This window comes from Lathyrus oleraceus, chromosome 1, assembly GCF_024323335.1.
Source record: "Lathyrus oleraceus cultivar Zhongwan6 chromosome 1, CAAS_Psat_ZW6_1.0, whole genome shotgun sequence".
Lineage (NCBI taxonomy): Eukaryota > Viridiplantae > Streptophyta > Magnoliopsida > Fabales > Fabaceae > Lathyrus > Lathyrus oleraceus.
The window spans coordinates 199,194,411-199,266,499 of NC_066579.1; positions in this window are offsets into that span (position 1 = coordinate 199,194,411).

Genomic DNA, 72,089 nt, shown 5'->3' on the forward strand with positions numbered 1-72,089 from the left:
GTTTTTCTCCCGAGCAGAGTGTTTGGAATAGGCATTCATCTCTCTTTCCTTCAGCAGAGTAGTGATCCTTCCTCCTCAGCAGATGTGATTTATTTGGCAGCACAGTATTCGGTGGTGGTCTTGGAAACTTCTAATTGGTGGTTGTTCCCCACAGAGGTCCATCCTCCCCTTTAATAATTTCCCCAGTAGAGTTGCTTCTGCAACGAATTTTATATGTGCGATGATCCTGCCCCCAGCTAGAATGACTGATGTTCGTTCCCCTGCAGAGATCCTTGTTTCCTGGTCCCCATTAGATTGGATGTTCTCCACTGGGCCTGGATTTCTCTTTCGAGATGTAGTACCGGATGTCTGTTCCTCAATCTTTGGACCTGTTTGTGTTAGATATGTCTATTTTGTTAGCATCCATCATACATAAACCACGCATATATGCATAATTTTAACATTCAGATATTCATGTTGCATTCTTTGCCATATACCTTTATTTGTTATCTCCTGCTAGTTGGTAATATATTTCCCCAAGCGGATGTTTGTGTCTGATATCCCCATGTAGAGTCAGCCCCAAAAGCAGAAAGTGTTTATCCTTCCTTCCCTATTCCCCACCGAGTTATGTCCTCGTGGATGATTGTTATTCCTGTTCCTCCCAACACATATATTGGATGGAATCCCCCCTGAGTTATATCCTCATAGGGATGAGTCTTGTTTCATCGTGCCTCTCTGGTTTATTCCTAGATTGGCTTCTTGATATTTTCCCTGCACTTCCCCGTAGTTTAGATGAATGATTGCTCAGTAACTAGTAATCGTCCATCTTTTCCCCTGCGGAGTCTATGGCCTTCTACCCTCATACCGGTAGTTATAAGTCCTATTTCTTTGGTTCTCTACCTTATACCGGTAGTTGTAAACCCTATTTTATCCCCTTGCAGAGTTAACCTTTTTTTGGTCATCCTAACCGATGACGGTTACTCTTCCGTGGTTTTCTACCCTGTATCCGATGTAATCCCCTCCTTGACGGTTATCTTTATCCAATATTCGGTATCGATATTCCTTCACCTTCTGAGTATATCTCCCAGTAACCGGTGATATGTCTCCTGGATCGTTGCCTTTGTCAATGTATCCCCCACGAGTCATCTTTCATTTGCCTTTTGTCGGTAATGATTGTTTCTCCCTTTTGATTCGGTCATCATTCTATACCTAGTTTTTGGTATCCTGATGCCCTTTTCTTTCGGTCGATTTATCCTTTATTAACCCAGTAACCGGTTGTGGATAATCTTCCATGCGAGTGTGTTGTCTACGTTCTGACGGTAATAGATAACATATCTCATGCGCTCTTTGGTCGAAGTTTTCTGCCTTTCCCCAGTCGAGTAAGATTCGTATCTCCTTTTGTGGAATCGAATGCCCATCCTATAATCGAGTCTGCTTTTTAGACCTCTTTTGGATGATGAGTGTCTTGGTAATATTCCCCAATTCACGCCTTTGTTGGTCACCTATTATATGCCCAGTAACCGGTATCCCCTATTATGACTTTTGTCCCCTATGGAGTCAGATTTTGCTGAGTTGAAATATACCTTTTTAGGTTTTCCTCAGATGATTTTGGATGTTTGATATCTCTCACCTTTATACCAGTCTTAGATATTCATTCTCCCCGAGCATGTTGTTCTCTCACCCTTATACCGGTGTTCGGGTCACATGACTCTTTGAGCTTATTACCCAGTAACCAGTAATACCTCATCCTGGTGTCTCCCCAGAGGAGTCCTGTTTGGATATTCCCCAACGAAATCCCTTAGTGGACTCTCCCAGTCTGAGTCCAGATTTTCATCCGAAGATATCCTTTGTGGATAGTTCCGCTGTATTGGCATATTCCCCAATACATGCCTCTTTGAGTCAGCTCGAGTCCTTCCATTGATTCATTTTTATGGAACTCTTCTCCTGTCTCTTAGCAAGTTCCAAGTCGTGACCTGCTCACGCAATTTATCTCATTTTCTATCCCCGTAAGAGCCCTAGAGTCTCTATCCCATGGAGTGAATTACTCATATGGATCGTCAGTTTCTCCGAATTTCTTTTCTTCTTTGTGGACACATATCCCCACAGAGTATTACCCTTTTGCATACATACATCTGCATCATGAGATCTCTTAGGGACCAAAATTCGTCTCTTTGTTATTATTTAAGCCCATTCTACCCCGTCGAGACGAAGATTTTAACCTTCACTTCTCCGGCTAGAATGACTTTAAATAGGGGCATCTGTAAGACCCTAATTTTGACCCTAAGATCCCTCATGGCATCATAACATTGCATTTGCATAGCCTCAAGGATCATAAGCATCTTAGTTCCCTTTGCCTTTGGGTGGGATCTCTTGTGAGTGGATTGAGATCACCAAGCATGCTTGAATTGTATATCATTGCTTTTCTCATTTTTATTAACCCAAAATCACAAAAATATGTCACTAACATCTCTTGTTTGTAGCTTGAGCAGTCACAAGGTCTAAAGCCTTCTAGGAGATCCTATGTGCAATGATGTGGTCAAGAGGAGATGAAAGCAAGCATGGAAATGGTTCCCAAAGCTCTCATCCATCAAATATGCCTCCCAAGTATCTCAATTCATCATTTTGATCAAGCAAATCAAAAGGGCTTAAGGCTTGTTTCCCAAGGAAACCCTAATTCATCTGTCTATCAACTGTGCCTTGCTCATGAAGCAACCTCAACCCATGGTCAAATACAATCAAGGGAAGTTCTTTAATTCACCATTTCATGCATATTTGAACTTATTTGACTGTCCTCAATCATCAATTCATCAAGATATGAGGTGTGGACTTGAGAAGTTGATCAGTCAATTCATCTGACTATTTTGAAATGCATTGAGACCTAATGTTTCATGTGTTGGTCAAATGAAGATGACCCCAAGAGAAAACATGTTCTTAAGAACAATATGAGCAACTTTCATGTTCATCAAAAATTGATTTGAAGCTTGGAAGGTCATCATCCATTCCAAGACATTATAGGTCATTTTGACTGAAACCCTAATTTTAGGTAAACTTCCCAAGAACATAACTCATTCATTTTTAATTATTTAGAGGTGGGATCAAATGCATTGGAAAACTTAACGTGTCTAATTAAAATGTTATGTTGAGAAAAATTACAAAATCCCATAAGAAATACATGTGATAATGCAAAACATTATAGGTCACTTTGGACCAAATGCATTGAAATGTGAAAAAGTCCAACTTCAAGTGCCCATAACTTCTTCATAAAAAATCCATATGATGCAAAATTTGAGTCCAAATTGATTGTCTTGAAACTATATACAACTTTGATGTTGTATATTTTGTCATTTGGGTCTTGCATCATTGAGACAAAAGGGCTTGAACTTTGGCCAATTTTGAAAATCTCACATATGCATGTTTTGCACCCTACACTTCAAGTTCAATTTTCATTAATTTCCAAGGCCCAATTGGAGTTTTGATCAACATAGAATTTGTTCCTTATGCAAAAAGCTTTCCAACCATTACCCATAAGCCTATGTTTCAATTTTGGAAATATCATTTTCGAAGAAGAGAACCTTTTAGTGCATTTTTGGAAATTCATTTCAAACACATTGCATGAGCTCATGATATCATATCTGCACATCCATTCCTTCTAATTATGATATAAGCAATCAATTCCAATCAGAATCGAGCCCTCCATGCACCTGTACAGGCCCATGCATGGAGGCCCTCTTCTCCCATGCACACTTTGTTCATGCATATCAGATGGTTTTGGCTATAAATACAAGTGCTTTGCTCTTCATTTCCTCAACCTAAAGGCGCCTAAACCTCTGCTGAATTGAATCCATACCTATACCAAAGGAACAAATCTCAATTTTCTCTAAAAATTTCAGATCTAGAATTCAGTTTCCTCTACTGTTTTCTTAAGATCTAAAGTTCCTAGACCTCTTCACCTTGATCCATAGAAGCTTCTGTTTGCAAAAGAACTCAAAGATAGTGACTCAATTCATCTCAATTCCAAGGTTTTACTCAACTACATTTTGCTTCGAAACAACTCATATATTGTTCCATTTGCCTTGATTGTGTGTGATCTGAAGTCCTCTGCATAGAGACATCATTATTGTGTTCTTAATTTTTGAAATCAAGCAAGTTCAGTTGAACACCACCAAAGTTCCATCTCTGATTTCTCTCTCAATAGGGATCTAGACTGGAATTGAATGGCATAGGAGTGATGTACATCACTCCACCTTTCATTTGGTACCTGGATCGTGCGTTTTGGTGCACATTTGTTCTTCTGCAAATTTGAGCTCTCACCGGAGCTGGCCGGAGAAGACGGTGGCACTGGCCACCGTCTGGTCTCCAGATCTAATCGTGGCCGTCCATTTTCATTTCCATATTAGATCTAGGTTGTCCAATGTTTTGGCCATTTTTAAATGTTTGTGTGGTTGCATTGACTCACGTGTATTGTGGAAGCGCGCTCAGATCCGTCTGATCTGCCAGGTCAATTAATGAACTAGATCGAACGCCTCTCCTTTTTTCTTATTTTTAATTTCTGATTTCTATTTTCTTTTATTTCTTTTAATTCCCTTTTATTCCTAAAATCCATATCTCTTTCATTTTTGGTCCAAAAATTGTGGGACCAAGTGCATTATTTCTCTTTTAATTTCTAGTTTCTAAAAATGATTTTTAATATTTTTTATTTCATCATTTGCTATTTTGTAGTAATTTTCTCTTTTCTGTTTATTTTTATTCATTTTAAATAGTTTTTAATATTCAAAAAATACAAAAATATTTTCTCAACCTCTTTGAATGATGATAGATCTATGAAAAATATTCTCATCAATTTATTAATTGATTTGAGATTTATTTGAGATTTTAGTTCAATTAGGTTATTTTTATGCATTTTTAATTGATTAAAAATAGTTTCTGACTTTTAAAAATGATGAAATTTTTTGTCAAACTTTGTTTGACCTTGTTGAACTTGGGATAATTCACTTGGACTTTTCAAAGTTGATTTGAAGTGAGTTTGAAGTTTTACCTTTCTTTAATATTTTAATTCAAGTTTTATTTTAAATATTAAAAATGCCAAAAATATTTTATTTGTTTCTTGACTCCTAATCTTCATTTTGCTTCTGTTTTCTATTGTTTGACCTTGATCTTCTCTATCTTTGGTCATAGCTTGTTGATTATCTCATTCCATTTCATTTAATGCACTTTAATTCTTCCTTTCTATTCTTCATCTTCTTCTTTTCTTTTTTGATCAATGAGTTAAAGGTTGATGGTTAGCATTGATTAGGGAGGATTAATCTTCCTTGATTCAAATTTAATTCATCTTGATCAATGATCAAGTGAATGGCTTTGCATTAAGGATATATTGCTTTCTAAATCATGCAAAGGACCTAAATCAATACAAGATCATTTCTCATCTTCTTTTTGGCATGGCAAGTTGTTGGAGTTTGATTCACTAATCAAGACCTCTAACTTGTGTTATTGCCTACATTATTATTGACCGGCCTCAGATAGTTGTGACTTCTACATAAGTCCAATTACGATTGCTTAACATAGCACTAAATTTGTCTTATGGCACACTAACTATTAACACTAACTATTAACCATTAACATTTACTTCTTGTACTTTACATTTATGCAATTTACTATTCTTGTACATATTATTCATTTGCTTTTTCCTTTGCTCACTTGAACACATGTTTATGTTAATGCAATTTGCCTTTTGCTCACTTGAGCACATAATTGTGTATGTATTATTGTGCTTGTGTTTTGTTTTGATTGTTGTGGACCAAATGCAAAGAAATGGACAAATGGACTTAGTTTCTAGGACATTCCCTATGCAAATTGGAGTAAAAGGACCCTAATGTTGAAGATGGATTAGAAGGACCAAACCTTTAAAACTCACTCTTGTCCATTCTTGATTTACTTCATAAGATTCTTTGATGTGTGTGTGATTTTGTGCTAGGGGATCCTATGAGAACTCAACTTGAAGAAACATTGCCATGTTCATCCAAAGTGAAAGATACAAGAGCCATTGAGGAACTTTCCAAGAGCTTAATTGATTGTTGATTGCTTGAGCTTACTATTATTTTGCTTGCATATTCCAAAGGATGGGAGCTACTTGGATCATCAATATGATCTCAAGAGAGGAACTCCATTTGTGGTCTTGTTTCTTATCCCTTATCTCTTGTATGATTAGGACTTTAGCCATTCTTCTTCTTCCCTCCACTCTAACCCAAGCCAAAACTTTTGTGCAAACATTTAACACTTGTTTTCAAACATTAGAAACCTAAGCCTTATGCTTTTGATTTTCAAACCTTCTTTTCATAACCCTTATTTTGAATTGAACTTTTAAATCAACTTTGACCATATTTTGTAAATACTTTTCATTGGTAAATACCACTCATTCAAGTACCTTTTTGTGGTTTCAATGGCCACTCTCTTAATCAAAACTTCTTCATAACCTTTAGCTATTAGGTTTGAGTTATCCTTGAGGTAGATGTAATACTCACATATATCCTTAGTGATGGACAATGAGTCTTCCATGCTTATTATAGGGTTAACCCCTCACTAGCATGTTGAAGCTATCCTCGCATGGTGGATTTGTGGTTTTAGGTTGAGTTTTTTCCCTTGGATAACAAAAGACCTTAAGGCTTTTGGACCAATCAATTCACCAACTCATTTTTGAGATTTTTACCCCGAACTACGAGGTTTTGATCCTAATCTTTTTTTAAGATGGTACGTAGGCAATGGGTTTATCCATCGAAACACAAAATGTAAATAACTTGTATATTCTCTTCTCATCTCTTCAATCATGTTTGCACAAACAAATTTTCACAAAATACCAACCTTACAACAAATGTGAAAAGGGCTCCCTAGGAGTACCTAGGATGTTTTGGGTGCTTAAAATCTTCCCATTGCGTAACCAACCCCCTTACCCCGATCTCTGACATTTTTACTAGTTTTTGATTCGATAAAACTTTTAGGTTTTTGTTCGCTTTCTAACCATTCCTTTGGATAAATAGAAGTGCGGTGGCAACTCGACTTGTATGGTTTACCTTAGATTTAGTCAATATCTCTAATGGTAACGAATACCCCGCTACAAGGACCTTCCTCAACAATCTTCTGAGCATCTTTCAGAGAGGACATAGGTGCCCTAACTCTCTTCTCAGCAGCACTAGACAAAGCTTGGAACAGCGTCCCAACCTCATCCTCAGCTTCCACATATGAAAAAGATGACAGATGGCTGACCAACAGTGCTTTCTCACCTCCCATAATCACCAACTTGCCATTCTTGACAAATTTGAGCTTCTGGTGCAGAGTGGAAGTAACATCCCCTGCTTCATGAATCCATGGCCTTCCCAATAAACAACTGTAGGCCGAGTGAATATCCATTACTTGGAAAGTAATATGAAAATCACTCGGACCTATCTTGACTGGAAGGTCCACTTCTCCAATGACAGTCTTGCGAGAGCCATCAAAGGCTTTGACAATTACCCCACTGTACCTCATGGGAGCTCCTTAATAAGATAACCTTGTCAATGTTGACTTTGGAAGCACGTTGAGTGACAACCCAGTATCAACTAGCACGTTTGACAAAGCATCTTCTTTGCAATTCATCGAGATATGCAAAGCCAGATTGTGATTTCTTCCCTCTTCAGGGAGTTCTTCATCACAAAAACTCAAATTGTTGCATGAAGTGATGTTAGCTACAATATGATCAAATTGAGCCACAGTAACATCTTGCTCCACATATGCTTGTTCGAGAACTCTCTGAAGTGTTTCTCTGTGCGCTTCAGAATTTAAAAGCAGAGACAACACGGAAATCTTAGAGGGAGTCTGAAGCAACTGCTCAACCACGTTGAATTCACTCCTCTTTATCAGTCGGAGCACCTCATCATCATCATTATTGGCTTTCAAATTGCTAGATTCATCAGACTTATCTCTTGAACAACCAACAGGATCAACACTAGGCACCTCCACCTTCTTACCAACAATCAAATCTTCCTTACTCTCTGGGACAACTAGCCCAAAAACTCGACCACTGTGGGTCACCTTCGTAACATCTGCAATGCTCACTACTAAACTGGTCGTAGGCAACGAGACCTCTTGACCTTTCTCAATCATCGTAGCATTGTATTGATACGGTACAACTTTATCAGATGCATACAGGACTAGGCCCTCCAACCATATTACCAACGGTGAAACAGATCTATTGTTGATGTTCTGGTTATTGCTGCTATCATACTGAATCACTAACCACTCTGGTTGTTTGAAAACGGGAACAATGACATTGACATCGTCATCTACATGACGAGATTGACAAATCTGAATCATGCCTTCATCCATCAGGCGCTGGATATCCCTTTTTACAACAACGCACCCCCTTGGGTTCACACTACAAATATCACATTCTTCGTGATCATGTTCACATTCACTCACCATATAGATGTCCTTATGTATCTGCACCAAGGATCCACGAATGAAATGCACATCAAAAACATTATATTCACCTGGACAGCCGTCCACCATATTCACTGAGGTATTCCCATGAGCGGGCAAGGGATTAACTTTCACATTAGGCGCGCGGTTCAAAAGACACCATGCCATTCTTCATAAGCTTTTGTACCTCGTATTTTAGCGGATAACAGTTCTCAATATCGTGCCCAGGTGCACCCTGGTGAAAAGCACAGCGAAGTTCAGGTTTATACCACCAAGGAAGTGGTTCTGGGATCTGTGGCGGATTCCTCGGTTGAATCAAATTCTTGAGGACAAAAGATGGGTACAGCTCGGCATATGACATAGGAATCGGGTCGAAAGAGGCCTTTTTCCTCTGAAAGTTATGTTGCAGGTGATGATTGTTTTTGGAATTGTTGTTGTTGTAGGTGTTTGTTCTTTGTTGCGGTTGTTGTTGTTGATGTTAATTTTGATACTGATGTTGTTGTTGTTGTTGTTGAATTGGTGTTGTTGGTTGATTTGAAAACACTGGAATAATGGAAGATACTTGATGATGATGATGTTGACGGGGTGGTAAATTCCTTCTTGCTTGAGGCCTCCTCTGCCTCCCACTGCTTACTGCATTTGTTTCATTTTCTTTCCTCTTGCTAAAATTGCTCCCATACTTCTTGCTAGTTGACGCCTCCTCTTTCGACAATCGTCCTTCACATACCCCTTCTTCAAGTCTCATCCCCATGTTTACCATTTCGGTAAAATCACTAGGGGCACTAGCAATCATACATTCATAGTAAAATGAACTCAGGGTTTTGAGAAAGATTTTTGTCATCTCCTTCTCCTCTAAAGGAGGAGTGATCTAGGCAGCCAACTCCCTCTAACACTGGGCATACTCTTTAAATGTCTCTTTGTCTTTCTGAGACATGGACCTCAGTTGGTCCCTATCTGGCGCCATATTCACGTTGTATTTGTACTGCTTCACAAAAGCCTCACCTAGATCATTGAAAGTGCGGATGCTTGCACTATCTAACCTCATATACCACCGGAGTGCAGCACCTATCAGGCCATCCTGGAAATAGTGAATCAGTAGTTGATCATTATCTGTCTGGGTTGACATCTTACGGGCATACATCACAAGATGACTGAGTGGACAAGAGTTTCCCTTATACTTCTCAAAGTTAGGCACTTTTAATTTGAATGGGATTTTCACGTTGGGGACTAAGCACAGTTCAGCAGCACTCTTCCCAAACAGATCTTTGCCTCTCAGTGTTTTCAATTCCTTGCGCAACTCAAGGAATTGATCCTTCATCTCATCCATCTTCTCATAGACATCCGAGCCCTCAGATGGCTAGGAATGATAGATGGTGTCTTCTACTCGGGGCAAAGTGTGCACAACGGGAGGTGGCACAGACATGACCGGGCTAGATGACAGAATGGAAGAAAAGGTGGGAGCGAAACCCTCTGGCACAAAATTGGGTGGCATTCCCCAAGGGAATCCAGCAGGCAGATTTGGAGCGAAGTGGGCGGTGGCAACAGGCAGAATAGAGGTAACTACTTCAGAAATGATAGTCCTCGCGGGAGGAGTTGCAGGAGTTGGAGAGGCTTGGCTCTGGGCAGCGAGAACTGACTCCATCATGGCAGTCAATCGAGCAATCTCCTCTTTCAAGTCTCGATTTTCTTGCTCAAGGTGTTCCATGATCTTTGAATGATTGGCTCGAGTGTTGTACCGGTGAGTCAGCTTGGCTTAAGCACAGAAGAACACTCATCAGACACCTGGCAAAAACCTGCTTATGCAAATGATGCATGAAATGCAATGTTTGATTATTTTTATTTCCAAGGAACTTACTATATCATTTGCAAATATATAAAAATTGAGATGGCAATTGCAATAATTTGATATGACCAAAAATCTCTTTTTATTTATATAAATTGGAAGGATTAGACTGAGTATAATTTCAGAAACCAAAATAAAAGATACAAGAGAAAAGGAGACTAGTCATCCTAAGGATCTCTAACAACAGTGTCAGAAGATCTGGCTGAAGGCGCGTACTTCCTTCGAATGCGACGAATCTCGGTCTCAAAAGAAGCCTTCATCTGGGTCTTCTCGAGGACAAGCTGGTCAACAATCTTCTTCCAAGCAACGGAAGGCCGAGGCATGCTAGAAGATGAAACCTATGGCTCTCTCTGTCTCTTCATCACTCGGTCTTCAAGTAGCTCAATCAGTGCGTCTTTGTCCTTAGACTCCAATAACAACTCTTCATGTTTTTTGCTCAAAGCATGGAAACGCTCTTCCCACATATCCCTCTCTTGCTTCATCTTGATGAGCGTGTCTTTCAACTCCTCTACATCTTGGTTAGGGAGAGTTAATGGCTCAACCGCAACCATAGACATAGGTCTCTCACAAGGATAAGGCATCTTCAATTCCATAGCTCTTTTCTTCACCCAAAAAGTGTAAGCTTTCAAAGCTACACAATTGCGCGGACCAAGCTTGAATCAGCCTTTCCTATGCACATTATGCCAAGCATGCACAATCTTTTGCTTCAAATTGGGGATCTTTACCCTCTTGAAAGAAAAGACCTTCTAACAACATGTTATTAGGTTTGTCTCTCAAGGGGAACCCAAGTTGACGACTAGCCAAAGCAGGGTTGTAGTTAACTCCTCCTTGTGTACTAATGAGAGGCACATTATAGAATTCTCCACAACTATCAATAATCTCCAAAATGCTTAAAGACGGATCATACCAAACTATATCATCATTAGTGAGAGACATAAGTCTCTGAGACCACCTTAGACATTGTTTGTTCTCCATAAAAGCAGGCGTCTGAGGCAAGTGCAAAATAAACCACTTGTACAGAAGAGGAATGCAACAGACAATAGTTCCACCACCCTTAGAATTCCTTAGATGCAAAGAGAAATACATATCACCCAACAAGGTAGGCACATGATTCCCAATCAAGAAAAGTATAATGGCGTTAACATCAACAAAACCGTCAATGTTAGGGAACAAAGCTAATCCATAGATGAGCAACACAAAGATAGCTTCAAAAGCATCCACACTACCAGCTTGAGCAAAAGTGGTAGCTTCCTTGATGAGGAAAATAGATGGCAACCCAAATAATCCTCCTTTCTTCACCCAACGAGCCTCTATCTCAGACTTCTTCAAGTGAAGAGCTTCAACAATAATACTAGATCGGGGAATCTCCTCCAACCCACTAAAAGGCACTCTACTAGAAACAGGTATCCCCAAAAGATGAGAATACTCCTCCAAGGTAGGCACAAGTTGAAAATTTGGGAAACTGAAACAATGGTAGAGAGGATCATAGAACTGCACCAATACACTTATCAATCCTTCCACTACATCAGCAGACAAGATGGATAGAAGCTTCCCATGACGTTGTTTGAAGTCCAAGGGATATAATACAAAGGATGCTAGCTTCCTTAACTCTTTCAAGTCTGGACATCTGAAACTGTACTTCTTAGTGTTCCTTCGGTCATAATCCATGGTCTGGAAATATTTGCAAATGATACCTTAGTGAATTTTTCGCGTGATGAATGTTATGATGCGCATGAATGCGACAATCACAAATAAGGGATCACACACAAGGAAAACAAAGGTCAATGGATGAATCAAGTCATTGTCAAGATCAATCATCCATTTTGGTGGATTATGGTTTATACCTTATCAACACCCAAGTTCCATTGATATTGACAAGACTTGATTGGATCAACCAAGAATCAAGGGTTTGTTGCAAGTCACGAGCATGGAGTCTGGGTAAGAACCATCCCAAAGGAGTGAACTAAGGATAAAACCTGTAGATCATGTTCTAAAAAGTTCCCAGAGTCTTAATTCTATCTATCGGATATTACAGGTTAAGATGACTGACTCATCGACCCATAATATTCTCAAGAGAAACTCGTCTGAGTGTAGTATCACGTAACAACTGTTATCAAGTCTACACCTGAACAGTTTCCGCACTACGCCCTAAATAGGCCAAGATGGGTTACGTGTTCTAAGGTCCTCAGCTTCTCAGACCCAATTAGAAATAGTCATGCCTAACCATAAATACTTGTGTGACATTTCCAAATCTAAAGGAGTCTCCACTGAGCAGATGGATCTCAGGCCAACTTGTTAAGGACTACTCCACACAAGTCGAACATGACTATACCATCCTCTTATCTTAATTGCACTCAAGTTCGGGTTAGAACTTATCTCACCACTCAGAGATCACCAAGCACAACAAACAGATTATATCACACATACATATATACAAACATCACATATATACAAATATATTCACACAAAAAGCAGGCTAAACCCACTGGAGACTACTCCCCAGCAGAGTCGCCACTTAATTTCTGTAGCGGGAAATTCATGATCATCAAGCTATTGACAAGCTAGAGATCAATTTACAAGAGTCGCCACCGGGATTTTTTTGTTTCCAAGGGAAAAGGGAAAAAATGCGAACAAAACCCAAATAGTAAGAAGTTTTCAAATAAAAACTAATAAAAGTCAGAGATCGCAGGTAAGGGGGTTGGTTATACAGAGGGAAGGTGTTAGCACCCAAAGTGTCCTAGGTACTCCTAGGGAGCCCTTTCTGTGTGCATATGTATTTTGTACAAAGTGATGTTTACAAACAAATAGAATAGGGGGGGATGAGAAAATAATTGATTGATTACATTTTATTGTGTTTGACAAGACCTTCGGTCTTGTGCCTACGTACCAACATAAAAATGAGGGATCAAAACCTCGTAGTTCGTGCTAGAAATTTCAAAGTGAGTATGTTGGTTTTAACAAAAATTAAGCTTAAAAGGCACAAAGGCCTGAAAATGGATTGAATGAGTTAGTTCTTTTTGGCTTTTTGAAAGTTTAAGTCAAGTATGATTAAGTTCACTTACAAGTTTGATTTAAGAAAATAAGTTTTAAAATGCAATGGCGTAAGGCCAAAGTTTCTACTTTTTTGAAAGTAGTCAAAGTTTTAGAACAAAAATAGTTCACACATAGAAGGTTTTGAAAATGGAGGGAGAGATTTTGAAATTAAAGAAATGGGGAGAAGATGAAGAGACTACCCTATGTACAAAAATTTAAAAGTTTAAAGTTGAAAAGATCTAACCAAATGGGAGCAATCCAATAGACAAGTATGTCAATAGAAACCCAGAATTCCCTTGGACTTTTTTAGAATCAAGTAACACACAAATACACAATTATATCAATCTTGAAGAGCTAAGGCATCAAATAAAGATGGCCTCATCCGAGCTTATCCACTTCATGATCTTCTTCAAAATAGCCTATGTAGCAGATGAATTCCACAACTCACAGGTTCAACATGACAGCTTAACAAGGATCAATATTGCAGATGAATCTGGAGAGATCTTGAATGATGTATCAGATGAATCCAAATTTGCAAGTTCTTGGTTCTTCAACAAACTGACATTGGCCAAATCCATTAGCAAAGGAATGTTGCCTAAATTCTAAGTCCAATTGGGGAGATCAAAATAACAGTCCACTCAAATTGTCTTTTAGGGTTTTTGTTATTATTATATGCATTAATGGTCAAAGACCAATCAAACAAACAAAGCAACAAAATATATCACACAATATAGTCCAAGTGGACAAAGTGAAAATTGCATAAACATAAACAATTAGGATGATATGTACAATGACAAATGATAATAGAGCAATAAAAATAAATTGCATTCAAAGTAAAAGCTTGAAAGTAAAAGTTAATGGTTAGTAAGTTAGTAGTTAGTTTTGTTTTGATTTTTGATTTCAAGACATTCATTGGAGAACACTCAACCCAATTGCCACAAGCATGGATCCTTGAACCAAAACATCTTCCAAAGGAAGGAAAGAAGGTCAAGTTTCCACACAATACCATGGAAGAGGGGAGACTTACAATCTCACTAACTAGAATGTTTATGCCTTTTATGTCACAAATTTAGCGCTATGTTAAGCAATCGTAATTGGACTTATGTAGAAGTCACAACTATTTGAGGTCGGGCAATAAACTTTTGGTGTTAATGCATGTTGGAGACATAGTATTAAGAACTATGCTCATTAAACATACCACACACAAAAATATGCAAAAGGTGTGACCTAATCTCATCCATACTCATGTTAATTTTTCAATCAACTAGCATTAGGATTTTGAGATTTCATTGGCCAATGAAAATGAATGGATGAAGAAGGGGAATTAGAGGAAGAGGGAATGGGATGAATGAGATCACAAATTGGTCAAAGAAGGACTTTTACCAAGTTAATATTATTCATTCATTTTGGGAGATGGAATGTACATTCCATCAATCCCCTAAATCCAATAATATTAATTTGACAAAGTCAAATCAACCTTGACCAAGGCCCAACAACAGATGAGAAACTCCAACAAGTCAATTCAAATGGTCAACACAATTTAAATGGCATTTATTCAATTAAAAATATTAAAATAATACATTAAATTCAAATATGTTTTGTCTAAATCCTAAAATCACATCAAAACACCAAATAAGTGGCCATGTGATTTATCATAGGTCAAACAAGGTCAAAGGACCTTGGATAAAAAAATTCATAATTTTTGGACACTAAAAAATATTTTTAAACAACTAAAAACAAATGAAAAATCAATTAATTCATGAAAAATATTAATAATGATCCAAAAAATAATTTTAATTCAGAATATGTAAGAGAAAAATATTTGAAAATTTATGGTGAAAGTCCCATATTTTTTGGATCAATATTGAATTTAATATGAATTATTGAAGAAAATGAAATAAAAAGGAAAATCAGAAATTGCAAAAATACATGGACCATCAGATCTCCCTCATTAATTGAGGTGGCAGATCTGATGATCCATAACGCGCGTTCCACCAATGAACGAGTCCATTGCGCTGTAAACTTGGTAATCACAATGCACGACTAAGATTAGAACACAGGAGTTGGATCACACGGTTTAGACCTCAAACACATCATCACCGGAGCCAGAGCTCCGGTTGTCTTCTCCGGCGAGCTTCGTCGGACTGGTCATCATCAACCATCACCAAAAATTCAAACAGGGACATGATTTTAAAGAGAAAACATCACTGAGCACGAATATCACCTCCATTTCTTCCAATTACAACTATATTGAGAGAAACGTGGAATTGAAAAATGAGGTTCATGATCTAAGTTGCTTCGATTCAACATCAAAACAACTCAAACACCTTGCCTACATTGGTAGGACTTCAGCCAACACAATAATCAAGAGAATTGAGCAAGAAACAAGGAGAATCGAAAAGATCAAATTTTCTGCAAAATACCTTCAATGGAGGTTTGAGCTTGCTAGATCTTGATCTGAATCGTGCTTTGCTTCACTCCAATTGCTTGCAGAAGAGGAATGTAATGGTTTAGAATCAAAGGACTCCTGGAGAGCTGAATTCCAAAACAGTGGAGATTCAAGCTCAAATTCAACAGAATTTCTCAGGTTTATCCTCTTGGTATGAAGGGTTTTCTGTGGGGAATCAAAGCTTGCGAAGTGTGTGTCTTGATTCTGAGTAATTGAGCTTCAATTTATAGAGAATTCAAATGATAATTGCACACTCCTTCAAGTTTCCAAAAATGGCAAAATGATGTAAGTAAGCTGCATAGGCGCGCATAGGCCCATCAAATGATTGTTCAAAGGTCCATAATAAAGTTCAGATGCATTGGAGGTGGATTGGATTGCAAGGCAATTGAACATTGTTGTTTGAAGTTTGATCCATGACACATGATACCTGCTTGTTTAAGTCATGCGCAACCTATTTATTTCTCATCCAAAATGCATGAATTTTAGGTCTTTGGAAAGGAGAGATCAAGAGAAACAAGTTTGATGTTGAACACGTTTTCATTTGGAGCTTGGAACTTGGAGATATTTGAGGTGGAAGTTTGGAAAAATTTGACATATTGAAAATTTTCTAAGTGTCAAGCCATATGTCTCAATATTCCACCTTGCTTAACTTTTTATGGGAGACTTAAATGAGAAAAGTGTATTCATCAAAGTTGTAGCTCTCTCAAAGACCTTTAAAATGGTCACCAATTTCATATCATTTGGATTTGAAATGATAGAGTTATGCATTTTTGAAGTTTGGCAAAATCACTTGATCAACGGTATAGGTCAAAAGTGACCTATAATGTAGCCTCATATCACATGTGCAAAGAAGTTAAATTAGCTCCCACTACAAACATAAAAGTTGAATTAGACACACTGAATTAGATTCTGAAACTTGGAAATCTTTCATCTCATAAAAATTGAGCAAGTTATGGCCTTGGGAAGTTGACTTTCAAATTAGGGTTTAGACAAAATGACCTAAAATGTTTCAACATAGAAAATGATTTTCCAAGCAAAAATAGCTCAAGGTCTAAACATTAAATTTGTTTATAATATCATTTAGAGTAAGGTTTCTCTTGGAATCATTTTCATATGGTGAAAATTGTAGGAGATAGGGTCTAGGGAGACCTAGTTTTGATCAGATGAATTCATATGGCCAACCACCATCAACCAACTTGCTAACTTCCAATTCTCTTGACTTTCTTAGCTCATGGTAGATCATATATGCATAATATGATGAATTTTGAAGTGTCCCTTGAGAAATTTGATCAATTGTTGAGATAGCTTGTTGGAGAAGTTACTCAAGATACCCAGTCAAACTAGGGTTTCCAAGGCAAATCACCCTCAAAATCTTGAAGCAGACTTGACCAATATAACATGTAGAAACAATTGGGACTAATATATGATGCTCATAACCATTCTTGAATAAATTCTTGATTGTGCTCTTTTGTTCATGAGGGTTTTAAACCCTAGATGTTATCAATGAATCAAGGAAATCATGTCCCTTACCTACAAAAGAGTTAGACAACTACAAAGACATATTTTTTTGGTATTTTGGTTAGTAAAATGATAAAATACAAGTATGATATAATCACAAAGTGCCTGGTGATCTCTCCCACAATCAAACCCAATGAAAAAGGGGTAAGGAGGATACCAAGGTATGATCCCTATGCTAATGCTTATGATGAAATGCATGAGGGATCTTAGGGTCAAAATTGGGGTCTTACAGTCAATCATTTTTTGCTTTTCCTCAGCTATATAATTTTCTCAAATTCGTCCAAGCGCTTTCTGTAACACCCTTCTAAAATGCCCCAAATATTTAATAAAAATAACAATAACAAATATATATCAATCAGAGTAAATATGCAATCAAGGGTGTCACACAACATTTCACACCATAATAACTGTCATGCTCTTTATTTAATCAAAACAACATTTTTGCATAATTCGCAGCGGATAGAATCAACCAACCATTCAAAACATATAACATGTTACAGGTAAAAAGGTTCAACAACCAACAATAAACTAATTAAAACATCCCGTCCCGATGTTACATCTATCAGAGCACGACCCACTAAGTAGACGACACTAGACTCCAGGCACTAGCTCCTACTCAATCACTGCTCGTTACCTGAAAATAGGTGTAAGGGTGAGTTCCTCAATCGATATAATAAGCTTTATAAATCATCATGTAATGCTAAGTAAATTCACACGTTAATCACCCTAATCATATCATGCATTCAGTAACGGCACATCAACTCAAATAACATACTCAATAACAACGTAAAATGCAACTCAATAACAACATAAAATGCAACTCAATAACAACATAAAATGCAACTCAAATGAGACTCGACTCGTCATGCATGTGGTACCATTCGGAGTAAAACTCCCAACTTAAAATCATTGCCATTTTATTGGGCATCAAGGCATAAGCCTTCAACTTTCAACTTAAAATTTTGCCAATCCAGGCCAACGTGGTGTGAGCAAAGCTCCGACTTAGTGCATATGAATGTACATGGCATACACGACTTTAAACTGTCAACAACATAATAATAATAACAACACAACAATGTTTTCAACAAAATCAACTTATAATCAACTTTGGCTCACCAAGCCTACAACTCAGTATTTTCAACAACTTTAACACAACTTATCAACATATTTGTACCAACACTTCATAACATAAACTCAACAAAATTACTCATCAAAATTAACGATAATAGGTCAATCACCAATTATGTTCACAACATTAAAAATATCAATTTCTCCAATTTCCAACAGTGTTAACCGGTTAACGCCCTGGGTTAACCGGTTAACGCAGGACAAAATACACTTTCTGGCAAAACGCAACAGTGTTAACCGGTTAACGCCCTGGGTTAACCGGTTAACGCAGGAAAAACAGCACTTTTTCACAAAATATAACAGTGTTAACCGGTTAACGCCATGGGTTAACTGGTTAACGCAGACAAAACAGCAGTTCCTGCGCTAACACAAGGCAGAATGCAGAGTTCTCCGCATTTTCCGCCGTTGGAGGACTTCCGGACCTCCGATTCCAATTCCGTAAAAAGCTATACGTTCGGAAATTCACAACTAACCCAAACACATGTTCAATTACAGCCTAAACACAGTTTCATCCAACGAAAATTTCCAGCATTCATAATCCCAATTAGGGTCAATTCAACGGCTTATCACTACCCATGACATGTTAATCTATAATACCCATTAAACGACGATAAACCCCCTTACCTGAGATAATCTGGCAATCTCTAAGCTTCGAGCTTTTCCGTTCTTCAACCTTTGCTCTCTAGCTCTTCCTCTTTGCCTTTTCTCCACCTTTCACCTTTCAGCCGCTTCTCTGTTTCACGTGAAAACTCTTTACCAATACCGAAAACCCTTTTTCCTTATTCCAACTTATATATTTTCCAATAATTATTATTCCAAATAATAATAATAATAATCCAATAATTCAATTTATTTAATTAAATTAATAAATATATTATTAACTTAATTTAAATAATTCTCTTATTTTATTCGGGGTGTTACAACTCTCCCCCACTAAAAGAGTTTTCGTCCTCGAAAACATACCTCAAGCAAATAACTCTGGATAAGACTCTTTCATCTGACTCTCCAGTTCCCAAGTCACATTGCCACCTGCTGGTCCTCCCCAAGCTACCTTCACTAAGGCAATCTCTTTACCCCGCAACTGCTTCAACTCTCGATCCTCAATCCTCATAGGCGATATTTCAACAGTCAGGTTATCTCTCACCTGTACATCATCTACTTGGATCACATGCGACGGATCATGAATGTACCTCCTCAACTGAGACACATGAAAAACCTCATGCAAATTCGCAAGTGACGGCGGTAAAGCGATACGATAGGCTACCTCTCCTATCCTCTCCAAAATCTAATAAGGACCAATAAATCGAGGTGTCAACTTCTTTGACTTCAAAGCTCGACCAACTCCAGTTATCGGAGTAACACGGAGAAACACATGATCTCCCTCTTGAAACTCAAGTGACTTCCTTCTCTTGTCATGATAACTCTTCTGACGACTCTGAGCAATTCTCATCTTCTCCTGAATCATCTTAATCTTTTCCGTAGTTTGTTGAACAATTTCCGGTCCAACCACAGCACTCTCACCGGACTCATACCAACATAACGGTGTCCGACATCTCCTACCATACAAAGCTTCAAACGGCGCCATACCAATGCTCGAATGAAAACTATTGTTGTAGGTAAACTCAATCAAAGGTAAATAACAATCCCAAGCACCTCCCTTCTCCAAAACACAAGCTCTCAAAAGATCCTCTAGTGACTGAATCGTCCTCTCAGTCTGACCATCCGTCTGCGGATGATAGGCAGAACTCAATCTCAGCTTAGTTCCCAAAGCCTTCTGCAAACCTTCCCAGAATTTTGATGTAAATCTAGGATCTCTGTCCGAAACAATACTCGACGGAATACCATGCAAACTTACAATCTTCTCAATATACAACTCGGCTAATCTCTCTAACGGATAATCCATTCTGATCGGAATGAAATGAGCCGACTTTGTCAATCTGTCAACAATCACCCAAATAGCTTCAAAATTCTTACTTGTTCTCGGTAACCCAGAAACAAAATCCATACTGATACTATCCCACTTCCACTCTGGAATAGCCAACGGTTGCATTAGCCCAGACGGCTTCTGATGCTCAATCTTTGACTTCTGACAAGTCAAACAGGAGTAAACAAAACTCGCAATTTCTCTTTTCATCCCCGGCCACCAAAATAACTTTTTCAAATCATGATACATCTTCGTAGCTCCAGGATGAATACTCAGGCCACTACGATGTCCTTCTTCAAGAATACTCTCCTTAAGTTCGATAACATCCGGAATACACACCCGACTACCAAATTTCAAAACACCATTCTCATCAACTCTGAATTCGCCACCTTGACCTTGATTCACTAGAGTCAACTTATCAACCAAAAGCACATCGGATTTCTGACCCTCTCTGATCTCATCCAGAATACCACTTGTTAACTTCAACATTCCCAATTTAACACTATTGTGCGTACTCTCACACACCAAACTCAAGTCTCTAAACTGCTCAATTAAATCCAATTCCTTAACCATTAGCATAGACATATGCAATGATTTCCGACTCAATGCATCAGCCACTACGTTTGCTTTACCCGTATGGTAATTCAAACCAAAGTCATAATCCTTCAGAAACTCTAACCATCTTCTCTGTCTCATATTCAGCTTTTTCTGATCAAACAAATACTTTAAACTTTTATGGTCACTGAAAACCTCAAATCTCGACCCGTACAAGTAATGCCTCCATAACTTCAGAACAAACACCACAGCCGCCAACTCTAAATCGTGCGTCGGGTAGTTCCTCTCATGAACCCTCAGCTGTCTTGAAGCATAAGCTATAACCTGTTTATTCTGCATCAACACGCCACCCAAACCCAACAATGAAGCATCATAGTAAACTTCAAATGGTTCCGACGAACTCGGTAATATCAGAATAGGAGCAGTAGTTAACCTTCTCTTTAACTCTTGGAAACCTTCTTCACATTTTGAGTCCCAAACAAACGCTTGTCCCTTCCTAGTCAACATCGTCAATGGTAACGCCAACTTAGAAAATCCCTCAATGAACTTCCTATAATAACCAGCCAAACCAAGGAAACTTCGAATCTCAGCAACAGACTTCGGAGCTTCCCACTTAGATACCGCTTCTATCTTAGAAGGATCAACAGCAACACCGCCTCTTGAAATCACATGACCAAGAAAACTTACCTCTCCTAACCAAAATTCACACTTGGACAATTTAGCAAATAACTTCTTTTCTCGTAGAACTCCCAAAACCACTCTCAAATGTTCAGCATGCTCTTCTTCAGATTTCGAATACACCAAAATATCATCAATAAACACCACAACAAACTTGTCTAGGTACGGATGGAAAATCCTATTCATATACTCCATAAATACTCCAGGCGCATTAGTCACACCAAAAGGCATTACAGAATACTCATAATGTCCATACCTTGTTCTGAAAGCAGTCTTCTGAATATCCTCAGTTTTCACACGTATCTGATGATACCCCTATCTCAAATCTATTTTGCTGAACACACTTGCACCAACCAACTGATCCATCAAATCATCAATCCTCGACAAAGGATACCGATTCTTGATCGTCACTTTATTCAGTTGCCTGTAGTCCACACACAACCTCATAGTACCTTCCTTCTTCTTAACCAATAGCACTGGTGCACCCCACGGTGACACACTCGGACGAATAAATTTCTTATCCAACAGATCTTCCAACTGACTCTTCAATTCAGTTAACTCAACAGCAGACATACGGTACGGAGCCATCGATATCGGCCTAGTACCAGGTACCAAATCAATCGAGAACTCCACTTCACGCTCTGGCGGTAATTCATTCACCTCTTCCGGAAACACATCAGGAAAATCACACACCACGGCTAGATCGCCAATCACCAGTTTATCTTTAGCCTCCAAAGTCGCTAACAGCATAAACAACTCTGCCCCATCAGCTACTTCCTCATTCACTTGCCTTGCTAATAGAAACAAACTCTTTCCCTCCTCAATCTCAGGAAAGACCACCGTCTTATCAAAACAATTGATAGAAACTCGGTTGAACACCAACCAGTTCATACCCAGAATAACATCAATCTGCACTAGTGGAAGACACACTAGGTCCATCCCAAAGTCTCTACCAAAAATACTCAAAGGACAATTTAAACAATTCGAAGTAGTAGTCACTGAACCCTTCGCAGGAGTATCAATTACCATACTACCAAACATCTCAGATATCTCTAACTTAAGTTTCACAGCACAATCCAAAGATATAAAGGAATGAGTCGCACCTGTGTCAATAATAGCTACAAGAGGAAAGCCATTAATATAACACGTACCTCGGATAAGTCTGTCCTCACTGGAGGTTTGAGTTCCGGTCAATGCGAACACCTTCCCAGTTTGAGATTTCTTTGGCTTCTGACACTGACTTCCAATATGCCCTTCTTCGCCACAATTAAAACAAATCACTTCCTTGTGCTTGCAATCAGCTATTGCATGCCCAGTCTTACCACAACGAAAACATCTCTTTACTTCAGCAGTGCATACATTACTCTTATGACCAGCCTGACCACATTTGAAGCAAATTATACCAGCAGGAGCACCTCCCCTACTGGTCCTCTGAGCCGGAGCAGCTCCTTGTTTCCCTTTTCCCACTGGGGCATCATACGGCTTTCCACGGTTTTGATGTTGCTTGCCCCTGCGGTCACTGACAATCTTGTAATGAGCATTATTGTCTTCTTCAAATATCCTGCAGCTATCAACCAATTCAGTAAAAATGCGTATCTTCTGATACCCAACAGCCTTCTTAATTTCAGAGCGCAGTCCGTTTTCAAACTTGATGCACTTTGAAAATTCAGCACCAGCACCAGTGTAATGAGGATAAAATTTGGACAGCTCCACAAATTTCGCATCATAATCAGTGACAGACATGTTTCCTTGCTTCAGCTCAAGGAACTCAATTTCCTTCTTACCACGGACATCTTCCGGATAATACTTTCTCATGAATTCCCTGCGGAATACATCCCAAGTAATGACTTCACCTGCCACGGTCAACCTCTCGTGAGTCTCTAGCCACCAGTCATCAGCTTCGACTGCTAGCATGTGAGTACCATACCGAACCTTCTGAGCTGGAGTGCAATCCATAACACGGAAGATTCTCTCGATCTCCTTCAACCATCCCAAGGCTGCATCTGGATCATGCTTCCCTTTAAACACCGGCGGATTCTCTCTTTGAAAAGTCGCCAAGCTACGTGATCCAGCATCTCCACCAGCATTTGGCAAGTTCTGCACAGCTTGTGCCATCGCTTGCATTGCGGCAGCCATTGCAGCGTCATTCCTTCCAGCCATTTCAACTTATCAATACAACACAACTTAAAGTTAGATTGGTAACAATACACAATTGTTAGACAGTAACGACACGACAACTGGCCGGACAGACCGACCTGCTCTGATACCACTAATGTAACACCCTTCTAAAATACCCCAAATATATAATTAAAATAACACATATCAATCAGAGTAAATATGCAATCAAGGGTGTCACACAACATTTCACACCATAATAATTGTCATGCTCTTTATTTAATCAAAACAACATTTTTGCATAATTCGCAGCGGATAGAATCAACCAACCATTCAAAACATATAACATGTTACAGGTAAAAAGGTTCAACAACCAACAATAAACTAATTAAAACATCCCGTCCCGATGTTACATCTATCAGAGCACGACCCACTAAGTAGACGACAACTAGACTCCAGGCACTAGCTCCTACTCAATCACTGCTCGTTACCTGAAAATAGTTGTAAGGGTGAGTTCCTCAATCGATATAATAAGCTTTATAAATCATCATGTAATGCTAAGTAAATTCACACGTTAATCACCCTAATCATATCATGCATTCAGTAACGGCACATCAACTCAAATAACATACTCAATAACAACGTAAAATGCAACTCAATAACAACATAAAATGCAACTCAATAACAACATAAAATGCAACTCAAATGAGACTCGACTCATCATGCATGTGGTACCATTCGGAGTAAAACTCCCAACTTAAAATCATTGCCATTTTATTGGGCATCAAGGCATAAGCCTTCAACTTTCAACTTAAAATTTTGCCAATCCAGGCCAACGTGGTGTGAGCAAAGCTCCGACTTAGTGCATATGAATGTACATGGCATACACGACTTTAAGCTGTCAACAACATAATAATAATAGCAACACAACAATGTTTTCAACAAAATCAACTTATAATCAACTTTGGCTCACCAAGCCTACAACTCAGTATTTTCAACAACTTTAACACAACTTATCAACATATTTGTACCAACACTTCATAACATAAACTCAACAAAATTACTCATCAAAATTAACGATAATAGGTCAATCACCAATTATGTTCACAACATTAAAAATATCAATTTCTCCAATTTCCAACAGTGTTAACCGGTTAACGCCCTGGGTTAACCGGTTAATGCAGGACAAAATACACTTTCTGGCAAAACGCAACAGTGTTAACCGGTTAACGCCCTGGGTTAACCGGTTAACGCAGGAAAAACAGCACCTTTTCACAAAATATAACAGTGTTAACCGGTTAACGCCCTGGGTTAACCGGTTAACGCAGACAAAACAACAGTTCCTGCGCTAACACAAGGCAGAATGCAGAGTTCTCCGTATTTTCCGCCGTTGGAGGACTTCCGGACCTCCGATTCCAATTCCGTAAAAAGCTATACGTTCGGAAATTCACAACTAACCCAAACACATGTTCAATTACAGCCTAAACACAGTTTCATCCAACGAAATTTTCCAGCATTCATAATCCCAATTAGGGTCAATTCAACGGCTTATCACTACCCATGACATGTTAATCTATAATACCCATTAAACGACGATAACCCCCCTTACCTGAGATAATCCGGAAATCTCTAAGCTTCGAGCTTTTCCGTTCTTCAACCTTTGCTCTCTAGCTCTTCCTCTTTGCCTTTTCTCCACCTTTCACCTTTCAGCCGCTTCTCTGTTTCACGTGAAAACTCTTTACCAATACCGAAAACCCTTTTTCCTTATTCCAACTTATATATTTTCCAATAATTATTATTCCAAATAATAATAATAATAATCCAATAATTCAATTTATTTAATTAAATTAATAAATATATTATTAACTTAATTTAAATAATTCTCTTATTTTATTCGGGGTGTTACACTTTCGCTGGATTTAACTGTTGGTGTAAGCCCTAGAGGCCAATACTTTTGGTACTTGTATCGAATTATTTATTAATAATAAAAGGATTTTTTTTATTATGTTTGTTTAATAAAGTTCCTAGAATAGCTAGTCTGTTTAATGTATCAAGTGTGAGTTAATCATGAGATCCCATTAAACATAAGGACATTATTCTTAAAGTATCCGTAGTCGAGATTTGTTGTAAAGTGGGATAACATTAAAGCATTAAGACTATTATGTATATAGACTGATGATCACATCTCATGGATCATGGATAAGGAGTTATCAAGTCTTAAACAAAGGTATGAATATTAAGAGTAATATTTATACGGGATTGACCCACTATGAGAATACTATATAGAATGTTATGCAAAGTGTCATAAGTTATTCTCATGGTGATAGTGGTGTATACCACCCTTCGACCTGAAACCACTAGGGACCCTAAATGTAGAGTCGAGTGCCTTATTGCTGATCAAACATTGTCCGTAACTGGATGACCATAAAAACAGTTGATGGGTACTCCACGAAGCATCTTGAGGGACATGAGTGACCTATATGGAATTTGTCCATCCTGTGCAACAGGATAAATGTCTAAGGGCCCAATATTGAACTAGACAAGGATGACACAGTCTATGCCTTGTGTTCAATATAGACATAGGGGCAAAAGGGTAATTGTACACATAAGTAATATCACAAAAGGATTTGTCAGATCACATGACATTTTCGTGTCTTGGGTAGCAGTGATGTGTTGCTAGATACCGCTCACTGTTTATTATGTTAGATATGTGATTTAATATAATTGCTAATGCCGCGAAAACCTACAGGGTCACACACAAAAGGACGGATTGATGAGAGATAGAGTAAATAAGGAACACCGCAAGTTGTGGTGCACTTAAGTGAATTATAGGACATCGTAAGGTACGGTGCAATTAAGTAGAATATGAAATATGGTAAGGTACCACGCGCTTAAGTGATTTAGGTATATCATAAGATATGGGCCGCGTACACTTAAATGGGCTTTTTAGCTTATAGCCCACACAAGTGGTTCTATAAATAGAACCCTTGTGCAGAAGCATTTGTGAAGTTGAAATTTCGTCTCTCTCTCTCTCTCTCTCTCTCTCTCTCTCTCTCACTCACTCACTCAAAGCCTTCATTCGTAGCAGCTAGCACTGAGATTGAAGGAATCTGTTCGTGTGGACTGAGTAAAGGCATTGTCACCATTCAACATTTGTGATCACTCCTTAGATCTGCAGCGAAGGTTTCAATCGCCACTAGAGGTAACGATTCTATCACTGATCATGCCCATTCGTAAGGATCACTAAAGGAGAAAATTTTAATTTCCGCTGCGTTTTGGATCGCTATTCTCCTTCAGTGGTATCAGAGCCACTTACGAAACCATGCATCTGATAGCTGTTTATTTTCTGTATTTTCTATATTAATACGATTAAAAGACAAAATGAATCAAATAATAAACGAGTAATTAAATTTGGCATCATGTGTGTACGATTTGGATGATTGATGTTGACTATGCTTCGGAATCCAATGTTAATATGGTGAAGCAGTGATACATCGATCGTTCATAGGTTACGCAATTGAGATCGATCAAGTTATATATATGATATAAGTAACCCTGATGCAAAATACGGTATATATGATATACTGTTTCTGTTTTCCTTCAAACACTTAATGATTGTTTTCCTTTGAGTGATCAATGGTCATTTGCTTCTTGATCCGACATTAGTATGGTGAAGCAATGACATGTTGATCAATCATACCGAATTAACAATCGAGGTGTGTTTGACGGTCTGAAATTGGTGCATTAGGGTTCATGACGGTACAAGGGTTGTGCTGTCAAAGAGTTATGCGATTAGGGTCGTGACTGCGCAAGAGTTGTGCTTTAAAGTATCAAGTGTTGATGCGAAAAACAACGTCGATTTCAAATGAATTGTTCATTAAAATTTTGTTTATTTAATTAACAGAATTTAAATTAATAATAATAATATGTTTATTATTATTGTCTTGTGTGATTGGTCGCCGAAATTTAATTTGGTTTATTTAATTAATAGAATTTAAATTAATAATAATAATGTGTTTATTATTATTGTCTTGTGGTGATTAGTTATGGCCTTAGTTTTCCTTTATTTTGTTTTGGGATTTTAAAATACGACTTGCGTGTCGTGCCTCCCTTCTAATCTCTTAATGTAACTTATTTTCTCATCTCACTCCCTCGTATGTAAAACGAGTTTCTTTTATGTAATGTAATGTTATGAAGAAAGAGAAGAATACAATATCAGAGGAGGACAACCTTGAAGATCTTGCTTGGAGAAGCTTAGATCGTTATTAGGATAGCTTAGGTTCTCTCATTGGCTTGGGAGAACAATTCCGCTAAGGGCCATAACTATTTCATTTTGTATGTATGTTGATGCATGTGAGAGAGGATTTATTTGATAAATAAGCCGGTGAGATCAGAATTATTGTAAATTCCCTCAAATTAAATATTAAGTTTATGCTTTCCAAGTTTTAGTACTCATCAAGACTAGTATCGAATAATGTAGGTTTCACCTATGCGAGGTGCATTTTCTATATTAGTAAGGTGCAATGGGATAATTGTAATATCCAATTGCTAAAACTATGGATCAAACTTAACTAAAAAAATTATAATAAGATTATATATGTTTAGAAGCAATAATTGGAAATGATCCATATGGTGGATTTGAATAAGGAGTTATTCACCCAACTAAAAAATTTGAGAGTTGTATTAGATACAATTGGAAGGAGTTCCTACCTAAATAACCTAGTTTTATGTAATCCGCCTACGCGGACTTAAAACAAAGTGAAATGTGGATCTCGACCTACTAGAAAATCATCCAACGGGATTTTCCAAATCAAATGGTGAGGGTCATTTGTTTTGAGTAAAATAGTGGGAACATATTTAATTAAAGGCCTAATTAAATATGTTATTGATACTTATATTTTCATTATTTTCAAGTAGATTACCATGACAACAAACACCTCTAACAACATTTTACGATCAATCCTTGATAAGGATAAATTGTATGGGACAAATTTTCTAGATTGGAACCGAAATCTGAGGATTGTCCTCAAACATGATAGAAAGTTGTATGTCTTGGAGAAACCTGTTCCTGAAGAGGAACCTCCTAGTTATGCATCTAAGGTAGAAAGAGATGCTTATAAGAAGCATGTCGACGATGCCAATGAAACTGCTTGCCTCATGCTAGCTACCATGAACTCGGAGTTGCAAAAGCAACATGAGAAAGTGGAGGCATAGCAAAGGAAGGCACCTGTTTCCATTGCGGTAAGACCGGACACTGGAAGAGAAACTGCCCAAAGTACCTGGAAGATAAGATGAATGGAGTAGAGACTTCAACTTCTGGTATTTTTGTTATTGAAATTAATTTATCTACTTATGCATCATGGGTATTAGATACTGGATGCGGTTCTCACATTTGTACCAATGTGCAGGGCTAAAAAGGAGTAGAGATTTGGCAAAAGGTGAAGTTGACCTACGAGTTGGAAATGGAGCAAAGGTTGCTGCTTTAGCCGTAGGAACTTATGTATTGACTTTACCTAGTGGCTTAATAATTCAGTTAGAGAACTGTTATTATGTACCTGCAATTAGCAGGAATATTATTTTTGTTTCTGGTTTGGACAAGTTTGGTTTTTCATTTATAATAAAGAACAAATGTTGCTCCATTTATTTGAATGATATATTATATGCTACTGCACAAATGAACAATGTACAATATGTCCTTGATCTTGAAATGCCTATTTATAACATTAATACTAAAAGGATGAAACCTAGTGAGTTAAATCCAACTTACCTTTGGCATTGCCGATTGGGCCACATAAATGAGAAACGCATTTCCAAACTCCATAAAGATGGACTCTTGGACTCTGTTGATTATGAATCATATGAGACATGTAGATCTTGTTTAATTGGAAAGATGAAAAAGTTTGCATTCACAGGAAAAGGTGAAAGATCTAATGATCTTTTGGCCCTCATACATACTGATGTATGTGGACCACTAAACATACCTTCCAGAGGAGGTTTTCAGTACTTCATCACATTTACTGATGATTTCAGTAGATATGATTATGTGTATTTAATGAAACACAAATCAGAGTCCTTTGAAAAGGTCAAGGAATTCAAGAATGAAGTATAAAACCAAATAGGTAAGAATATTAAAACTCTTCGATCAGATCGAGGTGGTGAATATTTAAGCCTAGAGTTTGATGACCATCTGAAAGACTTTGGGATTCTATCCCAACTGTAGCGGTAAATTCATGACCATTAAGCTATGGATAAACTTAACGTCAATAAAACTAGAGTCGCCACCGCGATTTTATTATTTCCAAGGGAAAAGGGAAAAGTACGAACAAAATCCAAAGATAAGAAGTTCTTAAATCAAAACTAATAAAATGCCAGAGATTACAGGTAAGGGGGTTGGTTACACAGAGGGAAGGTGTTAGCACCCAAAGTGTCCTAGGGAGCCCTTTCTTGTGTGCATATGTGTTTTTGTACAAAATGATGTTTGCAATAAATAGAGTGTGGGGATGAGAAAAGAATTCATTAATTAAATTTTTGTGTTTGACAAGACCTTCGGACTTGTGCCTACGAACCAACATAAAAATGAGGGATCAAAACCTCGTAGTTCGTGGTATCAATTTCGAAGTGAATGCATTGCTTTTAACAAAAATTTAAGTTTAACAAAGGCCTAAAAGGGTTTGAATAGGTGTTATTTCTTTTTGGCTTTTGAAATTTTAAGTCAATCTGATTAGATTCATTTACAAGTTTGATTAAGAAAAAGAGTTTGAAAATGCAATGGCATAAGGCCAAAGTTTCTAATTTGCAATAAAGTCTAAGTTTAGAAATCACAAGCAAAGAAGATTTTTAAAAGGAGGGAGAGATTTTGAAATTAAAGAAATGGGGAGGAGATGAAGAGACTAGTCCTAAGCATAAAGTTAAAAGTTAAGAGTTGAAATGATTTGACCAATGGGATGCAATCCAATAGACAAGAATGTCATATAGAAACCCAATTTTCCCTTGGACTTTAGAATCAAGCAATATTAATACACAAATAGCAAGATGAAGAGCAAGGCATCAAATAAAGATAGCCACATCCAAGCTAGAAACTTCATGATCTTCTTCATAATTTCCATGTATCAGATGACTTCAGAGATAGGCATTAGACATAGGTTCAAACTAATAGCTTCAATAAGACCATGTTGCAGATGAACTCAAATGGATATTCAATATTTGTATCAGATGAAAGTTCACTTCACAAGTACTTGGTTTCATGAAAGTTGGCATTGGCCAAGTCCTTTTGCATATGGAGTGTTGCCTAGTTCTAAGTCCAAAGTCTCAGATCAACTCCAACAGTCCACACAAGTCTTTTTTAGGGTTTTTGTTGTTATTATGTACATTAAGGTCAAAAGACCACAAACAAAATACACAAACAAGTATATACAATTATAATATAATCACAAGATATGACTCAAGTGAGCAAAGTGAAAATGGCATTAAAGTAAACAAGTTGAATGGTATGAATAATGGCAAATGAATAAAGACTTAAAATTAAAGTGCATAAAGGTAAATGGCTTGAAATTAAATGTTAGTTGTTAGTTGATTAGAAGTTAGTATTGCTTTTGCTTTAGTTTTGTTTAAGTCATTCTTTAGAGAACACTAAACCCACTATTCACAAGCATGGATCCTTGAACCAAGACATCTTCCAAAGGAAGGAAAAAAGGCCAAGTTTCCACACAATACCATGAAAGGGGGGAGACTTACAATCTCACTTACTAGAATGCTATGCCTTTTGTGTCAAAATTTAGCGCTATGTTAAGTAATCGTAATTGGACTTATATAGAAGTCATAACTATTTGAGCCCGGGAAATAGAAATTTTAGTGCTAATGCATGTTAGAGATATGGTATTATGAACCATACTCCTAAAACATACCACACTTAAAAGAAAATGCAAAACGGGTGGACCTAATCTCATCCATACTTAGGTTGATTTTGCAATCAACTAGCCTTAGGATATAGAGATATCATAGGTCCATGAAATGAATGAGAAGAGAATGGGATTGAGATGAAGAGGGAGGGGGAATGGAATCAACACAAATTTGTCAAAGGAGGACTTTTATCAAATTAAAATGATTCATTCATTTTGGGAGATGAAATATACATTTAATTTATCTCATAAATCCAATGATTTTAACTCAACAAAGTCAAATCAACCTTGACCAAGTCCCAACAACACAAGTCAAACTACACAATTCAATATTAGATGCTCAACACAATTTGTTTTGCATTTAAATTATTAATATCAATTAAAAACTGCATTAAATTATGGTTGGTCAAAATCCTCAAACCTTATCAAACCACCAAATAAATGGCCATGAGATTTGTCATAGGTCAAACAAGGTCAAAGGACCTTGGAGAAAAAATTTCATAATTTTTTGAAACTTAAAAGTATTTTTAAACAATTAAAATTCTTCACAAAAACAATTAAATCATGACAAATATTAATAATGATCTAAAAAATAATTTTAATTCAGAAAATGAAAGAGGAATTTATTTAATTTATTTTGGTGAAACTCTCATTTTTTGGATCAATATTAAAATTAATATGAATTAATGAAAATAAGTCTATTAAAACAAAAATCAGAAAATAGCAAAAAACGTCGACCACTTGATCTCCCTAATTAATTGAGGTGGCATATCAAGTGGTCCTCAACGCACGTTCCACAATGGACACTAGTCAATGCGTTGCAGGGATGGTATTTAAAACCAACTTGTGAGATTAAAACGTTTTGCAAGGATCCTATGGTCTGAGACGTCCCAACGCACCGCCGGAGCTACAACTCCGGTCTTCTGCTCCGGTGGACCTCACCGGACTGGTCCACCTTCAACCATCACTAAAATGAAAAAGGAGGACATGAATTTAAAGTAAAAATGCTCAGGAGCTCGAATCTGGCCTCAATTTCTCCTAACTCCAAGTATATTGAAAGATACAGGGAGTTGAAATTTGAGGATCATGATCTGGGTTGCTTCGATTTGACCTCAAAGCAACTCAATCTTGTTGCCTACATTGGTAGCACTTCAGACAACCAAAAATCAAGAAGAATTATGGAAAATTGAGTGAGAATCGAAGAGATGAAAAATTGAGAAATTCACCTTCACTGCAGGTCTGGATGAATACAATCTTGCTTCCAATTGTTCTTGGCCTTACTCTGGACACTTAATGGAATGGAATTGAATCAAAAAGGAAGCAGGGCTCTTGGAGATTTGAATCTCAAAACAATGGAGATTCAAACTCGATTTCCAATGAAAATCCTAAAGGTCATCCTTTGAATGAGAGGGTTTGGAGTTGGGGATTCAAAGTTGGCGTGTAGGGTGTCTCCATTCTGATCACAAGGGTCTCTATTTATAGGCCAAATGATTGTTATTTGCACACTTGATTCAAAGTTCCAAAAATAGCAATGCCCATTGCATGGATGCATGGGCATGCGATATGCCCATGTAATCATTCCTTCTGGCCCAAAATTGAGTACAAACATTGTTGAAGTCATGTGGAAAGGCCATGCATTTGTGTATGGAAGATTCACGTTCACTTATGCCAAATGGTGATCCAAGTTCAAGCCATGCGCAAGTCACACATACCTTGTCCAAATGGGATGAAATTGGACTTTTTGGAAAGTTTAGATCAAGAGGAACAACTTTCATGTTGAACATGTTTTCATTTGAGGCTTGGATCATGATGAAGTTTGAGGTGGAAGTTTGGAAAATCAAACATATCAAAAACAATTCTAAGTGTCAAGCCATATGTTCACTTATTCCACCTTACCTAACTTTCTATATGAGCTTCAAATGAGAAAAGTTCCTTCAGCGGAGTTGTAGCTCTCTCAATGTTCTTCAAAATGGTAACAAATTTGACCTTATTTGGATTTAGCATGAAGGAGTTATGCATTTTTGAAGTTGAGGAAAATCACTTGTTCAATGGCATGGGTCCAAAATGACCTATAATGTCTCTTCATATCACATGCATTTAAAAGTTGAATTTGCTCTTCCTCCAAACATCAAATATGAAGTAGACATCTTTAATTTTATTGTGAAACTTGAATAGCTTTCATATCATAAAAATTGAGAAAGTTATGGCCTTGGGGAGTTGACCTCGAAATTAGGGTTAAACAAAATGACCTATAATCTTTCACCATAAAAAATGACTTTCCAAGAAAAACTAGCTCTAGACCTCAACATGAAAGTTGTTTGGAATGTCATTTCAAGTAACGTTTATCTTGGAATAATTTTCATATGATAAAAATTATAGGAGATAGGATCTAGGGAACCCCAGGTTTTATCAGATGAATTCCTCTAGTCAACCATCATGAACCAACTTGCTAGCTTGCTATTCTCTTGACTTTTGGGACTCATGGAGGATCATATATGCATAAGATGATGAAATTTGAAGTATCCCTTGAAATATTTGATCAATTGGTGAAGAAGCTTGTTGAAGAAGCTACACAAGATACCCAGATGAACTAGGGTTTCCAAGGCAAACCAACTTCAAACTCTAATGATTTATTGATCAAAATAATATGTAAAGATCATGGGGATTCATATATGGTGCTTAGATCCATATTAAACCAATTCTTGATTGAACTCCTTGCATTAAGGGTCTTAAACTCTAGATGTGAGCTTGATAGATCAAAAGTGAACATGTGCCCTCCCTACAAAAGAGTTAACTTGTAAAAAGACATATTTTTGGTATTTTGGTTAGTAAATGATAAAATATAAAGTATGATACAATCAAATGATGCTTGGTGATCTCTCCCAATGCAAACCCAATGAATGAGGGGTAAGGAGGATGCCAAGATGTGATCCCAATGCCAATGCATATGATGAGATAGCATGAGGGATCCTAGGGTCAAAATTGGGGTCTTACAGCTGCCCATATTTAAGGACATTCTAACTGAGGAGATGAAGGTCAAAATCTTCGTATCGACTCAATAAAATGGACTTAAATAACAACATATAGAAACAACATTTTAGTCCCTAAGAGACCTCATGATGCATATGATATGAATGTTAAAAATAATCTTGATGGGGAAAATGTTGCCACAAAGGAAACGAATCCAGAGAGACCAAAAATGCGCAGGAGTATAATGCATTCCACAAGGAAAACTCACTAGGGAGACAGAGACTCTGAGGGGATAAAAAGGTTGTGCGTATGCCAGGCTACGACTTTAAAAACTGCTGGGGGACTAGAGGAATTCCATGAAAATAAATCAATGGACAGACTCAGCCGGGGAATAAAAGGGCATCTGCAGGGGAAATGAGTAGATCAGAACAAAGCTGAAATACTCGAGCCAAGCAGGAAACGGAGAATTCACTGAGGAAATGCGCACTCAAACTCAAATGGGGAAGAAAAGATCTTCAACACAGGAGGAGCAGAAATCTATTAACCATTACCGGTTAATGGGTAAGGAGATAACAAAATCTGACAGGGAGAACATCTGTTACCGGTTAGGGTAAACATATCAAGGATGACTCGCTGAGGGCAACCAAGAGGTGTATTCGTTACTAGTTACAAGGTAAGAATAAACTGCTGGGAAAAGCCAAAATAGGATTTACAACTACAGGTTACTGGGCAGAAGACCAAAGGGAGAGAATATCCGTCACTGGTTAAAGTGAACATTGTAGCGGTAAATTCATGACCATCAAGCTATGGATAATCTAGACGTCAATAAAACTAGAGTCGCCACAGCGCTTTTATTGTTTCCAAGGGAAAATGGAAAAGTACGAATAAAACCCAAAGATAAGAAGCTTTCAAATCAAAATTAATAAAATGCCAGAGATTACAGGTAAGGGGGTTGGCTACATAGAGGGAAGGTGTTAGCACCCAAAGTGTCCTAGGTACTCCTAGGAAGCCCTTTTTTGTGTGCATATGCATTTTTGTACAAAAAGATGTTTGCAATAAATAGAGTGGAGGGATGAGAAAAGAATTCATTAATTATATTATTGTGTTTGACAAGACCTTCAGACTTGTGCCTACGTACCAACACAAAAATGAGGGATCAAAACCTCGTAGTTCGTGGTATCAATTTCAAAGTGGATGCATTGCTTTTAACAAAAATTTAAGTTTAACAAAGGCACAAAAGGCCTAAAGAGGTTTGAATGAGTGTTAGTTCTTTTTAATTTTGAAATTTTAAGTCAAGTATAATTAAGTTCATTTACAAGTTTGATTAAGAAAAAGAGTTTGAAAATAGAATGGCATAAGGCCGAGGTTTCTAATTTGCAATATGGTCTAAGTTTAGAAAAAAACACAAGCAAAGAAGGTTTTAAAAGGAGGAAGAGATTTTGCAATTAAATAAATGGGGAGGAGATGAAGAGACTAATCCTAAGCACAAATTTAAAAGTTAAGAGTTGAAAAGATCTAACCAATGAACTGCAATCCAACAGACAAGAATGTCATATAGAAACCCAAATTTCCCTTGGACTTTAGAATCAAGCAATATCAATACACAAATAGCAAGATGAAGAGCAAGGAATCAAATAAAGATAGCCACATCAAAGCTTAGACACTCCATGATCTTCTTCATAATCTTCCATGTATCAGATGACTTCAAAGGTAGGCATTAGACACAGGTTCAAAATAACAGCTTTAATATGATCATGTGAAAGTTAACTTCACAAGCAATTGGTTTCATGAAAGTTGGCATTTGCCAAGTCCTTTTGCATAGGGAGTGTTGCCTAATTCTAAGTCCAATGTCTCAGATCCGATCCAACAGTCCACATAAAATGTCTTTTAGGGTTTTTGTTATTATTATGTACATTAAGGTCAAATGACCACAAACACAAACAAGTATATACAGGCACAATATATTCACAAAGTATGGCTCAAGTGAGAAAAGTAAAAATGGCATTAAAGTAAATAAATTGAATGGTATGAATAATGGAAAATGAAATAGGACTTGAAACTAAAGTGCATAAAAGTAAATGGGTTGAAAATAAATGTTAGTTGTTAATTGATTAGAAGTTAGTATTGATTTTGCTTTTTTTTAAGTCATTCTTTGGAGAACCAATACATCTTCCAAAGGAAGGAAAAACGGCCAAGTTTCCACACAATACCATGAAAGAGGGGAGACTTACAATCTCACTTACTAGAATGCTATGCCTTTTGTGTCACAAATTTAGCGATATGTTCAGCAATTGTAATTGGACTTATATAGAAGTTGCAACTATGTGAGGTCGAGCAATAAATTTTTTGGTGTTAATGCATGTTAGAGACATAGTATGATGAACTATGCTCCTAAAACATACCACACACAAAAAGAATATGCAAAAGAGTGAACCTAATCTCATTCATACTTATATTGATTTTGCAATCAACTAGCCTTAGGATATAGAGATATCATAGGTCCATGATATGAATGAATATAGAAGGGGATTGAGATGAAGAGGAAGGGGGAATGGAATCAACACAAATTTGTCAAAGGAGGACTTTTATCAAATTAAAATCATTCATTCATTTTAAGAGATGAAATATACATTTCATCAATCCCCTAAATCCAATGATTTTAACTCAACAAAGTCAAATCAACCTTGACCAAGGCCCAACAACACAAGTCAATATTAGAAGCTCATCATAATTTATTTTGCATTTAAATAATTAAAATCAATAAAAATATGCATTAAATTAAATTATGGTTGGTCAAAATCCTCAAACCTCATCAAAACACCAAAGAAATGGCCATGAGATTTATCATAGGTCAAACAAGGTCAAAGGACCTTGGAGAATTTTTTTTATCATTTTTGGAAACTTAAAACTATTTTTCAACAAATAAAAATATTCACAAAATCAATTAAATCATGAAAAATATTAATAATGATCCAACAAAAAATTTTAATTCAGAAAATGAAAGAGGAATTTATTTAAATTTTTTTGGTGAAACTCTCATATTTTTTGGATCAATATTAAAATTAATATGAATTATTGAAAATAAACCAAATAAAATAAAAATCAGAAAATGAGAAAAAAACGTGGACCACTTGATCCCCCTCATTAATTGAGGTGGCAGATCAAGTGGCTGCTAGCGCACTTTCCACCATAGTCACGAGTCAATGTGTAACACAAGTGGTAATCAGTTTCAACACGCGAGATTAGAACATTTCAAATGGATCATGTGGCTCTGATGACTGCCAACTCACCACCAGAGCCAAAGCTCTGGTCTCCTTCTCCGTTGAGCTTCATCGGACTGGTTCAGGCACGACCATCACCAAAATTAAAAATAAGGACATGCATTTAAAGTAAAAATGCCACTGAGCTCGAATCTGGCCTCAATTTATCCTAACTCCAAGTATATTGAGAGATACAAGGAGTTGAAATTTGAGGTGCACGATTTGAGTTGCTTTGATTTGACCTCAAAGCAACTCAATCTTGTTGCCTACATTGGTAGGACTTCAGACAACCAAGGATCCAAGAGAATTATGGAAAATTGAGTGAGAATCGAAGAGATGAAAATTTCTGGAAAATACCTTCAATGTAGGTCTGTGCTCGATTGATCTTGCTCTTGCTTGCTCTTGATATTGCTCAGAACACTTGATAGAGTAGAATTGGATGATCAAAAGGTTCAGGATCCTTGGAGATTTGAATCTCAAAACAGTGAGATTCAAACTCAATTTCCAATGGAAATTATCAAGATTATCCTTTGGAATGAGAGGGTTTGAAGCTTTGGAAGCAAAGCTAGCGCGTAGGGTCCTTATTTCTGAGCATAGAGGGCTCTATTTATAGCCAAATGGTTTGATATTTGCACACTTGAAATGGAATTCCAAAAATAGCAATGTGCATTGCATGGGTCCATGGGCGTGTCCAGGCCCATGAAATCACTTCTTCTGATCCATAATTGAGTACAAGCAATGTTGAGATCATGTTGGAATGCTAGGTAATGGTGTATGGAATGTTTAAGTTCTGTTTTTCCAAATGATGATCCAATGTTCAAGCCATGTGCAGCCCATTCAAATCTTGTCCAAAATGGATGAAATTTGACTTTTTTGGAAAGGTTAGATCAAGAGGAACAAACTTCATGTTGATCACTTTTTCATTTAAAGCTTGTATCATGATGAATTTTGAGGTGGAAGTTGGGAAAATCAAACATGTCAAAAAAAATTCTTAGTGTCAAGACATATGTTCACTTATTCAACCTTGGCTAACTTTTTATGTGAGTTTCAAATGAGAAACATTCCTTCATCAAAGTTGTATCTCTATCAAATTCCTTCAAAGTGGTCACAAATTTGACCTTATTTGGATTTAATATGAATGAGTTATGCATTTTTTAAGTTGAGGAAAATCACTTGTTCAATGGCATTGGTCCAAAATGACCTATAATGTATCTTCATATCACATGCACAGAAAAGTTGAATTAGATCTTCCTCCAAACATCAAAGATGAATTAGACGTATTGAATATGATTTTGCAACTTGGAAATATTTCATATCATAAAAATTAGGCAAGTTATGGTCTTGGGAAGTTGACCTCCAAATTAGGGTTTAGACAAAATGACCTATAATCTTTCACCATAAAAAATGACTTTCCAAGAAAACCTAGCTCTAGACCCTAACATGAAAGTTGTTTGAAATGTCATTTAGAGTAACTTTGCTCTTAGAATCATTTTCATATGACAAAAATTGTAGTAGATAGGGTCTAGGGAACCCTAGTTTTGATCAGTTGACTTCCTCTGGTCAACCATCATGAACCAACTTGCTAGCTTGCAATTATCTTGAATTTTGGGACTCATGGGAGATCATATATGCATAAGATGATGAATTTTGAAGTATCCCTTGAAATATTTGATCAATTGTTGAAGAAGCTTGGTGAAGAAGTCACATAAGATAACTAGATGAACTAGGGTTTCCAAGGCAAACCAATTCCAATCTCTTGATGAATTCTTGATCAAAATAACATGTGAAGATCATGGGGATCCATATATGATACCTAGAGCCAATGTGAACCAATATTGATTGAGCTCCTTGCAATGAGGGTCTTAAACCCTATATATAAGCTTGATAGATCAAAGGTGAGCATATGCACTACCTACAAAAGAGTTAGACAAATGCAAAGACATATTTTTGCTATTTGGGTTAGTAAATGATAAAAATACAAAGTATGATACAATCAAACGGTGCTTGGTGATCTCTCTCAATGCAAACCCAATGAATGAGGGGTAAGGAGGGTGCCAAGATGTGATCCCAATACTAATGCATATGATGAGATAGCATGAGGGATCTTAGGGTCAAAATTGGGGTCTTACAGCTTCCCCTATTTAAGGACATTCTAGCTGAGGAGGTGAAGGTTAAAATCTTCGTATCGACTCGGTAGAATGGGCTTAAATAACAACATATAGAAACAAATTTTGGTCCCTAAGAGACCTCATGATGTATATGATATGAATGTTAAAATAAATCTTTGTGGGGAAATGTTTCCACCAAGGAAAAGAATCCGGAGAGACCTAAAGTCCGCAGGAGCATAATGCATTCCGTAAGGAAAACTCACTAGGGAGACAGAGACTTTGAGGGGATAAAAAGGGTTTGCATATGTCAGGATACGACTTAAAAACTGCTGGGGGACTAGAGGGATTCCATGAAAATAAATCAATGGAAAGACTCAGCCAGGGAAAGAAGGACATCTGCGGGGGGAAACGAGTAGATCAGAACAAAGCCAAAATACTCGAGCCAAGCAGGAAACGACGATTTCACTATGGAAATGCGCACTCACACTCAACTGGGGGAAGAAATGATCTTCAACACAGGAGTAACAAAAGTATATTATCCACTACCAGTTACTGGGTAAGGAGATAACACACTATGACAAGGAGGACATCTGTTACCCGTTAGGGTAAACATATCAAGGATGACTCGCTGAAGGCAACCAGGAGGCGTATTCATTACCGATTACTGGGTAAGAATAAACTGCTGGGGAAAAGCCAAAATAGGATTTACAACTACCAGTTACTGGGTGTCGCTCCCCGGATTTCCCGAATCCAAGTACAAACGCGAAAAGAGGTGGCGAGGAAAAAGAGTAGAGTCGCCAGCTATGTACTTTTATCCCAAAAGGAGGGAAAGGTAGTACTGCATAACCAAGAGGGAACGGATAAAACAAAGTCTCGAACCAAAGAAAACTGAGTAAGGGGGCCGGTTACGTGAAGGGAAGGTTATCGCACCCCTTCACGTCTGTGGTACTCCACAGGATCCACGATTGCTATTTATGTCTAAAGTGTGTGTATAAAAAGTCCTATATGCAATGCGAAAGAGAGAAAATCAAAGTAGGGAAAAGAAAGAGTTATTGCTCGCACAGGCCCTACCCTACTGCATACTTATCTCAAGAAGGATTGAGAATCAGAGTATCGTAGCTCGGCTAACCTATGTGTTTGTTTTTTGTGATGAATGACGTTACTAAACAATCTACCGGATGCTCGACCTTTGGAGACTTACTCACCTGTAGTAGAAGGAGTTAACGTGTTCTTAGGAGAAGAAAAATCAATGAGTTTGTTTGTTTTAGGAATGCTCATGCAAAAAGGAAGTCCTAGACGAAGGAACTGTGCTACCTTAATTGACATGCAAACGAGAGACTATATGAAGCCTAGCAATCCTATGGGGAGACGATCACACCATACAAAAAAACATACATAAAGTAAACACGCCAACAAGGTGGCTCAAACATACGTGGGTAGGGCTTTAGTCAAGAGGGGTCATATCAACCTCGACAAACAAGCCTTGGAAAGGTAATCAAATGGGCTCTTAACCACTAACATTGAACGTCAGGGTGAGTATATCAAACGGGTAATGAGGATAAGACCTCATAGCTCTTAACCCTGGACAGGGTGAGCTCATGACAAAAAGTGGGGATTCAGAAAGGTGGAACCCTCTCCACTGACTGACCGGACAAAAGATCTTGGGCTTTTGTTCTGAAGCATCGACACGTAGTGTGATCTTAAAGAACGACACACTGAATAACGGAGGATTGACTACTAATCCCTTTTATCAGTCAATTGCCTCTTCATGGAGGTCTTTAGCACTGGTGCCTCTTCTTGGAGGTCTTTGGGCACAAAAGTAAACACACAAAAGCATTGCCACCTATCGAGGTCTTCCAGCTAAGAAAGCGGTAAAATACGGGAAAATATGTAAAAGGGATCGAGAGATCTACCACACGGATAAAGATCCGAAGTAACAACAACTCAAGAAATAAGAAACCCAGAGATCTCTCAAGCTAGCACCATCAAAGAAAGCAAGTCAGCAAAGCAATCAGAATAAATCGCCAAATGGTATCCCACAAATAAAGTGGAATACCAAGCAAGCTATCTCTTCAAGATTCATGTGAGCCCTCACAAAAACTCAACAAACAAGTTAGAATAACAAGATGGGGTGCAATCAAGAGTTGCACCGAATAAGAGAATCAAAATGTAACCACATGAATCATGCCATTAAAATTCACATAAAAGCTTACAAAAAGCAACCAAGGACAGGAGGCATAAACCTCTTGTCAAACAAATGCATTAAAAGGGTATCAAAACTCAAAGTCAGGGGTAAGGATCCACACATCAAGACATGACATACTTACTGATTGGAGAGATCGATTGAAATATAATTGCACCGTTGGCTTTGCAGAACAATCTTAGGGTTTATATGAGAGGGAATTGGTTCTTTGCAAATGAGTTCCCTTCAGTCTTTGGAGGTTGCTCTGAATTAGTTAGAATCTCTCTCTAGGGTTTTTCCACTGAATTTTTTTAGAATTTATCACCTGATTTTCGTGGCTTTGTGGGCTCAAATGAGAGAGGTCCAAGTCCAAGATTTTTCTGTTATATTTTCTTTATTTTGTTTATATATTTTTATTTATATTTTTTATTTATATTTTTTTCTTCTTTTTTTTTTTTTTTTTTTGTTTTTTTTTTGTTTTTTTTTTTTTTTTTTTTTTTTCATTTTTTTTATTTTATTTTTATTTTTATTTTTTTTTTTCATTTTCAAAACGCGTGGGCTTCGCCTAGCGAGCATGACAGTTCAGGAAATTCCTCTGAGCACAGGTGATTCTGGTGGCTTTTCTTGGGACTCGCTGGGCGACCCATTCTGCTCGCCTAGCGAGCATGACAGCTCATGAACAAACTTTTGCTCCTTCAAGATTAACGTTTTGAAAGTAACTCAAGTCATTCCCTAACCATTTCCTCTTCAGTTGACCAACAGTTGACTTCTGGCTTCATAGTTGAATTTTGAATCGTACTGAGCCCATTAAACTTGATCCTTAAAAGAAAACCTCTAGTTGATGCGCAATCTCCCTTGTGTTGACTGATCCTTCAGGTAGAACCCACAAAGTGACTTGGATGATATCCAAGCTTCTTGGACGACAAACTCTTGGAGCGAATTCTGATTGACATGATAAAATGCAATATGAAATGTTAAATGACCTAAAATGAATGCATGAATGAGGAGGGCAAATTTGAGGTGCTACAGCTGCCCCTCTTCAATCAACTGTGAACCTGAACGGATGAAAACAGCGGCTATCAGACTTTCAAGGTAAACAAGGATTGAATACCCAAAGAACCGGAGAATTTGCACTCTGTAGGTGACGAAGCGAGGAAAGCGAGGCCATTTACCGATGGCGGCTTGAAAAGAAATTTGATATTTACCGATATCAAGGAAAGCGAGGCCATTTACCGATGGCGGCTTCAAAATAAAAATTGATATTTACCGATATCAAGGAAAGCGAGGCCATTTACCGATGGCGGCTTCAAAATAAAATTTGATATTTACCGATATCAAGGAAAGCGAGGCCATTTACCGATGGCGGCTTCAAAATAAAATTTGATATTTACCGATATCAAGGAAAGCGAGGTCATTTACCGATGGCGACTTCAAAATAAAAATTGATATTTACCGATATCAAGGAAAGCGAGGTCATTTACCGATGGCGGCTTCAAAATAAAATTTGATATTTACCGATATCAAGGAAAGCGAGGCCATTTACCGATGGCGGCTTCACTAGGGAGGAACAAGATGAAACAAGACCAGACATTTACCGATGACTGGGACGGAACTCGATGTTTACCGACATCGAACAAGGATGTTTATAAGTGAAACAAGACCAAACATTTACCGATGTCAAAGAAAGCGCTACACGACCAGACATTTGCCGATGATTGGTAAGGAACTCAATGTTTACCGACATCGAACAATGATGTTTACCGACACCGAACAATGATGTTTACCGACACCGAACAATGATGTTTACCGACACCAAAGAAAGAATACGCTTATGAAACGAAACCATTTACCGATGGCGAAAATGAAACACTCGATATTTACGGATAGCGAATCTGGTGGGGAATCTTAATGACAAAACCATTTACCGATGGTTAACAAGCAACTGATGTTTACCGACATCGAATCAATGATGTTTACCGACACCAAAAAGGGAAAGGACACACACGGGTGTTGACAGAACAATTTTTTTGTAGACACCACGAGAGACATGCCATTTACTGATGGCCAACGATTGGGATTCGACGTTTACCGACATCGAAAGATGATGTTTACCGACATCAAAGAAAAGCACAGACATTCACGGGGATTAGCACGACACTTACCAGTATCGCAAGGATGACATTTACAGATGTCAAAATAAGGCAGACACTTGCTGGTGACTACACTGGGGAGAGAATCAAGCTTTCCTTTCACGGACTGGTGAGAAAATAAATCTCACTAGGATCATCGATTCTGAATGTTGCCAAGAGCAACTACCGCAAATGTGCTACACTGATGTTGAAAAATGATCCGTCTCTTCCGGAGATATGATCCAATCTTGTTTAATACATGTATGCATATGTTTGAGTTTTCTATGGCGTAATGCTCCACACTGAATGGAAATGCTACGCGATTTGAGAATGCGAATGCAAATGATGATTACTACATGCAAGATGCACAGGGAGGAAAACTCCTGCCGGGAAAGCAAATGATCACTTTACTGAGCACACAATTTCTGATACGATCTTCCAACTCTATAGGGACATACAACAATTCTGCTGAGGATAACATTCTCAGAACGGTAGAGAAACCAACTCAACTGAGGAGTCACTTGTTGGGAAAACACCAACCTCTCGACCACGCTGGGGAAACAAATTCTGAACTCGACTTAGACGACCCAACTTCTTACACGACTGGACAGTGTTGAAACAACAGGGTCTTCCTTCGAACAAACTTTGGTTCATCTGCTTTAGCCATCAACCAAAGATAGTAACCTGCAAAACGGCAGGACATACATGCCCCAGGGGATCGTATGGACAAGATATACTCAAGTGTACTCAACATTCAAAATGATTTTCAGATGTTTTATCTTTCCGCACGTCATTGTCTAGCCTTCATGTTTTTAGATGCAATGTTTATCAAAAATTCGGACGTTTTTTGCAAACAAAACAGTAAAAATAAAAACAAGAGAGCAATTTGACTGAATAACGACTTTTATTGATTGAAAATGGCCTATAAAAGCAAATACATCAGGAAGCAATTCCTAGGAAGAGGTAATTGCGCCAAAAGAGAAAATAAACTATCCTATTGGCAATGTGAACACGGCATTCCACTATTTTCCAATTCTGTTATGACTCATTGATCTTCACTTTCCCCCAAATTCTTCGCTTTCTGAGAAGAGTGATTGGACCGATCATATCCTTCTAGATGGTAGACACTGAAACGCGATGAAGTACAGATAACTCAGACTGTAGTCTTCGCTTTAATCCCTCTTTTGCCTGGACCGCCTTTTCAGGTTTTCAATCCACCGGGATACCCATTTTTGCCTAAGCCGCCTTTGCAGGTTTTCGACTTACCGGGTGTACATATTATTTTTATTCTTTATCTCTAACTTTTGCCCGAACCTTTTTCTTTTCTTTTTCTCTTGGTTCGCCGGGATGCCCTTTTTTGCCTGGACTTTTTTTTTTGTCCAGCGGGTCAATTTATGCGAAGTATTTTTTGACAACATCTGAATTCACAAGAGACGGAAAGTCTTCATCATCCATAGTTGTAAGCATCAAGGCTCCACCAGAAAAGACCTTTTTAACAACATACGGACCTTCATAATTCGGAGTCCACTTGCCCCTGTTATCTGTATTGGGAGGAAGGATCCTCTTCAAAACCAAATCACCTATCTGATAGCTTCGAGGACGCACTTTCTGATCAAAGGCTTTCTTCATCCTTCTCTGATATAGTTGTCCATGGCACACAGCTGCTAATCGCTTTTCCTCAATTAAATTTAACTCATCAAACCTGGCTTGAACCCACTCAGTCTCGTCAAGTTTTACATCCATCATCACCCTTAAAGAAGGGATTTCAACTTCTACTGGCAAGACTGCCTCCATGCCATACACAAGTGAAAACGGAGTTGCCCCGGTTGATGTACGCACTGAGGTACGATACCCATGCAAAGCGAAAGGCAACATCTCATGCCAATCCTTGTACGTCACAACCATCTTTTGCACAATCTTCTTAATGTTCTTGTTTGCCGCCTCTACAACACCATTCATCTTTGGTCTGTAAGGAGAAGAATTGTGGTGTTCGATCTTAAAGTCTTTACAAAGCTCTTTCATTATCTTGTTATTGAGATTCGAACCATTATCAATGATGATTCTCTCAGGAACCCCATAACGACAGATAATTTCTTTCTTAATGAATCGAGCAACCACTTGTCTGGTAACATTGGCATAGGAAGCTGCTTCCACCCACATGGTAAAGTAATCAATCGCGACTAGGATGAAGCGGTGTCCATTAGAAGCAGTAGGTTCAATCTTTCCAATCATATCGATGCCCCACATCACGAATGGCCAAGGAGAATTCATAATATTCAGAGGGTTTGGTGGTACATGCCCTTTATCTACATAGATCTGACATTTGTGGCACTTCCGAGCGTATTTGAAACAATCAGATTCCATGGTTATCCAGTAATAACCGGATCTTAACAACTTCTTGGCCATTGCATGACCACCAACATGGGTACCGAAAGATCCCTCGTGTATTTCCTGCATTAACATGTCTGCTTCCTGTCTAACCACGCATCTGAGCAGAACCATGTCAAAGTTTCTCTTGTACAACACATCATCCTTGTTCAAGTAAAAGCTTCCAGCTAGCCTTCTCAATGTCTTCTTGTCATTCTTTGACGCTCCTTCAGGATACTCTTGGCTTTTGAGGAAATTCTTAATATCATAAAACCACGGCTTCTCATCAATAACAGTCTCGACTGCAAACACATACGCAGGCCTCTCGAGTCGATTCACAGCAACGTGTGGCACATGATTTTGCCAATGAACTTTAACCATGGAAGAAAATGTGGCTAAGGCGTCAGCCATTTGATTTTCGTCTCGGGGTACATGATACAACTTTACTGTCTTGAAGAAAGTCAGGATCCTTCTGGTGTAATCTCTATAAGCAATCAAATGCGGCTGATGAGTATTCCAGTCTCCATTGACTTGGTTAATCACTAGAGCAGAATCTCCATAAATGTCCATAGTTTTGATCCTTAGGTCGATGGCTTCCTCAATCCCCATGATACAGGCCTCGTACTCAGTTTCGTTGTTGGTTACTTCAAAAGTCAATCTGGCGGAAGAAGGTATGCGTGCACCTTTAGGATTAATGACTATTGCCCCAACACCATTTCCATTCACATTTACCGCCCCATCAAACATCAGTGTCCACTTGTCATCGGGATCTGGTCCTTCCTCGACAAGAGGCTCCTCACAATCTTTCATCTTTAAGTACATGATATCTTCATCGGGGAATTCAAACATCATCGGCTGATAGTCATCAATTGGTTGCTCGGCAAGGTAATCAGACAGAATACTACCCTTGATGGCCTTTTGCGACGTGTACTGGATATCATACTCTGTCAAAATCATCTGCCAACGAGCCACTCGTCCGGTAAGAGCCGGCTTTTCAAAGATATACTTTACTGGGTCCATCTTAGAAATCAACAAGCTAGTATGGTTCAACATATACTGTCTTAGTCGGCGAGCAGCCCATGCGAAAGTGCAACAAGTTTTCTCGAGCAGCGAATATCTTGTTTTACAGTCGGTAAACTTTTTGCTAAGGTAGTATATTGCATGCTCTTTTCGACCAGACTCATCATGCTGTCCCAATACACACCCCATCGAATTCTCTGTTACTGAAAGGTACATTATCAGGGGCCTCCCAGGAACTGGAGGTATAAGAATTGGAGGTTTCTGCAAATATTCTTTTATCTTATCAAAATCTTTTTGACAATCATTGTTCCACCTGATTGCTTGATCTTTTCTTAGCAATTTAAATATCGGTTCGCACGTAGCTGTTAGGTGAGATATGAACCGTGCAATGTAGTTCAACCTCCCTAAAAACCCACGAACCTGCTTTTCCGTTCTTGGTTCAGGCATTTCTTGAATAACTTTTACTTTCGTTGGATCAACCTCAATCCCTTTCTCACTGACAATGAAACCTAACAGCTTTCCAGATCTCACTCCAAACGTACACTTGTTTGGATTCAGCCTCAGTTTGAACTTTTTCAATCTTTCAAACAACTTTTGCAAGTTTACCAAGTGCTCCTCTTCTGTCTGAGACTTCGCAATCATATCATCCACGTACACTTCAATTTCTTTGTGCATCATGTCATGAAAGAGAGTCGTCATAGCTCTTTGGTAGGTAGCACCGGCGTTCTTCAACCCAAATGGCATTACCTTATAACAGAACGTGCCCCAAGGTGTAATGAATGTCGTCTTCTCCATGTCTTCTGGCGCCATCTTAATCTGATTATAGCCAGAAAATCCATCCATGAAAGAGAAAACCGAGGACTGAGAAATGTTGTCGACCAATACATCAATGTGAGGTAATGGGAAGTCATCTTTCGGACTGGCTCTGTTTAAATCTCGGTAATCGACACACACCCTGACTTTACCATCCTTCTTCGGCACGGGTACGATGTTGGCCACCCAAGGGGGATAATTGGTAACTGCTAGAAAACCTGCATCCAACTGTTTCTGAACCTCCTCTTTGGTCTTGATAGCCATATCAGGACTAGTTCTGCGAAGCTTCTGCTTTACCGAAGGACAATCTTCTCTGAGAGGTAGCCTGTGCACCACAATATTAGTATCCAAACCAGGCATATCTTGATACGACCATGCAAAGACATCGACGTATTCTCGCAGCATTTCAATCAACCCTCTCTTGACCTTTTCCTCTAAAGCAACCCATATCTTGATCTCTTTCTTTGCATCCTCAGTACCAAGGTTAATGACTTCCAACTCTTCCTGATGAGGTTGAATGACCCTTTCCTCCTGTTTCAATAGTCTGGCCAATTCTTTGGGGAGTTCACAATCTTCTTCACTCTCCTCTTCGGCTTGGTAAATGGGATTATCAAAGTCGTACTAAGCCATAACAGAACTATTTTTAATGGAATCCGCAAGATCAATTCTGCACGAACGATGTTTCATGCTTTATTTTAGAAAAGAGTTCAAGGAAGTCACAAAAAACAAAAAAATATTGCCATTTTTATTGTTTTGAAAATGAAAGTAAAAACAGAAAGACAGTGAGCACAAATTTGATTGCAAAACGTCCTTTATTGATGATAATCATTGAAAATTCAAAACATGATGTGGCCCGACAATGAACCACCATGCCTTGGGCAGAGCGTAGGGCTTTCATGCAAAATGAAAAACAAAAGAAAATTACTCTGTCTGAAGAGTAACTTGGACTATTTCTTCAGCAGTCCAGTTGTTGATCTTCTCCCCTGGAGCACACGGGCGCACCCAATTATCCATATTACAATCACTGTCACCGTCTTCATTTCCTGTTGCAAAGACATCCCCGTGATTTATCAATCCAGCACTAGTGAAAGTACACGGCCCTTTCTGGTTCTGGATACCCTGCTCTGATAATCGAAAAGGCTGATAGCCAATGCCAAACAAGTCTTCTTTTACGGGCACATCAATCACCTTGCCCCAGCCTTCCGCGTTACCTGAATGAATGACCTCTAGAGCTTGTTTATAGGACGCAATCGAGGTACCTGGTTTCTTCTGTTCAACAAATGCCACCTTCTCAATACTGACAGTCTCAAAAGCTTGACATAGCGTTTCATGAATTTCGCCATCCATCTCCACATATTTGAAGGAGGATAAATGGCTCACAAAGATGTCCTCTTCGCCACACACGGTCACAACTTGACCATCCCACACATATTTTAGCTTTTGGTGGAGAGTCGAAGAAACTGCTCCGGCTCCATGTATCCAGGGACGCCCCAACAGACAACTATATGCTGGTTGAATATCCATCACATAGAAGACAATACTAAACACTTTCGGGCCGATCTTCATAGGCAACGTGACTTCACCAAAAACTGATCGCTTGGATCCATCAAAAGCACGGACAACAAGATCACTTGGTATGAGAATAACCCCCTCGACATCAAGCTTACTCATAGCCTTTTTGGGCAGCACATTCAAAGAGGAACCGGTATCAACCAAAACATGCGACAAAATGGCGCCTTTGCATTCCATCGTGATATGCAGAGCTCTATTGTGATTGCGACCCTCAGGTGTCAAGTCTAGATCCGTGAATCCCAAACCATGTCTCGTGTTAACATTTGCAATAACCCCTTCAAGCTGGTTAATAGAAATCTCTTGGGGCACATAAGCCATATTCAACATTTTCAACAGGGCATTACGATGTGCCTCGGAACACATCAACATAGAGAGAATAGAGATTTTTGACGGTGTCTGGTTCAACTGATCCACGATCTTGTAATCACTTTTCTTGATAATTCTCATAAATTCCTCCACGTCCTTCTCAAAAGAACCCTCGGCCCCTTCCTTTCGCACTGGTTCTTCTTCAACGACAACTTGTTTTCCTTTTGTTCTAGAAATAGCCTCAACATTGTTATCCTTCGGAACCTGTGGTGCAAACAAACGACCACTTCTCGTAAATCCTCTGGGTCCTCCCACATTACCCACAGCCGAACCAACTGTTACTGGAGTTTGATTTACTGATCTGGTCTGATTCTCAGGTCTTCTATTTCTGTAAGAAGCATTGTCATATTGCCACGGAATTGCTCTACTATTCTCAAAAAGTCTTCCACTAGAAGAAGCAATGGTGGTAGGGGTACTGATAGTTACTGGAGCATTAATAATCGCGGGAATACCAACAGTCACCGGAGCAGATATGGTCACGGGCGCAACTACGGTCACAGGAGTACCAATAGTCACAGGCGCACTAATAGTTCTTGGAGCACGTGCAGGACCTTCCGACGGTGTAAAGTAAATGGTAACAGTCGATACCTCTTCACGGTCTTTCACTACTCGATCAAACTGTAAACAACCTTCATTCATCAATTCCTGGATACCTTCTTTCAATTTCACACAACCGTTTTCATGATTACCACAATCTGAACAATTCTTGTCACATCCCGGGAATACTCCCCCTTTAAGCAGACGTTCCTTCACTAAAATCAACGAAGTCTGAACATCATTAACATCGACTACCAAGTTCAAATTTTCCCCATCTTCCACACTGTTTACTCTGGGCCCTCCATGCTGAGGCATAGGATTATTCATCACATTGGGAGTAGGAGCGAAGTTAATTGTCTTGGCATATATCAAATCCTGAACTTTATGGTGAAAAGCCCGACAATTCTCGATGTGGTGCCCTGGCACACCAGAATGAAAATCACAACGGACATTAGCATCATAACCAGCGGGAATCCTTGTTAATGGAGCCATAGTGCGAAATTCAACAAACTTTAACCTGAGTAGTTCAGGGAGTAATTCAGCATAAGTCATTGGCAACGGATCAAAATGACGATCTAACATTCTTTGTCTTGGTTGGAATGGGCGTTGTTGTTGTTGTTGTGGCTGTCCTCTTTGTTGTTGTTGAGGTTGGGTTGTTGGAATAGTCACAGCAGCAACTTGACGGTATTGTTGTCCTCTGTTTCCATTTCTCTGATTATATATAGCATTTGTCTCACCCTCTCTCCTTCTGGGTGCCCCTGAAAATGGTTTCTTAGAACTTGAAGAACTTGAAGAACCAGGGTCTTGGATTTTTCCCGCTTTGATAAGACTTTCAGTTCTTTCTCCGCAAATCACAACATCCGAAAAACTACCAAATGGGCAACTTCCCATACGATCCATGAATACACCTTGCAGGGTTCCAATGAACATATCAGTCAATTCTCTCTCGAACATCGGAGGTTGTACTCTTGCAGCTAGCTCGCGCCACCTCTGGGCGTATTCCTTGAAACTCTCACCAGTCTTTTGAAACAAACTCTGCAACTGGGTTTTGCTCGGAGCCATGTCCATGTTATGCTTGTCCTGCCTCAGAAAAGCTTCACCTAACTCTCTCCAGCTTCTGACAGACTCTTTTCTCAAGTCCATGTACCAATCCAAAGATGCTCCAAACAAGCTATCTTAGAAAAAGTACATCCATATTTTTTCATCATCAGTATAAGCGGATATCTTCTGGTAGTAAGCTTGCACATGAGTTCGGGGACAAGAAGTGCCATTGTACTTGTCGAAAGATGGCGCCTTGAACTTGTACGGGATCCTCAACCCATCAACTAAACCCATGTTAGTAACATCAAAGCCCAAAGAATTCTGGCACTCCATGGCGCGAATCTTTTCAGCAAGGGCATCAACCTTTCTATCTCTCTCTTCCGCCTTTCCAAATTCATCATCATCACTGGGAATAGTGAACATATCTTCTTGCTTATCAACCAAATGAGAAGGATGGTGAACTGGGGCACGTGTCGCTCGAGCATTAGCAGCCTCTGTAATGGTGGGTTGTCCATTGATTCTAATACCACGCAATTCGTCACCATCAACATGGTTGTTGACAGGGTTGGTAACAGCAGCATCATCGACAGGGGTCCCTTCTGGTGGATTCTGACCGACAGGGGGAATCACAGTTTCTTGTCTCTGGGCCAAGGCTCGGAGTTCCTCTTGCCCTTGCACTACCCCTTGCATCATATTCATGAATTGGGCCATGTTGGTCCTCATCTCTGCTAGTTCTGCTTGAACTTGATCCATGATCTTCTGTTGATTCTGCCTTGTCGCGTAACGGTGCGGACCATGCTCAGCAATCCTGCCTGAAACGGGAACCAGAATGAGAAATCCTCTTCCAGAACACCTGTAATGATGCAAGAATGATATGTGTATGATGCGTATGATGCGTATGCTATGTTTTATCATTTCTCAAGTATTCAAGAGTCTCGTCCACCTTTGAAAAATAGCAACCTGCACTCGTAGGCAGAACATGAACAACAAAGAAGGAACATACACTTGACGGCAAGCAAAAGTGAAACATCAATAATCTCATCTATAGTCATGGGAAATAAGGTTCATACAAACATAGTTCAAGCAAAGGTTCAGTTCATCAGTGTAGAACAAGGAATCCCATCCAACAATCCTGGAGGTGACCTTCAAAATAAACAACAAGACAAACTAGGGAAGTCGTCCTTCAGGAATGAGAGTCTTCAAATACTGGCACTGATCCATCAATCGGTCACACTCTGAACACTCAGGTAGAGGGGTGAGATTCTCTTTCAGTTGCACCCTGAGTTCAACAACTTCCTCTAGGAAATGAGATGCATGGATGTCACTTCCTCGGAGTTGGCTCTCTGCTGCATGCCTCAGATCTACCTCTTTCTTCAACTTAGTATCTTTGTCCTTAAGCTGTTTTTCCAAGTCTCGTATCTTCTTTTTGTAATTGGCTTCCGCTTTTTGTAATCTCAAGCGTTCAATGTGTTCTTCATCCAACATTATTTCTATCTCATCATCGGACCTCTTTTTGTTTCCTGATCTACTAGCACTTTCACCTTGCACTCCTTTGAGTTTATGAGCCAAATTCAGCCTATCAGCTTTTGCTTTGTAAAGCTCCATTTGGATCTCTTGTTCATTTTCCTTCAACTGGCGATTCTCCATTAAGGCTTGTTTGTAATACTCAGAAGGCACACTCTCAGAAAGGATCAAAGGCGGTTGCTCCTGTAATGGTTCCATCCGGTCATATGGTAGCAACAAAGTTCCAACTCTTTCCTTGACCCACGCAGTGTAAGCAGACATAGCAATTGCAAACTTCCTCCCTAAAATAGATCCATCTTTTATACCAATATTCTCCCAAGCTCTTCCCACTTGCTCCAATCTTGCCGGATCGCTTTGTTTCTCAAAGTACACACTTTCGGCTATCTCGACGTCTTGCGGCCTTTCGTTCATGACAAAACCCAACTGACGGAGAGAAAGAACCGGGTTGTAGTTGATGCAACCCCTAGTTCCTATGAGTGGAACATTGCGAAACTCACCACAACTCATAATGACGTTGCACACATTAATCCTATAAGCTTGCCATTTGATATCATAAGATGTAAGCGACATGATCCTTTGAGTCCATTTGTGAGTATTCTGAGTATCCACAAACGGTCCATTGGTTGGTAGAAAAGACAAGAACCACTTGAGTAGCAACGGGAGACAACACCTGATAGCTCCACACTTACCATGCCTGCTGTGTATCGCATAATAGGTGTCAGTTAATAAGGTAGGCACCGGGTTTCCTCCAATGAAAATAGTGATTGCTGCCAGGTCCACGAAACTAGGCATACTAGGGAACAAAATAACTCCATAAATCATGACAACCAACTGAGCGTTGAAAGCTACCCAATTTCCTTTCTTTGCTTCTTCCTTAGCCATTCTTACCAAGAACTTAAAGGATAAGCCCACAACATCACTGCTTGGTTTCCAATTATCGCTCACTTCCTTGATGCTCAAGTAAAGAGCCTTAGCGACAACTTTGAAATCCACCTCCTTTGGCACATCCAGGAAAGGTACTTGGTTTTTGATTCGGACATTCATAAGGATGGAATACTCTTCAAGAGTGGGTGCTAACTGGTAGTCCTGAAAAGTAAAGCAACGAAGCTCCGGATCATAGAACTGTAAGAGAGTCTGCAGAGGTACTGGATCAACCACCATCTTCAACAATGCCAAGATATCCCCATACTGATCATCAAAAACTTTCTGATTACGGTCGGTCACGAGATTACCCAATTCTTACAAAGATGTCAACGACTCACGGTAGAAGTTGTAGGTGCAAGTCTTCCTCTTCAACTCTGGAATGGCAGCCATCTCTCGGTGTGAACAGACTCCTGAATAAACCTAAAAAATGGTATGCATATTCGGGTTGACTTTTTTTCTTTTTTATGCATTATTTTTTTGAAAGTAAACATGCTATGATGCAAAATGATGAAACAATGGATGGTTGGCTGTGTATCTCAAGGAACAGGATCAGAACTTCAGCATGAATTCGGAACCGGGAACCATAAAACATGGTCATCAACGTAGAACCCAGACTTCAGAACCAACGGTCACCAATAAGAACCAAACAAAACTCACCAACAGGAGACGGTCACCAACAGAACAAGTCACCATCAATACCTATAAATGATTCATTGCCGCCCCACTCACGGGTGTAATCTAGGCCAGGGTAAGGTCAATAGAAACGCAGGATAAACAATTCTTTCAATAATATCATCATATGCACACCAAGTGTATGCAACGACAATACCCCATCAGAATCTGAACTGCTCATGATACCATGTTCCGCTAAGTGGCGCCATACCACCCGCTTCCCATGAATCACTCTATTCCTAGGTGTCCTAAAGTTCACTCATAGCCTGTGTATCAGGCCTTTTACCTTATGTGACTCCCACCCAACAACGAAATTAATACACAGCCAGCACAGTATGCATGAAACAGTAAATCACACATAGGATGCAATGCAAGCAGATAAGTATGCAAAGCAATAAATAAATAACACACAATAGACAACGAACAAACAAACGCTAGGAAAGGCCCACTAGGGAAAATAAGTCCCCAGCAGAGTCGCCAGCTGTCGCTCCCCGGATTTCCCGAATCCAAGTACAAACACGAAAAGAGGTGGCGAGGAAAAAGAGTAGAGTCGCCAACTATGTACTTTTATCTCAAGAGGAGGGAAAGGTAGTACTGCATAACCAAGAGGCAACGGATAAAACAAAGTCTCAAACCAAAGAAAACTGAGTAAGGGGGCCGGTTACGTGAAGGGAAGGTTATCGCACCCCTTCACGTCTATGGTACTCCACAGGATCCACGATTTCTATTTATGTCTAAGGTGTGTGTATAAAAAGTCCTATATGCAATGCGAAAGAGAGAAAATCAAAGTAGAGAAAAGAAAGAGTTATTGCTCGCACAGGCCCTACCCTGCTGCATACGTATCTCAAGAAGGATTGAGAATCAGAGCACCGTAGCTCGGCTAACCTATGTGTTTGTTTTTTGTGATGAATGACGTTACTACACAATCTACCGGATGCTCGACCTTTGGAGACTTACTCACCTGTAGTAGAAGGAGTTAACGTGTTCTTAGGAGAAGAAAAATCAATGAGTTTGTTTGTTTTAGGAATGCTCATGCAAAAAGGAAGTCCTAGACGAAGGAACCGTGCTACCTTAATTGACATGCAAACGAGAGACTATACGAAGCCTAGCAATCCTATGGGGAGACGATCACACCATACAAAACAAACATACATAAAGTAAACACGCCAACAAGGGGGCTCAAACATACGTGGGTAGGGCTTTAGTCAAGAGGGGTCATATCAACCTCGACAAACAAGCCATGGAAAGGTAATCAAATGGGCTCTTAACCACTAACATTGAACGTCAGGGTGAGCAGATCAAACGGGTAATGAGGATAAGACCTCATAACTCTTAACCCTGGACAGGGTGAGCTCATGACAAAAAGTGGGGATTCAGAAAGGTAGAACCCTCTCCACTGACTGACCGGACAAAAGATCTTGGGCTTTTGTTCTGAAGCATCGACACGTAGTGTGATCTTAAAGAACGACACACTGAATAACGGGGGATTGACTACTAATCCCTTTTATCCGTCAATTGCCTCTTCATGGAGGTCTTTAGCACTGGTGCCTCTTCTTGGAGGTCTTTGGGCACAAAAGTAAACACACAAAAGCATTGCCTCCTATCGAGGTCTTCCAGCTAAGAAAGCAGTAAAATACGGGAAAAGATGTAAAAGGGATCGAGAGATCTACCACACGGATAAAGATCCGAAGTAACAACAACTCAAGAAATAAGAAACCCAGAGATCTCTCAAGCTAGCACCATCAAAGAAAGCAAGTCAGCAAAGCAATCAGAATAAATCTCCAAATGGTATCCCACAAATAAAGTGGAATACCAAGCAAGCTTTCTCTTCAAGAGTCATGTGAGCCCTCACAAAAACTCAACAAACAAGTTAGAATAACAAGATGGGGTGCAATCAAGAGTTGCACCGAATAAGAGAATCAAAATGTAACCACATGAATCATGCCATTAAAATTCACAAAAAAGCTCACAAAAAGCAACCAAGGACAGGAGGCATAAACCTCTTGTCAAACAAATGCATTAAAAGGGTATCAAAACTCAAAGTCAGGGGTAAGGATCCACACATCAAGACATGACATACCTACTGATTGGAGAGATCAATTAGAATTGAATTGCACCGTTGGCTTTGCAGAATAATCTTAGGGTTTATATGAGAGGGAATTGGTTCTTTGCAGATGAGTTCCCTTCAGTCTCTGGAGGTTTCTCTGAATTAGTTAGAATCTCTCTCTAGGGTTTTTCCACTGATTTTCATGGCTTTGTGGGCTCAAATGAGAGAGGTCCAAGTCCAAGATTTTTCTGTTATATTTTCTTTATTTTGTTTATTTATTTATTTATTTATTTTCTTCTTGTGTTGACTGATCCTTCAGGTAGAACCCACAAAGTGACTTGGATGATATCCAAGCTTCTTGGACGACAAACTCTTGGAGCTAATTCTGATTGACATGATAAAATGCAATATGAAATGTTAAATGACCTAAAATGAATGCATGAATGAGGAGGGAAAATTTGAAGTGCTACACTGGGAAGAAGACCAAGGGGAGAGAATATTTGTCACTAGTTAAAGTGAACATATCAAGGATAGACTCAAAGGAAAGAAAATCCGTCATCAGTTCAGATGAACATATCAAGGATAGACTTGCTTGGAGATGTTAAGGAGGATACCTGTCATCGGTTAAGATGAACATATCAAGGATAAACCGCCTGAACAAAGTAGGAATTACATCTATCGAATATAGGATAGAATACCAGAAAGAGAATATTTGTCACCGGTTAGGATGAACATATCAAGGATAGACTCCGAGGGGAGGAATAGGAATTATATCTATCAGTTACTGGATAAAAAACCACAAAGAGAATATCCTTCATCGGTTAGGATGAACATATCAAGGATAGACTCTGCAACAGGGAGCAAAGCAGGATTTACAACTACCGGTTACTGGGCAGAAGATCGCAAAGAGAAGGAAACCCGTCACCGGTTAGGATGAACATATCAAGTATTAACTCTCTAGGGAAGAAATAGGGATTACAACTACCTTTTTACTGGGTAGAATACCAAAAAGAGAATATATGTCACCGAGTAAGATGAACATATCAAGGATAGACTCAAGCAAGGAAAGAAAATATCTGTCATCAGTTAGGATGAACATATTAAGGATATACTTCCTGGGAAACATGAAAACGAATCCGCTGGGGAGCAAAAGAGGTTACTCTTGTCGGGTATTGGACAAAAGTAACAAACTGCAAACTAAGAAGAATATTACCAGTTACTGGGTAATAGACTCTTAGAAGACCAAGGGCATCTATCTAGGTAAGATCTAGAAAGAAACGGTCAATCAAGACTCAACCCAATGAGGATATAACTCAAGGGGAATGGTTCCATCCAGATAATCAACTAGGGAGGAAACTGAAATAATAATCATCCACGAGGAAATAACTCAGAGGGGAATAGGAGAAAGGTTAAAGTCTTTCTGCTTAAGGGGTTGACACTCTACAATTGAAGGACGACAGACACACCAAACCTGCATGGGGATAAAGTACCACCATAGCAGAGAGTCAAAATAACAATGAATCACCGGGTGTAATGATGCAATAATGAAACTTCTGAATGTATATGTATATGTATATGTGATGATTATGTTGACAAAACAATCACAACGGATACAAATGTGGCTGATGTGAATCATCGATACAATTCTCGGTCAATCCACACAAGAGGGAAACAATTGCTGGAGAATAGATCAAACACCTCGAAGGCGCAATCCTGGCCGGGGAAAGCACAAGGATCTATTGAGGAAACTGCTATCAAGCTTGTGGGGAATTTTAGGTCAACACCATATCACATGGGAGACAACCCTGCAGGAGATTAACACAATAACTGCTCAGAATCAGGGAACAACTCTTACTAGAGACGAATCTGATGATGATTTGCGGAGAAGCAAAATTCTGTCGACACCATGCAAACTACTGAAATATCACGCCTCCAACCCAAGGGAGGCCAACATACTCGGATGGGGAAACCAACAAACATCGAATGCTAAAAAGCTGTTGGGGCTAAAACAGGGATCCCGCCAACTACTTGGGGAGAACCAATAATGCTCCACATTTATGGCTTACCGTTTTCAAACCGTTGTTGGTATTCTTTTAAATGAAATTGATTGCTTAAAATAACTGCTTTTAAATATTTAAGAAAACATGATTTTGATTTAAAATCTAATTTCAAAAATGATCATCATAAAATTTAAATCTATTTGGCTGAATAATAAATAAGAGTAGAAACAATTGGATAAAAGCTCAACTTTATTTAATAGAATGGTAGTCTGTAAATGACAAGACTCCATAGATCTTTACAAAAGTTGAAAAATGGTAATTTACATGGAAAAGGGATACATTGAATACAACGATCACTAATCCTTCTACCAAATCTTGATATCCACTATGCTCTTGGCCACCATTGGGGATGCTGAATCATAATCTAACAATGTGCTCAAGATAAGTCTTCAAAACTGAAGATCAGTAGGATGCAATTACTTGTCGTAATCCCTAATTTTTGCATAAATTGCCCCAAGGTGGGGTACTCAACTTATCGGGATAATTCTTTTTCTGTTTTATGTCTCTAACTTTTGCCTGGATCGCCCTTTCAGGTTCAATCCATCGAGACACTCATTTTTGCCTAAGTCGCCCTTTCGGGTTTTCAACTTAGCGAGTTGTTCTTTTCTTTTTAGGCGAAGTATTTCTTGACTGCATTTGTGTTCACATGACGAGTGAACTCTTCACCATCCATAGTTGCAAGAATCAAAGCACCGCCTTAAAAGGGTCTCTTAACAACATATGGGCCTTCATAATTAGGAGTCCATTTTCCCCTAGAATATGGTTTTAAAGATAGAATCTTCTTGAGCACAAGTTCACCTTCTCTGAACACACGAGGTCTGACCTTCTCATCAAAAGCTTTCTTCATTCTTTGCTGGTACAACTGACCATGACACATGGCAGTCAACCTCTTTTCTTCAATCAAATTCAGCTTATCAAATCTGGTCTGATACCATTCAGCTTCAGTCAACTTGGCTTCCATCAACACACACAGTGATGGGATCTCAACCTCTACGGGGAGTATAACTTTCATACCATAAAGAAGTGAGAAAGGGGTTTCCCCCATTGAAGTGCGGATGGATGTACGATACCCGTGCAAAGCAAATGGGAGCATCTCATGCCAATCCTTATACGTCACAACCATCTTCTAGATGATCTTTTTGATGTTCTTGTTTGCAGCTTCAACACCCCCATTCATCTCCGGTCTGTAGGGAGAAGAATTATGGTGTGCAAGATTGAAGTCTTTGCAAAGAGATTCCACCATATTATTATTCAAGTTTGATCCGTTATCAGTAATGAACTTACTTGGCACACCATAACGGCATATAATCTAATTCTTGATAAACCGCAAAACAACTTGCTTGGTTACATTGGCATAGGATGCCGCTTCAACCCACTTTGTGAAGTAGTCAATAACCACCAAAATGAAACGATGTCCATTTGAAGCTTTGGGCTCAATCATGTCAATCATATCAATTCCCCACATGGAGAAGGGCCATGGGGAGGAAATGACGTTCAACAGTGTCGGAGGAACATGAATCTTATCTGCATAAATTTGACACTTGTGGCATTTCTTCACAAACTTGCAACAGTCAGATTTCATTGTCAACCAATAGTAACTTGCTCTCAATATTTTCTTCGCCATGGCATGTCCATTGGAATGAGTACCAAAGGAACCTTCACGGACTTCAGTCATCAATAGGTCTGCTTCGTGTCTATCCACGCATCTGAGCAGAACCAAATCGAAGTTTCTCTTGTACAATACATCACCATTCAGGTAGAAATTGCCGGCTAATCTTCTCAAAGTCTTCTTATCTTTCAAAGATGCCCCAGACGGGTAAATCTGACTTTAGAGGAAACATTTGATATCAAAATACCATGGCTTCTCATCTTTGATCTCTTCAACAGCAAACACATGAGTTGGCCTATCAAGATGCATCACAATCAAATTAGGAACTTCATTCAAAAACTTCACCAGAACCATTGAAGCCACGTTGCAAGAGCATCTGCCATCCAGTTTTCATCTCGAGGGATATGATGAAACTCAACCTTTGTAAAGAAAGTTAAAATCCTCCACGCATAATCTCTATATGGTATCAAACCGGGTTGATTCGTCTCCCATTCACCTTTGATCTGATTCACAACCAAAGCTGAATCTCCGTAGACGTCTAAATATTTGATTATGAGATCAATGGCCTCTTCAAGCCCCATAATGAAAGCTTCATACTCAGCCATATTATTCGTACACTTGAAAGTCAATTTAGCTGTAAACGGAAAATGCGTGCCTTGAGGAGTAATAATCACTGCCCCAATGCCATTACCATACTGATTAACAGCTCCGTCAAATGCCTCGACGTGAACCAGGTTCTGGCCCTTCTTCAAGCAATGGTTCATCATAATCTTTCATTTTCAAGTACAAAATCTCTTCATCAGGAAAATCATATTGCACTGACTGATAATCTTTAATTGGTTGGTGAGCCAAATGGTCAGCCAAGACACTATCTTTGATCGCTTTTTGAGATCGGTATTCAATATCATACTCTGATAATAACATCTGCCAACGGGCAATTCTCCTAGTTAAAGCAGGCTTCTCAAAAATATACTTGATTGGATCCATTTTGGATATCAACCAAGTGGTATGATTTAACATATATTGACGCAGACGCTTAGCAGCCCAAACCAATGTGCAACAAGTCTTCTCTAGCATAGAATACCGAGTCTCATAGTCAGTGAATTTCTTACTGAGGTAGTAAATAGCATACTCTTTCTTTCCAGTCTCATCTTGTTGACCTAGAACACAACCCATACTTTCATCAAGCACAGTCAAATACATGATCAATGGTCTTCCTTCAACAGGCGGAGACAGAATCAGAGGCTCAAGCAGATATTGTTTGATACTGTCAAAAGCTTTCTGGAAATCTTCTCTCCAATCACAAGAGTGATCTTTCTGAAGAAGCTTGAATATAGGCAGACATGTGGCAGTCATGTGTGAAATGAATGTGGAGATATAATTCAAGCGGCCAAGAAAACCTCTAACTTGCTTCTCAATTTTGGGCGCAAACATCTCTTGTATTGCTTTGACCTTGGCAGGATCAACCTCAATACCCTTCTCGCTTTCAATAAAGCCCAACAACTTACTAGAGCGAACACCAAATGTACCCTTATTGGGATTCAAGCGGAGTTTATACTTCTTCAAACGCTGGAATAGTTTCAACAAATGCTTAACATGTTCCTCTTCATCAATAGATTTAGCAATCATATCATCAACATAGACTTCGATCTCTTTATGCATCACATCATAAAAAAGAGTAGTCATTGCTCTTTGGTAAGTTGCACCAACATTATTTAAACCGAAAGGCATCACTCTATAACAGAATGTTCCCTAAGGTGTGATGAATGTGGTCTTCTCCATATCTTCGGGTGCCATCTTGATCTGATTATATCCGGAAAATCTGTCCATACTCGGATGGGGAAACCAACAAACATCGAATGCTAAAAAGCTGTTGGGGCTAAAACAGGGATCCCGCCAACTACTTGGGGAGAACCAATAATGCTCCACATTTATGGCTTACCGTTTTCAAACCGTTGTTGGTATTCTTTTAAATGAAATTGATTGCTTAAAATAACTGCTTTTAAATATTTAAGAAAACATGATTTTGATTTAAAATCTAATTTCAAAAATGATCATCATAAAATTTAAATCTATTTGGCTGAATAATAAATAAGAGTAGAAACAATTGGATAAAAGCTCAACTTTATTTAATAGAATGGTAGTCTGTAAATGACAAGACTCCATAGATCTTTACAAAAGTTGAAAAATGGTAATTTACATGGAAAAGGGATACATTGAATACAACGATCACTAATCCTTCTACCAAATCTTGATATCCACTATGCTCTTGGCCACCATTGGGGATGCTGAATCATAATCTAACAATGTGCTCAAGATAAGTCTTCAAAACTGAAGATCAGTAGGATGCAATTACTTGTCGTAATCCCTAATTTTTGCATAAATTGCCCCAAGGTGGGGTACTCAACTTATCGGGATAATTCTTTTTCTGTTTTATGTCTCTAACTTTTGCCTGGATCGCCCTTTCAGGTTCAATCCATCGAGACACTCATTTTTGCCTAAGTCGCCCTTTCGGGTTTTCAACTTAGCGAGTTGTTCTTTTCTTTTTAGGCGAAGTATTTCTTGACTGCATTTGTGTTCACATGACGAGTGAACTCTTCACCATCCATAGTTGCAAGAATCAAAGCACCGCCTTAAAAGGGTCTCTTAACAACATATGGGCCTTCATAATTAGGAGTCCATTTTCCCCTAGAATATGGTTTTAAAGATAGAATCTTCTTGAGCACAAGTTCACCTTCTCTGAACACACGAGGTCTGACCTTCTCATCAAAAGCTTTCTTCATTCTTTGCTGGTACAACTGACCATGACACATGGCAGTCAACCTCTTTTCTTCAATCAAATTCAGCTTATCAAATCTGGTCTGATACCATTCAGCTTCAGTCAACTTGGCTTCCATCAACACACACAGTGATGGGATCTCAACCTCTACGGGGAGTATAACTTTCATACCATAAAGAAGTGAGAAAGGGGTTTCCCCCATTGAAGTGCGGATGGATGTACGATACCCGTGCAAAGCAAATGGGAGCATCTCATGCCAATCCTTATACGTCACAACCATCTTCTAGATGATCTTTTTGATGTTCTTGTTTGCAGCTTCAACACCCCCATTCATCTCCGGTCTGTAGGGAGAAGAATTATGGTGTGCAAGATTGAAGTCTTTGCAAAGAGATTCCACCATATTATTATTCAAGTTTGATCCGTTATCAGTAATGAACTTACTTGGCACACCATAACGGCATATAATCTAATTCTTGATAAACCGCAAAACAACTTGCTTGGTTACATTGGCATAGGATGCCGCTTCAACCCACTTTGTGAAGTAGTCAATAACCACCAAAATGAAACGATGTCCATTTGAAGCTTTGGGCTCAATCATGTCAATCATATCAATTCCCCACATGGAGAAGGGCCATGGGGAGGAAATGACGTTCAACAGTGTCGGAGGAACATGAATCTTATCTGCATAAATTTGACACTTGTGGCATTTCTTCACAAACTTGCAACAGTCAGATTTCATTGTCAACCAATAGTAACTTGCTCTCAATATTTTCTTCGCCATGGCATGTCCATTGGAATGAGTACCAAAGGAACCTTCACGGACTTCAGTCATCAATAGGTCTGCTTCGTGTCTATCCACGCATCTGAGCAGAACCAAATCGAAGTTTCTCTTGTACAATACATCACCATTCAGGTAGAAATTGCCGGCTAATCTTCTCAAAGTCTTCTTATCTTTCAAAGATGCCCCAGACGGGTAAATCTGACTTTAGAGGAAACATTTGATATCAAAATACCATGGCTTCTCATCTTTGATCTCTTCAACAGCAAACACATGAGTTGGCCTATCAAGATGCATCACAATCAAATTAGGAACTTCATTCAAAAACTTCACCAGAACCATTGAAGCCACGTTGCAAGAGCATCTGCCATCCAGTTTTCATCTCGAGGGATATGATGAAACTCAACCTTTGTAAAGAAAGTTAAAATCCTCCACGCATAATCTCTATATGGTATCAAACCGGGTTGATTCGTCTCCCATTCACCTTTGATCTGATTCACAACCAAAGCTGAATCTCCGTAGACGTCTAAATATTTGATTATGAGATCAATGGCCTCTTCAAGCCCCATAATGAAAGCTTCATACTCAGCCATATTATTCGTACACTTGAAAGTCAATTTAGCTGTAAACGGAAAATGCGTGCCTTGAGGAGTAATAATCACTGCCCCAATGCCATTACCATACTGATTAACAGCTCCGTCAAATGCCTCGACGTGAACCAGGTTCTGGCCCTTCTTCAAGCAATGGTTCATCATAATCTTTCATTTTCAAGTACAAAATCTCTTCATCAGGAAAATCATATTGCACTGACTGATAATCTTTAATTGGTTGGTGAGCCAAATGGTCAGCCAAGACACTATCTTTGATCGCTTTTTGAGATCGGTATTCAATATCATACTCTGATAATAACATCTGCCAACGGGCAATTCTCCTAGTTAAAGCAGGCTTCTCAAAAATATACTTGATTGGATCCATTTTGGATATCAACCAAGTGGTATGATTTAACATATATTGACGCAGACGCTTAGCAGCCCAAACCAATGTGCAACAAGTCTTCTCTAGCATAGAATACCGAGTCTCATAGTCAGTGAATTTCTTACTGAGGTAGTAAATAGCATACTCTTTCTTTCCAGTCTCATCTTGTTGACCTAGAACACAACCCATACTTTCATCAAGCACAGTCAAATACATGATCAATGGTCTTCCTTCAACAGGCGGAGACAGAATCAGAGGCTCAAGCAGATATTGTTTGATACTGTCAAAAGCTTTCTGGAAATCTTCTCTCCAATCACAAGAGTGATCTTTCTGAAGAAGCTTGAATATAGGCAGACATGTGGCAGTCATGTGTGAAATGAATGTGGAGATATAATTCAAGCGGCCAAGAAAACCTCTAACTTGCTTCTCAATTTTGGGCGCAAACATCTCTTGTATTGCTTTGACCTTGGCAGGATCAACCTCAATACCCTTCTCGCTTTCAATAAAGCCCAACAACTTACTAGAGCGAACACCAAATGTACCCTTATTGGGATTCAAGCGGAGTTTATACTTCTTCAAACGCTGGAATAGTTTCAACAAATGCTTAACATGTTCCTCTTCATCAATAGATTTAGCAATCATATCATCAACATAGACTTCGATCTCTTTATGCATCACATCATAAAAAAGAGTAGTCATTGCTCTTTGGTAAGTTGCACCAACATTATTTAAACCGAAAGGCATCACTCTATAACAGAATGTTCCCTAAGGTGTGATGAATGTGGTCTTCTCCATATCTTCGGGTGCCATCTTGATCTGATTATATCCGGAAAATCTGTCCATAAACAAAAAGACTTTGAATTTAGCTGTATTGTCTACCAACATATCAGTGTGTGGCAGAGGGAAATCATCTTTTGGACTGACTTTATTCAAATCTCTATAATCAACACATATACGGACTTTCCCACCCTTCTTCGGAACAAGCACAATATTGGCCACCCACTGCGGATACTCAGCAGTCACAAGGAAACTGACATCAATTTGTTTTTGCACCTCTTCTTTGATCTTCACTCCCATATTAGGATGAGTCTTCCTCAGCTACTGCTTGACTAGAGGGCATTCTGGCTTCAACGGCAATCTATGCTCCATAACCTCAGAATCCAAACAAGGCATGTCTTGAAAGGACCAAACAGACACATCTGAATACTCTCGGAGAAGATCAATCAACCCCTTCTTCACTTCTGGACACAGTCGAGACCCAAACTTGACTTCCTTCACATCATCCTCGGAACCCAAGTTGACTAACTCAATCTGTTCTTCAAATGGCTGAATGGCTTTTTCCTCGTGCTCAAGAAGACGAGACAAATGATCAGATACCTCTTCATCACTTTCCTCCTCAGCCTCAAACACAGGGAATTCAAAATTTGGAGAAGGAGAAGGATCGTTGTATTCAATGGGTTTAGAAATCAACCTGCATGATGATTTGATATTTTGACTTTAGAGAAGTGAATTGTGACCAAATATTATGCAAATGGATAAATTATTATTTATTTATTTATGTTTTTTGTGATTACCATTTTTCAGAAAAGCAAAAAGTAAAAATTAAACATCATAGATGTGGATCAATAGAATTATGTTTTATTGATGATCAAATTTGAAAATTCCAAAACAATGTTCACTTCTCCCTTAGGCATAGGAGAAGTATTTTCAAAAACAAATAAAAGCAATTACTTAGATCGATGCATAATAATAGGATCATCAACAGCAGTCCAATTGTTGCAAGCTTTTCCATGCGTCACCAAATTGGTGCAGTCTTCATCACCCTTGATCACAACAACTTAGTGTTGTTCATTACCATGAATGAACCCTCCGCTACGGAAACTGGGTTGCACATCTTCAGCTCTAACATCAGATGAACCTCGTTGGAATCCCAAACCAGATCGGCTCTTATTGTCGGCGAACTCTACCATCTGCCCCCACTGACCAGACTTACCGTCTTCAACAATTCTCTGCGCATCTTTGAATGAGGACATAGGTACCCCAACTCTCTTTTCCTCAGCAATAGACAAAGCTTAGAACAGAGTTCCAATCTCATCCTCAGCTTCTACATAAGAGAAAGACGACAGGTGGCTTACCAACAAAGCCTTCTCCCCACCGACGATGACCATCTTTCCATTCTTGACAAATTTCAGTTTCTGATGCAACATTGACGTAACAACTCCCGCCTCATGTATCCATGGCCTTCCTAACAAGCAGCTAGAGGCCGGGTGGATATCCATTACTTGGAAAGTAATTTGGAAATTACTCGGACCTATCTTCACAGGAATATCCACTTCACCAATTACAGTTTTACGAGAACCATCAAATGCTTTGACGATCACGCCACTATATCTCATCGGTGCTCCTTGATACGACAATCTTGACAAGGTTGACTTTGGGAGTACATTCAATGAAGAGCCAGTATCAACCAAAACATTTGATAGAGCATCCTCCTTACAATTCATTGAAACATGCAATGCCAAATTGTGATTTCTACCCTCTTCGGGGAGTTCTTCATCATAAAAGCTCAAGTTGTTACAAGAAGTGGGGTTAGCCACAATATGATCAAACTGATCCACCGTAACATCATGCTCCACATATGCTTGTTCTAACACTTTCTGCAGTGCTTCTCTGTGCGCTTCAGAATTCATTAGCAGAGACAACACTAAAATCTTGGAGGGAGTTTGAAGCAACTGCTCCACCATATTGAATTCACTTTTCTTAATTAATCGGAGTACCTCATCATCATCGTTAGGCTTCAAACCACTAGATTCACCAGACTGACACTTCAGAGTGCTAATTGGATCTACTGCAGGCACATCCACCTTCTTACCAACTAAACAATCTTCTACCTTCTTCAGGAACATCGGCCCCAAAACACGACCACTATGGGTCAGCTTCGTAACATCAGATATGCTCACAACAGAGCTAGTCGTAGACAATGGAACCTCTTGACCATTCTCTAACATGGTAGCATTATACTGATACAGAACAACTTTATCGGATGCATACGGGACGGGGCCCGCTAACCGTATAACTAACGGTGATACTGATATATTGCTGACACTATTACTGTTGCTGCTGTCATACTGGATTACTATTCTTTCTGGAGTTTTGAATACAGGAACTATGACATTGACATCGTCACCTAAGTGACGGGATTGGAAAATCTTGATCATACCTTCATCCATCAACCTCTGGATGTCTCTCTTCACAATCACACAACCTCGAGAATTGACACTGCAAATTGCACAACCATCATGGTCATGTTCACAATCACTAACCATACAGATATCCTTGTGCATCCTCACCAAGGACCTTCTAATGAAACGGACCTCGTATATTTTGAATTCCCTGAGACAACCATCCACCATATTAACAGATGAATTACCATAAGCAGGTAGTGGGTTAGCTTTGAAATTTGGTGCGCGGTCCTCAAAGGACACCATTCCACTCTTTACCAGCTTTTGGACTTCATACTTTAGGGGGTAACAATTCTCAATATCATGACCGGGAGCTCCTTGGTGAAAGGCACATCGAAGTTCCGGTTTATACGACCATGGAAGTGGTTCAGGGATCTGAGGCGGATTTCTTGGTTGCAAAAGGTTCTTGAGAACCAATGATGGATACAGTTCTGCATAAGTCATAGGAATCGGGTCGAAAGAGACCTTCTTCGTCTCAAAGCTTTGTTGTTGTTGATGATTGTTGGTGTTGTTGTAGGTGTTTGTTCATTGTTGTGGTTGTTGTTGAATTTTTTTTGATTGATTGTTCGAAAATACTGGAATCACAGATGATACTTGATGATGGTGTGGATGGGGTTGTTGACTTCTTTTTACATGAGGCATCCTCTGCCTCCCAACAGATACTGCATTGTGTCATACCTCAATTTTGTCCGGGCATTTTAAATTTTTCAAAAATTTGATTTCATTTTCAATCTGCATCATCTGTATAGCAGAACATGAATTTCATAATGAATAATACCTAAAATATCAGTCAGTATAAACTCTCGAAAATACAGACAAATTGGTTAAATCATTCCTCAAGTACGTGCAAAATCAGATGGTAAAAAGTTTCGAAATTAAACTTGCAGACGCCAATATTATTAATCTACGGTTCGCGTAGTTTAACTTGGTTTGCTCGTTATATTTTTCGGCGACTTTTTGGTTGCATTTTGCTCCGTCTGAGCCTTTTAACCGATCAAAATTTATTTCAAAATTAAAAGAAACGCTGTATTTTTTCAATAAGTATATTTCGTGCTGATCATTTTAGTGCATCCGATTTAATTTTTTGAGAAAATTTTCGCTCGACTTTTATTCCTAATGAGTCATTTTATTTTATTTTTCTTTGTCCAAATATCCAAATTAATTAATTAGAATTTTCTCTATTACTTGGTTTGAATTTGGATGATGAATTTTTAATATACTTATTTTCTTTGATAATAAAATAATATTAGTTGAGATAACATTGGATTCTTATGCCAATCAAGCCAATTACACACCAGCTAGCATGCGCTGTAAATAAAAAGAAAATATTCATCCTCCAATGAAGGACCCACGCGTCCTCTCCCTCATTGCATTCTCTCACGTATTGTTATGAATGTAATACCTTGACAGCTTCCGCCTTGTTTTCAAAATGGGAAGGAAGGGACTCCACCAATAGGAGGACCACACGTGGCAGCTCAAAGGAGTACAAAACCTCCTCAATGGCTCTCTCATAAAAGGAAGGTAATAAAAAAAGAAAGAGAAATCGCCACGACGCTGGCTCACAAACATTTTAAAAGAAAAACGAAAAAGAGAAAGGGAGATTTTTCCTCCAATCCATAAACTGGATAATTCATCGCCCCTCACCTACCTACTAAATACTCTCTCTCTCTCTCAAAACTTTGCAAAAGAGAAAAAGAAAAAGAAAATAAAAAAGAAAAGAGGACCTGACCCCTTTCCTGAATATCTCTCTCTGAGTAAAAAGAAAACGAAAAGAAAGAAAAAGGTCATCTTCTTCTTTCCAAGAAAAATCCAAAAAATAAAATAAAAAAGGGAATAGAAAAAGAATAAAGAAACGAAAAGGGGAGCTCTTGAAGTGAGGACCCTCATCTCTATTTGCTGTTCATCAACTACCGTCCTCTCACATAACCTTTTCCTCCACCACACCCACATCCTCTCCACTCCCGATCCAGAGCCACATCCGCCGCACCACCACCAACTCAACAACCCTTACGATCTACTTAAGGCGACTGCCAAACCACCGTCGTTGCAACACCATCAACAACTTTCATCTTCTTCCTCCCTAACCACACAACTGACAACCGCGTTCCCCATCCAACACCCTCTGCCGCGCACCACCGTGAAACACACGACCTTCACTCTATCATCGCCGACGAAACATTCACCGAAAAATAACTCTCTGTCGCGAAATCCCTCAGCCGCGCCAACCCCACCATACATCACACCTTCATTGCTAACCTCCACCACGCGCCGCGGACAACCTTCACGCTATCGATCCGACCGACAACAGCCTATCACCTTCAACGCTAACATCCTCCGCATCCCATCTTCTTCAACGCAGTCCGCCTTCAACTTTGCTCCACCGCGAAAACCTCAACTCAACCAAGCTCCACCGTTCAAGCTCGCACACGAACGACGTCACCTTTCGAGTTCAAACAACGAAATAAACTTCACATGGAAAAAATCAAATACCAAGCTCAGATTCAAGAAACGACGCGACTTCGTGGTAATACCCGGAACCGTTTTCTATGGCGTGAATGTTATTGCTGTTGTAGTCTTATCTGCGTAATATTTTTTATTTCGGTTCGTTTTCGTGTTGGACGAATTTATTTTAACTGATTTGGTTTATTGATTGCATTTTGCTCGTGGATTTAAGCTGCATCCAATGTCGAAATTTATGTTTTTGTTTTGCTTAAAGTTGAATGTTCTTACTGCATCTATTGTTGATATAGAGATTGCATTGCAGTTTGTTTTGTTAAGATTGATTCATATTGTTCCCATTTTTAGCATATTCGAGTCCATAAACAGGATTTGTTATGAGATTTTAAAACTCCAAGTTTTCCTTTTCACATGCTTTAAATTTTAGCTACATTTGGTCGTGTTGAAGAAATTTACAGTTGAAAATTGTGATATTGTTTAAATTATTGGTGATTCTTAGGTGTAGTGAGTTATGTTTCTATTGTCAAGATATGACTTCTGCGAGTTTCGGTTTGGATTATATTTGGTATATATTAAGTGGAACCATATTAGCTTTTGCTTTTGAGTCATTGGGATATTTCGTTGGTAGCTTACTTTGTTGTTATCAAATGGAGAGAAAGGGAGGATTAGGTACTAGCCTGTGTTTGTACTGATACAGAGGAAAAGATGTTTATGGTAAAAGTATGTGGTGAATATTTTGGCTTTACTGCAACGTTCACATGAATATTTTTTTAATCAATTTTCTTCTAAAGTAAACTTCACGATCATTTAGAATTATTATTAATGTTCTTTTGATATCATGTAGGTGTTAAATGTTTTGGACTTGGGTCATTTTGAATGTTGAGAACTTAGGCCCGTTCTGTTCTTTACGTATTTGGCGCACTTTTGTTTTACTAATGGTACCCCTATAATTTGCAATAAGTCTATGCTAATGATGTTTGGTTTTCATTGCGCATAAATTAATTTATTTAAAAAGTGATCGACTTATATGAATATCATTTCAATAATCTTTGTTGCAAACCATCAATTTCAACTTTTAAACAAACCAAA